We start from the raw sequence: 59,065 nt of genomic DNA on the forward strand, positions 1-59,065 counted from the left end.
AGATAGCCAGAGGGCAGGTTCAGACAGCACTGTGTGAAAAGAAGACATTCAGTGAGGCCAACAAGCACACAAACACATTAACATCCCTGCCCTGCACGGTAACAAGTATACCACTCGGCAGAGGCTTCAGAGCTAGGATGAAGGAGAGGCAGACAGTATGGAGCAGAGTTTAAGCATGCATGCTTCTGTGGTTTGTACGGTTGCTTGTAGACATCTCAGGGGTCAGTTACTCACAGACAGTTTATGTGTATGGAAGGAAAGGGCCGAGGTAGGAGGAGAAGGTTGTTTTTAAAGGATTAATATTCTCTCATATGAACGTGCTTTACAGATGAGTATATGAAATGATGGGACTTAGAGGAAGATTTAAAGAACGCAACATTTTTTGCAACCACTCATAATTGTATATGGTCAGTAAAAAGCATAGCAATATACTGAATTTTCTGATTTATTTATTTGCATACAGTAGATAAAGCTATTGCTCCTAGCTGGCCCTGGAAGCCTGCCTGTGTTGTGAGATTCCTGTTTTTTGCCTTCAATATTTAGTTTTGCTCACTGCAGCGCCAAATGTGATGGGAGGAGTGGGCACGGCTGCATCTGGGTGGGTTTACTATGAAGGGAGTTGAACACAGCCAGGCTTCCTTTGTATTAGCTGGCTCGAAAAATACCAGTCAGAGATAAAAGTGGCTGCTTTGCAGGTCATGTGGCTCTTCTTCCGCACAAAGTGATTCCTATGAGTGCACCCACTCCAATCGGGGATGACGATGATAATAAAATGGTGATAAAATTCTATAAAGAACAGTAATAACACAAAATTAAAATATGACACGTTTGCAAATAAGGCGAGAAAAAAACTGTTAATTTGGAATTTAAAGCACAGAGCGGTAAACATTTTAATTAATTTATCGCTGAGCGCCCTCTCAGTGCTGCTGTTTATTTCTGAGATGACGACTGCTCATTAGAGCCCTGAAACTTTAAACTGGATCCATTTAAACATTAATGGTTGTGTATCCTGATAACAGAGACGTTAGCTTCCCGGCACAATATAGGGAGATAAATTTTATGACTTGATAGACGTGTTGTGTGTTCCGGTAGCTGCAACTCCAGCAGTGTGAAAGAAGCTTAGAAGCAGATTTTTTTAAAAATATATACATATAAAAACATTTATACATTTTCCCAGTCACCAAATAATACAACACACAGTTTGCACTAGTGTAACTTTCCAGCTTGGTTTAATTTGTGACGTTAGTAAAAGCGGCTTAACAATTTGCACATGTAAATGTACTCGCCCATTAAGGAATCGATATTGGACTCAACAAATGCTGTAAATAAAAGAATGAAATTAATGCAAAGTCTGACCATAGTTTGCTCCCTACCAGCTTATGTGTTCACCATAAGTTACCAGTTGGTGATTTAGGTAAAAAGAGAGCCACATGACACAGGAAACTCTGACTTTAAGCTAAACCATTAATCTTGCTTCTTAGTACACCCCTCTAGGATTCACATGGTATCGTGCTTGTGACTGTTTGTGTAGGTATTTGACTGCACCCACTGAAGGATTCTGGGCATGCAACCTACACAAACTTGCTTGTGTGCAGAGAAAGAAACCAACCGGATGTAGCTCGACATGGATTATATGACGTGAAGAAATGCAATCTATGATATGTTCAAGTTGAACGCTGATTATCTGAAAAGATTATTATTTTTTTTTATCATTTTATCTTGAAGACGTCAACTTGGATCCACTCTTTGAAGCTTGCCTTTCTTTCTTATTGTGGTTTAGTAACAGTGCAAATAGATAAATGAATCACTTAAAGCACATTTGTTAATGATTAATAGCTGATTAAAAAAAAAAAAAAGTCCACTAGGTTCACCAGTGTATGAATGTGTGTGGGAATGGGTGGATGACTGGATGTGTAAAGCGCTATACAAATACAGGCCATTTACCATTTTTACAAATGGCCTGGTAAATGGCCTGTATTTATATAGCGCTTTTCTAGTCCCTAAGGACCCCAAAGCACTTTACATATCCAGTCATCCACCCATTCACGCACACATTCACACACTGGTGATGGCAAGCTACATTGTAGCCACAGCCACCCTGGGGCGCACTGACAGAGGCGAGGCTGCCGGACACTGGCGCCACCGGGCCCTCTGACCACCACCAGTAGGCAACGGGTGAAGTGTCTTGCCCAAGGACACAACGACCGAGACTGTCCAAGCTGGGGCTCGAACCGGCAACCTTCCGATTACAAGGCGAACGCCCAACTCTTGAGCCACGATCGCAGTCGATCAGTCACAATCCATACAGTTATCTCCAGAGAAGTTGCCGGCTGGGTGGCAAATTTGATTGGCTGACTGGCCAAAAAAACAAAAAAAAACCAACAAGAGCTCTGCTGGAGGACAGTTTATGCATCAGAAACTGTTCAGTAATCTAAAAAATTTTTTATAGATTGTTTTGAGAGATATTGCCGTCTGTTAAAATAACAAACCTCGGAAATATTGGAAAGTCTGGCGCTTGACTGTTTTTGTGTACAGCCGGCATTCTCTGTTTTCTCAGATTATACTGTGCTCACCTTTGTTCTAGATTGTATTATTGTTAATTTAAAAAAAAAACCCAACAACTTTGCGCACCTTTTCCCGTGCTGCAACACATATTTTGGACACTGCCCTCTAGTGACAATTAATAGCTGAAACATGTAGACAACAGTTGCGTGCAGGCTCTGTGTAGACAATCACATAGGTGTGATTGTAGAGGCAGAGCTGGACTTGACCAGAGGCTCTGTAGCCCCTCCTGATATGTCAAGTCATTACACTCAAGCTGTGACCTCTGAAGTCACGGGAAGTGGCATAATTTGCAGTTCCCTAAAGGTGAGTGGGTTGTAATCTTCAGTGTTTAAATGACGGCGTGTTTGGAGAACACCAGTTTTGATATGATAAATAGGCATGAAAAAACATGCAAAGACAGAAACCCCCCAGCATTTGATTCAAACCCAGGACCTTTTTACTGTGAGGCAACAGTGGTAACGACTCCACCACTGTGCCTCCCTACGTCTAGCCTGCTTCTTTAAATTGTTTTAAGGTTTAAAATGAATGCATAACTCAGGGCGCGGCCACTTTGAATAATTCACGAGTGCCATTTTTCTTTGTTTGGGGATTTGTTTTTGAGCTGCTTCCTATTTGCCAAAATTAGCATTGCACAGTGAAGGACAGATAAAGGAACTAAGCTAGAAAGCCAGTGCTGTCATGAGCTGAGAGCATGAAAATATGGTCACATCTACTTTCCAAACCCAACATGGCACTAGGCAAAACAGCTGGGCTTAAGATGGGAGTCCACAAACTGTGGGGTGACGTCACTTTGGCGACATCTATCTTTCTCTCATAATCATGCAATCTGTGCTGGCATTCCTTTTATATCTTCAGTCTGGCGCTGCCACCATCCCCACTGATGTCTGTGGGGGAGTATAAACAAGCACATCTTGAAAACAGCTGAATGCGAAGTAGGGTGAGTATTGAAGTCTCTTTTTCAGAGACTAAGATTTATGAACAGTTTGCTTGTTTGTTTGTTTAGTAAAATGTGGTTTTTCAGAGCGTGTTCTGGCATGAGCATGTTAAGATTTCCCCTCATGTGCACTGTAGATCTGAAAACGATCAAAACCCAAAATGCACAAAGTAATGGAAAACAGTGGCTGCCATGAACAGGAGAGAAAAAATCTACAACTTTGAAGTGCAACTATATAATAATTCAATAGGAGATGCAGATATGAGAGATAAAAAGCTTAAATGTGCAAAAGTGCTGATAAAATCCTGAACAGTATAAGTACAGTGTCTTCTGTGTGTTTCTGCTTTACAACCACCCCGCCTGATTTTCCAGGCCATTGCACTCTCTTTCACACAAACACTCACACCCTTTGAAAAGATGCATATACTGTGAATTCCCAGTGCATATGTTTTTATGAAAGAGCGGTCTGATGGAGACAACAAAGACAGTCTGCTCTTTAAAAATGACAGCAGGGATTAAGATGCTTCGTTTGTCGCGATGTTGCGGTCACGAGGTTGCTTCTCAAATGCCTCAGGCACTTAAAGGTTGGCCTGAAGCACAGAGAGGGGCACACAAACAGATATGCTGTCACCTGCGTGTGATTTCTGCTTCACAAGTGTGACTGAGACTCACAAAATGGGGCAACGGACAGAGAAGAAATTCATTCTTTCTCTTCCCCCCCCCCCATTTTTTTTCTAAGTGCAAACTCCTGCAGCTTCAGCTACTCTCTCAATACTCGTTGCTACACTTTGCTCACACGTTATCTCCTCTCTGACTTATTTTCACAAAGATGAGCACAACACTTCTAACAGGTGTCAAGAGGAAGACAATATTTTTGATGCACAGATGCGCCTATTTCAGTAGAAGCACACACAGTGAAACAAACAGGCATAAATCCCCTGGGGACAGGAAACAGCAGCGGGAGGGGAGGAAGTGATTTTAGCGGCTGACCCAGATGCTGCTGCTGGGAATATCTCTGGTCACCAAATACTAAATCATTCTTTTTCTCGGTCCTTACTTTCTTTTCTTTGTGACAGGCAGATTATTTTTCCGCTCTCTACTGGATGTCTCTCTGCATCTGTGTTTCTATTTCCGGCATATCTAATAATGGGGACAGCACATTTATCAGCTGCGACATCTCAAAAAGTGAAGAAATGTAATGTGTTGGTAAACAAACTAGCGTTCGTATTGCCTGTAGATGTATTTGATGCATTCTGCAAAAGAAACGTGGGAAAAAGATTTCTCAAAAGAGTAGCTAAGTGTACTATGAGGACTGAAACAACCATCAGGAAACTGTTATCAGGTGTTGGCCCTGCCAAGCACTGACTTAAAGGTGGAGGTTGAAGAGACACGGTGGCAGAGAGAAAACACAGGAACTATTGTGGTAAACTTCACGGCAGGTTTGTTTTTTGGGCTGTTGAAATTGATTTATACTGAGAATCTGATCAGTTTATATGATTTCCTTTCTGAGAAACAGTATGTTTGGATTTACGGTAGATGCAGACATCTGTGGTTTTTAGGTCTCTGAAGGATCTCCACAACAAAGTTTTCTGCTAGCACAGACGAAAACATTAAATCAAGTTAGAAATGTTTTTGAATCTATAGCCACACCTGCACATAGAGTACTTGAGGCTTTACTTGGCTAAGGGATTTGAAGCTTGAAGTGCTAACACAAGAATCCTAACAGCATCAGTGGTGATATGCTCCTTTTAAACACATGCAGTCATGTCAATTCACTTCAGTTTTATTTACGTAGCGCCAAATCACGGCAACAGTCATCTCAAGGAACTTTATATTGTAAGGTAAAGACCTTACAATAGCACAAAGAATACCCCAGCATTCAGATGACCACCTATTAGCAAGCATTGAGTGACAGTGGGAAGGAAAAACTCTCCTTTTAACTGGAAGAAACCTCCAGCAGAACCAGGCTCAAGGAGGGGCAGGCATCTGCCGCACCAGCTGAGGGTGAGGGGAGTAAAACGGGACAAAAGACATACTGTGGAAGAGAGGTGGAGATCATAATGCCTAATGATAACTAATGGCAAAGTGAAGAAGAAAGTTTTTCAGAGGACTCTGTGCAGTCCTGTCAAACTTTCAATTTATCCTTAACTGCTTTCATAGAAATTAAGAGGATGAGTAGCAGCCAAGTGCTGCTACTACTTGATTAAATGAACATCATTAGATAGACTCACAGATACAGTGTGAGTCTATCTCTGCAAAAACATTTGGTGGTTTTTTGCTGGTGTGATATTGTGACATTGTGTTAACACAATGTCACAATATCACAGTGGACCTGACCCTGCAATACTCGGAGAAACTGCAGAAAGTCCAAGAGCTGCATGCCAAACTCTGCATGCCTCAGTTAGCATGTTACATGTTTAAGTTCAGGACAGTACAATTAGAAAAAGACTGAACAAGTATGGCTTGTTTGGACGGATTACCAGAGGACAGCGTCTTTTGTCTAAAAAGAGGATCGCAGCACAGCTTAGCTTTGCAAAGCTGCAAAAGAACAAACCACAAAACCTAAGAGATCTATGCATAAATGGATGTCCACAAACCTCAATGGACTGAAGCAACGCTTTAAAGAAGAGCAGGCTAAATTTCCTCCAGAGCCTTAAGAGAGACTGATAAAGTCGCACAGAAAATGATAAATGATTGCATTAAGTAAGTAAAGGTGCTTCTACTTTCTTTTTCACAGGCCTGAATAATGTCTCTCACTATTTTACCATAGCTTGTTAGCACAGATGTAGCACATGTCAGACACATTGTGAGAATAAACATTTTATGAGCATGCGTTTACTTTAGTGCTAGATGGTAACAGGAAACTATATGCCTGTAATTATTTCTCTGCGGTGTTCTTGTGTTGAGGCCACGGCTATCCCCGTGGGGAGTCAAATAACCAGGGCTGAATCAATTCATTCATTCCGGTGGGACTCGGCGGTTTGACTGCAGGACTCTGCTTATAAATCAAAGTTACACCAGCCTTCTTTGCAGTGATGAATCTTTCTCACATACCTTTATGACTTGGAATGACCACATTGCCATAGACAACATATACTTTTGTTCTGTCAGGGGTACATTTGCAAAGGTTTCAAGAAGCTGAACCAAACTAAAATAGCGCAGGGAGAGAACAATCACCCCAGCCTTAGTCAGCTGATGGCTCAGTTGACGATAATCAATCTGCATGCTAACCTAATCACCTGCTGGCTGTAGCTTCATACTCTCCTCCCACCACGAGCTTGCATTTGACAATGCAAAGCAGCGCATTTGTTCCTCAGTAAAAACGGGAAATTGACCATCACAATGCCAGACCCAGGCACACGCTGTAATTCGTGTGAATGGCTTGTGATCACATTTACTGGCATTAGTTCGAGCGCAACTGTGCTACAGGAAGTCAAAATCATCTGGAAAAACCAATGTAATTATTTAGAGGAGGTTCCCTGCAACTCTCAGCTAATGAGAAGCTTTTGTGAACGAGCCAAAATGAACTGATTAAACTGCCATTAATGTCATGCCACATGTTTTGAAGATCCATGGCTCCATATAATGATATCATGAGGACTTTTTCTGTAATTCAAAGGACGATACTCGATGTGAGGAGCCGCAGCACGCTCTCCAGCACTAACTCAGCCACTTTTCCCCGAGCGTCCTCTCCTCAAACATTTTTTAAGTCAGCAGCGGAGGTCCTGCTGGAGAGACGCCCTGTCTGTCCTGATTCAGCCATCTGTTAGAGCACAGTCCAGTATTCACTTCTGCCATATACTAATCCTTTCATTACGCTCAGCTTCAGGCTGTCCTGTCAAAGAGCTGACTGTGTGGGGAGTCAAGAGAGACCGGGACTGATACACAGAGATACATTTACAGATACATACAGGAACACTGAAACACCTTCCCACAAGAACATATATATGCATAGACACGCACACAAAACGTCTATTTATGCTCAAGACTTGCATTCAGACATCCAGATACACCATACTGCTGCTCACCTTTCCCACGCAGAAGACATAAAGTACAGAGTTATCGCTTAAACTTTACAGCTTGTTGTTCACCACTTAGTTTTACTTTGTGACGTTTGACGTTTTTGGATTACCACAAAACACAAAGCACGTCTGGTGCTGATCATGTCAGTGGTTGTATCTGCATTTGGCTGGTAGCGGTGAATGTTTGTCTGTTGTGTAAGATCAATTTTGTGTTGACTAAATGTTCTAACATGGCTAGATCAAGTCTTTTTGGGATGACGGTTCCTTTTTTGGGACAAGTTGTTATTTTACCATCTGTGCCAGACAAAAAGTCATAAGATCATCACTTTTATTACAGTTTTTCTTTCGTAACATAAATCGATGCGATATTCTAACCAAGCCCACAAAATTTGTTCTAAAACGGTGGTCCAAACAACTAACGTTGCTATCCACAAAGCCATCCCAGTAAAAATGCTGCTCAAGAGCTTTTGTGAGGAAAGTTTAAATATAGTCCTCGAAAAAAACAACAATGCATAACCCATCATTCAGAAGCATGTCGAGGCAATAACATGGACTAATGGTTTTCTATATGGCTATCAGTCTCTCACATTGCTATAAAGGAAATTTGAACCACTTTTCTTTACAATGTTGCTTGTTGAGTTTTGCAAGCATTCATTAAATACATTTATTTGTCTTTGAAGGGCCTACTGCGGCACCTCAGTCCAGGTGAGGTCTGGACTTTGACTGTGTCATTGCAACACCTTGATTCTTTTCTTTTTTCAGCCATTCTGTTTTAGATTTGCTGCTGTTCTTTGTCCTATTGCATGACAATTTTGTGCCAGTTGACAAATTGTCACATGGATGGCCTCACATTTGTCTCCAGATCTCCAGATCCACATTTGCCAAATGGTGGACAAACCAGACATCTTGTGGTTAACTTTAACATGAACATGTTAAATGAGGACTGCAGAGTCGGAGATGTAGCTTTTTGATTTTTTGCAGTTTGTCTGAGCATTGCATAATCTGAGCTTTATGCCAATAAGTTCATCAATTGCATCAACAGCACCGGGCTGATAATAACTCTTTTAATTCATATGGAGAAAGTAAGGGTGTATTTACTTTACTGTCTTTATTGCATGACTGTGGAAACATAAAGAGCAATAATATGACACTACAGTCCACTTCATGTGCACATACCAATACACACACTGCAGGTACAAATAGCTGCATAGGTGTATACATATTTTCCTCTCTATTCCCTGATCTCTCTCTCTCACTCACACACACACACACACACACACACACACACACACACACACACACACACACACACACACACACACACACACACACACACACACCTTAGCACATATGAACTATAACTTCTGGAGTTTCAAGCTCACGCTCCCTTACTTACTGCGTCCTGAGGCAATGCTTGGTTTGGCAACTTCTTGCCACCCTAAAACTAATATGTCAGAGTAGCCTGGTCTATTTCTGATTCAGTGCATATTTAAAGACACACCCTCCAGTGTTTAGAGAAAGCTGGTGCACGTCAAAATGTTAAAAAGAATTGTTTCCAATAACTGTCCTTTCTGTCTCTCTCCTTTCTGTTTCCTTTGTCAGGAAAACAGCTTTGGAAAAAAAACAAACAGATGACTACTGAGGATTAGAGTTCTATGAATTTTTTTTCTTCTTTCTTTCTGCATCAGTCGCATTTGTATAGGAGACTATTTGGCTGAGCATTCGGATACTGGAAGGAGGACAGGAAGAGGACAACATGGACTTAGTGGGAGAGTCAGAGCAAACAGATGAGTCACTTATGAGTGACAGATGATGCAACAGTGTCTGGAACAGTTTCTTCTCACAGACCATGGAGCTAATTGGACCAAGAGAAAGGAAGAAAGTGTTTTTTCACAAGTGTCTGCCTTTTTTCTTTTTTTTCCTTTATTTTACCAGTGACACAACAGTCTCAGGCAGTTGGGAACCAATGACCTAATTCAAATTAAATGACCTCACACTGATATGTAGCCCGCCTCCTCACCGGGTGATGGAACATAAACACAAGTCAGACATCATTAAGGCCAGAGTGTGTGAGGTTACATGATACCTCTGTGGGTTTAACCAGGAGGAGTGAGTTTTGATGTTGCGTGCAGTGATGTTACGGCGCGGACTACTGTTGTGGGTGTCCCGTGTCGGGGGGCTTCTGGTGCTCCTCTGCTGCTCACTTTCGCTCCTTTATGTGATGAGATGCAGCCCGCCATACTCTAATGACCCTCCACTGAGTCATATATTACCCCACGCTGGATCTAATCATCCCAGCTTGGGAGGCACGAGGCCGGAGACCGGAGCGGGAGCCGCTGGGGTCGGAGGAGCTGGGCCTGCCCACAGCGGCGGTCCTCCGAGTGCCCACTCTTACCAGGTGCTCCTCCAAGAACGTGAGGAGCAGCACCGCCTCCACATCTCCTCCTTGAAGAAACAGATAGCTCAGTTGAAAGAGGCATTGCAGGAGCGCAGTCAGCAGTTGAAAGGAGTACAGGAAAGCCTGAAAAGAGCCAATGGAGGCCCAGCAGAGGGGCAGGAAGGAGGCGCTGCCTCACAAGGAGGTGGTGTTGGAGAAGCTCAGGTAGCCAAGAGCCAGCCGGCGGACCTACAGGAGTTCCTGAAGGCCCAGCTGTCAAAAGCTGAGGTGACCTTCGGCATCAGGTTGCCCAGCGAGTACGCTGTAGTGCCATTTGAGAGCTTCACCCTGCAAAGAGTATACCAGCTGGAGATGGGGCTGACACGTCATCCGGAGGAGAAGCCTGTGAGAAAGGACAAACGAGAGGAGCTTGCGGAGGTCCTAGAGACGGCTCTGCATAGCCTCAATACGCCTTCATCTGAGCAGGACCGCAGGAGTGCAGTGGAAAAGGCCCAAGCTAGCAAAGTCTACACACCATCTGACTTCATAGAAGGTGAGAGTATGTTAAATCTCAACCCAATCTCCTGAAATATGTGTTTATCTGCAAATATTTTATCAAAGGTAAACGTGTATGGTATCAACAGAAGCATCAAAGTCTCAGCTTAAAGCTTAAAAGTTGCACCTTTTGAAATGTGTTGGTTGCAGCGGTATGGCACAACTTTTACTTGAAGGGTGAATGTTTCTACTTCAAGTTTCACTACAGCTCAGTGTTTGCAGACAAGGCGGCGTCTTCCACGCAAGCTACAGAGCAGCCAAAGCAATCATAAGGAGGTTTTTGTTGTAGCACCTTCTTTGCACCCAGCAACCAACCAATACCAGTGACAAATACCCACAGTGCATCGCTGTAAAGGATAGCGCCACACTGGATTTGTAATGCAAGATAATATGAGGGCCAGCAACACAATAATCATCCTATTTTTTTATTGTTATGTAATTGTATTTGAATGTGCTAAATTGCCCTGCTACTGTTGGCTACTGGGATATTGTATAACTAATATATAATTAAGTTTCTTAAGAGCTACTTGGTTGTGTTCTGCCGCTGATTTCACTCTTTGCCTTTGAATTTAACAAATTACACATTAAATAATTAATAATAATAGAATTAAATGCATATTTCTTTTTGACACTGTGTTAAATCTAAACTCCACTAACCACATTTGTTTTACTGTCAACAGCGTTTCTCCTCAGAACACAATTACTCTAATATCTTCTGCTATCTTGCTTTACCTTTCTCTCCTTTTCTTTTGTCAACATGAATCCCTGGAAGGTCAGAAATATGTGTATTTGTGTAAAACCACAGTCATTATATCCTCCTAGTTTGTTCTTCTGCAGCTATGATCATAACCTCAGGAAATGAGCACAGCTGCTGCTCAATCACAGCGCAGGATCTCTTCAGACACGGTGTTTTAGTGTGTGTGCCTACTCTTTGAAGGTCACTATCTTCACTGTGTGAGTGGGTGGAGGTTTTAAAGAGAGTGATGGGGCACCTAGCTCTGTAGAAATGAGCCAAAGGTCACCATGTGGAGCTCCATGCATCTGTGTTAGCTTGTGCGTGGTCCTGTGCAATCTAGGTCTGTGTTTATGTGGTTGTGGCTTTAAAGGATGTGCGTGCATTTGTGCATCTGTTTGTGTTCACGCAAGTGGTCTCCACATTTCTTTAAGTCAGCAGCAGGGAAATGCAGTTTTTTTGAAATGAAATGGAGACACTCGCTCACATCTCTTGGGCTTTTTTCCCTTTAATGGGCTTGGACAACGATTTTAGGTGATTCTCGAACAAACAACGTTTTATCCAACCAGTCAGACAAGTGAAAGCCAGTCTAGATAGCCAGACTAACACAAGCATCTTTGGGGAGTTTGAGGGCTGCATTAGCAATCTAGTGAGCTGAAACTGTACACAAACACTAGAGGTATGCAAAATGAACTTGCCAGCAACTATGTTGTGGCCTTAGAAAGAGAAAAAGAAGTGCAGTTAGACTAAAAAGACAGAGACAGGAAGTGGCGGCACTCAGTCTAAATAGTTTAACGTATTTACTAAATGAAAGATTATGGTGTCCCTTTGGGAAATGAGGCCTTGGCTCACAGGAAGCAGGCCAATTTAACAGGAAGGCCTTAATTCAAGCTGCTATTAGGCAAAATCTATGGCCGCAGAAATCCCTCTGTTCTCTTCTTCTTTTGACATCAGTTTTTTCGCATTCCAATTTCCAATTTTTTGTTCCACTAGCCTCATGGGGTATGTTTGCAAGCAGTAATCTGTTAGTAATGTCAGAGTAATTGGAAAACAACCTCTCTATGGGGAAACAAGCTGACATACAGCGTCCATCAAGATAACTGACAGACACCGTGGAGAATGTGTGTGGTTTACGTGGCCTCATTGCCTTATTTTTTCCACACAAATCATATCAGTCCAGTAAAGAAAGTATTGATGACAGAGATGATATTTGTAAAAAATAGGATTCCATGAAAAAAAATGAAATATTTTACATTTAAAAACTAGAGATGGAAAAATATTTTACTTAGCGCACAGAATTCTTATCAAAAGAAAGATGCACTGTGGAGAAACCAGGAAAACAAAATTATTACGTGAACTCAAGAACAAAAATTAAAATCTGCCTTTGATTCTGGATTGTATTATATTGTCAGCAGTTACATTAGAAGTGTGATATCACTCTTTTACCTGAGGGATGAACATAGAGCTAGAGCCATTTCCTGTTAGCTAAGCCTAGCTTAAACACACACACAAAAAAAAGGTTTTTAGAAGTGCTCCCAAGACTCCAAATGACCTCAGCAGGTAGAGTCTGCTCTGACCCTTATCCTGTAAAGAGCATCGGTGTGCTCCAGTCTAGTTTATTATTCAGGTGAACACCCAGCTACCTAAAAGAGTCCACTATCTCAGTATCCACTCCCTGGATGTTCACCGGTGTCAGTGTGGTGGGTCTGCGTCTCCGGAAGTCCACCACCAACTCCTTTGTTTTCCTGGCTTTGATCAGCAGGTGGTTATGCTGACACCAGTCTACAAAGTCCAGAGTCCACTGTCTGTACTCTGAGTCGTCCTCACCTGTGATGAGGCCGACTATGGCACACTAGCTTCAAAATGTGGCCTCCTTGTTTGAGGCTTTATAATTTACAACTTACCCTCCTAAGTTTTTTTGTGAACTTCAATCAAACCTGGTAATTTACTTTAATAAGCAGACAGATTCCTATAAATATGACACTTTTTTCAGTACATGCTTACATCAGTAAAATTACCCCAAAAAAACAGACTTTAAATTAATATAAATGTAAAATAACATGAAACTAAATAAACATTTTTTTAAATTGAGAAAAAAAAAAAAAGCTAAGCCTAGCTTAAACACTGCAAGCAGATGATAATGGCAAATCAGCAGAGAAACAAAAACAGCTTTCAAATAATTGAGAAACTGAAATGAAAATTATTTAAATGAGTCCTGCAAATTCTTAATGTACAGGGTGGGCTATTTATATGGATACACCGTAATAAAATGGGAATGGTTGGTGATATTAAAGTCCTGTTTGTGGCACATTAGTATATGTGAGGGGGCAAACTCCTTAAGATGGGTGGCCATTTAGAAGTCGGCCACCTTGGATACAACGTGGATAATTTTATTCTTTCATGAGTTATTTACAAGTTTCTCTTTGTTCACAGCCATTGACATGTTGAAGAGGTTAACACGTGAGGAGCGGATCGAAATTGTGTTGATATCTGGTGAACGCAGTAACCGGTTCAAAAAAGCGCCCCTCTGACAGCTAAACCCATCTGTTCTCTGATTGGATTGTTACATTTGTGATTGACATGACATTGACCAATCAGATGAAAGGAAGAAAAATAGGGTCAAAATTCATACTTGTAACTTGCAGGGTTTTTTTTGGCTAAGTCCACACACAAATCTTTTTTACGCACACACAAATTTTGTTTACACATACAAATCCTGATTTACAAGTACAAAATATTTATGACCACATTTTGAGCCCATAGATTCTGGGAAATGCAGTTTTCTAATGAAAAATACCTGTTAAATGCTCCCTTTTGGCAGAAAATTAAATCTATAATTAACAGCTCTCACTAAACATGTGGCTAACACTTAAATCACTTACAAAATAACCAAAATGCTGTTATCAAACAATACATGTACATGGTCCAGTAAGCTGGGGTGTTTACATGATATTCAACTGGTACTAAGATGCCCAAGGTGTGTCAAGAAACTAGGCCCGAGGACCGTTATCCACCATCTGTCTGAACCTTTGATAGAAGACAAAAACCTTCGAAATTCTTACCCTGCCATCTGAAAGTCTCAGCAGAAATCGAGGCACCACACTGGGTAGTCTTTTTCTAATCTTATTTGTCCACTTTTGGTGAGCCTGTGCCAACTGCAGTCTCAGTTTACTTTTCTTACCTGAAAAAAGTGGTATGGATCATCTTGAACATGTTTACACATTTAAATTAATTGCGTCTATGCCATTTGATTAGCTGATTAGATATTTGTAATAAGAAGCAGTTCAACAGGTGGATGAGTGAGCATATAGTGGAAAACAATTACACCCTTACTGTTTTATAAGAAGAAACAATGATGTTGACTGTATTTAACTTATCTGCTCCTGATTTCATGCTCCAAATCTCCCCCGCCAGGTATCACGCGTACAGAAAAGGACAAAGGTACGTTGTACGAGCTGACCTTCAGAGGGGAGTCAAGTAATGAATTCAGACGCCTGGTCCTCTTCCGGCCCTTCGGACCACTCCTGAAGGTGAAAAACGAGAGAGTGGACACAACCAATGTGCTCATCAACATCATCGTCCCGCTCTCCCGACGCACGGACAAGTTCAAGCAGTTCATGCACAACTTCAGGTGAGTTAGATGTTTTGACCTGCAAAGTCGACAGACAGTTGCACCCCTATAAATTATTCGTGGCGGCTCTTTCTATCGCATGTTACTAATTCAGAAAAATGCGATACTCAGTGTTATTCAAACCAAGTTTCAAACTTTAATTAAGGATCAACCAGACAGAGACAGGGGCTGAGGAGATTAGAGGGAAGAAAATTAACATCAGAGCGATTTTATTTTTACTTTTTTTGGGCATGTAATTAACATTATTGAAACTGCATGCGTTGTCTTATCAGTTAATTTATTTTGCTGCTGGTAGGCATAATCTGAATATAAACAAACCTGAGAGACTTAAAATGACTCAGACCAGAACATGAATAAAGATGTTCTCGGTGATCACAGCCATTTTTGTCACCTCATTACCATAGGGAATCTATTTTCATACACACTGACTAACACCTCAAACACACCGCACTGTAGCTTCAACCACACGTAGAGCCAAGCGGGTGCACGCATGAGACAAAATCACAACAGATTTTTTTTTCTTTAAGAAAAAGGGTCAGGGTTAATGGAGTTTTCTAAGGTGAAAATAAAATGAGTCATTTCCGTAATTTTCGTAATAATTCACACTCACAGCTATCAAATCTAATCACCTGAGAGCAAAACATGCTTGGTTCAGCCCTGCAGCCCGTCAAAGCTGAGGAAATGTCTTCCTTAATGTCTGTGATTTATTGTGCTGCTGCTGCTGCTGCTGCTGCTGCTTATCACAGCTCTTTTTACATGGTAAATCCTACTTTAGTGGCAGTGTTGCAGCCCATTAAAATGCCCCCCTGGCAGACCAGCGGTACTTGATATACAGCACGGCAAGAAGTGTACTTACTTAGACTTGGGGAGTCGCTGAGCAAACACTTCACCCTCATCTATTATAAAAGTGCACTGAGTAAGAGAATAGTGTGCGTGTGTGTGTGTGTGTGTGTGTGTGTGTGTGTGTGTGTGTGTGTGTGTTCGAGATAACATTGGGTAAATCCAAGCTTATTATGAGTTCTTTGTCCACAGTTGGAATTGAAAATATGCTTAATATATTAAAAGGAAAGACTATTGATAAAAAGTCCTGCTTGTGAGATTTGTTTGTATGCAGGCAGATTTTTAAATTGATTTCTTGCTTTTTACACACTCAAATAATTAAGAGATGGGTTTTTGTCTGCTCTGGCCCCAGCACAGAATTAGACTGCCTCATCAGATCCCAACAAAAAATCAATTTATTCCAATTTACTTCTAGACCAACATTTATAGAGGGCCTTTTATGCGACAGCGTCAATAATTGCAGCAAAAATGTTGGCTCAATATTCCCGCACTTTTTTTTTTTTTTTCAAGCATTTTTGCCTCATGTTGTGTGCTATGAATGCTATGAATCGCCTGCCCTAACGTCCCTTTGGGGAAGATGTTGACAAACTGCGTGTGCACATCTGAGCATTTGCATGCGTACCTCGTGGGAGAGGTGAATTATCTGCAGCGTGTGCTTGTGATATATTTGACACGTCTCCATCAAAGAGCTTTCAGGCATCTCCACCTGGTGTCTGTTTTACTCACAATAAGAGCTTCCTCTGTGTGTTAATACGGGGTCAAAATGGGGGGAAAGCCTTGAATACAGATACAAACGATAAATTTTATTTCCTTTTTTAGAATAAATCATCAGGAAATAGTGAATGTTTAGGTTCCAAGATCCAGTATTCAGTCTGCTGGCCAAAGCCCAAAGAAATTCAGCTTTATAAAGCAGAAATCAGAAAATACTTGGCTCTTATGATGAACTACTTAAGCAGCTATTCATTTCATTATTACAGTTGTTGTGTTTTGGCACTGCATGGATAGATCCTCCAACCAAAGCTGTATTTTTAAAACCCCTCATGTCCTCTTCCTTCCTGCACACCCCCAAATCCCATTCTCCTCACACACTTTCATCCTTAATATCGCTTCCTTTGCATGTTTGTGTTTATGTACAGGGAAGTCTGCGTGCGTCAGGACGGCCGGGTCCATCTGACGGTGGTGTATTTTGGGAAAGAGCAGATGAGCGAAGTCCAGAGCACTCTGGAGAACACATCCAGGTGGGTTGGAAGTGGAGCCAAGAAGTGGTCTTTGAATTATAATTCCCAACACAAGAGTATGAAATGCAATTTACGTAATGAAGTGAACGCAGCCCCAGCCGTGTACCCGCTTTTGGAACGCGCTGTAGAAATGTTTCCACTGTTTCAACTCTTACCCTATAAACATTTCCTTGGTGCACAAAGCGCACACACCTCCTGGCTCGCCATTCTGCCACAGCCAGTCATCTGTCTGATAAATAATAGAGCAGTGTGCCACCCATGCCGGGTAGCTGAGAGCTACCAGCCAGCACAGATAAATTACAACAAGCCTGTGATCCTGCTGCCCTCTCGCACGGACACCCACATCTCTCGGAGAGGGATCGCTGTCGCCCAATCGGGAGTCAGATCCGCTGCGCCGCAGATTCCCTGAGGGGGTTGCTATGGTGACACTTGTCGTTTCCCCAGCCTCGAAGGTTTTTGTGTGGCCTTGAATCAGTAGGACTATCACCGGGATCACACAGCGTGTCTTTGTCTCACCGTGCTGAGAGGAAACCGTGGAGATTTAAAAAAAGATAGCATTGCACGGTCTTAAAGCAAAGTGTCAGATCAAGTGTAGAGAAGGCAAATTTAGAACCTGTGAATGTGAAAGGCAGACACAAAAAACATACAGTTAACCCGAGGCCTCATTGATTTTAGTGTGGGAGCCTTCTTAAATAAGTGACAGTGAAAGTTTGTACAAAACAGAAATTGAAAAGAGTTGGAGCTGAAGGTGCAGTCTGGGAAAGAACGGCATTAAATAAACTGGAATTTCCGGTAGTTTTTCTGCTTTGAACTTCCATCTCTTTGTACTCTTCTCATTCTACTGTATTCCTGAGCTGTGTGGAAACATATCTGGGTGTGAATCACTGGGTGTAATCAAGCCTGCACTCCTCTTCCCTTTTATCTAACATTCAGGCTGAGGCTGAAATGACTGGGAATTATCATGGCTTGTTGTTCTCGTATCTGGGATCTGACACAGACAGACTATGCACAGATACAGTCAAATGTAACCTGCTCTTTAGCTTGCAAGGAGAGGTGCACGTCTGTATGTGTTGCTGCAGGTAATGATTTATTTTTAAGAGTTAAGCATTATTCTTTTTTTTATAAGCGGACTGGAGTCTATAAATGCCAAGTATAGTGACAGAATTACATCCCAGCTCTAATCTGACACTTTAACTGTTGTCACCCATTTATAGCGTACATGAATGGACTAGTGTTGGAAATTAGCTTTAACTATATAATACCCTGCTCACTGCTTTTAAAACTGTCAGGGTTTTTTTGTTTTTGTTGTACAGCTATAAAGATTAGATAAATTTACATAAACTAGTACATGGCCACGCAGCAGTATTGTTTGCTGTGTTTGTGCAGTTGTTAAGCTAATCACTATGAGAAAAGTCAGAAATAGCAGTGGTACTTCCTGTTTATATAAATAAATAGATAAATATAGGAGTCATTGTGTGCAAAATGGATTTACGTCTGTGTAATTAAGGGACCACATCAACCAGTCGTTGTCTGGTTGTCTAAAAAAACAAGTGTATTTGTTGTACAGTCATCATCCAAACACTGCCCACCCCCATTAAGTGTGTAATAAATTATTGGTATAATAACTGTCATCATGATTGCATAGATGTAGTGATATCTATGGGTAAACCATGAATTCTGTATAGCTATATTTTAGACTTTTCATATAGTCTATAAATACAGTGAATATAGTAAAATGATGTTATACATAGGCAGACAACTATTCTCACTCACATACACACCTGTTGCCAATTTAGAAGCACACATTTACCCAACATGCAAATGCAAAGGTGCAGAGAGAACCCAGGCACTGGGAGAACGTGTAAACAGCACACAGAAAGGCCAGCCAAACACAACACATTCTTGTTATGAGACTATAGTGCTAACCGTCATGCCACTTTGTCATGAAATCAAAATGACACAATGCTTTTGGGTCATTCTTACTATTCGGTGCCATTTGAGTCCTAATGACATAATATGGTATATTTAGTGTAAAACTTGTCTAATGCTTATTTCTAAACCATTTTCTTGTATGTTTAACCCCCCTCTACCATAGAACACATTGATATATACACAGGATAAATACATTAAAAGTAAATTACTTTTATTTTAGCACAAGTCACTAAAGTACTATGTCCCCAGTCATGCTTGCTCGACTTCAGTTACAAATATAACTTAAAAAAAAAAAAAAAAATCTAGATTTTTCATCATTTCTGGATTGGCTTAATTCTAATGTTCCTCATCAAATGTTCTTTTTTATTATTAATGCATGTTTAATACTTAAAATCTTTAAAAAATGTTGTGTCCCTGAATCAACTGTCACCCCTGTTACTCTGATAAGAATTCCATAGAACACATCACCTGATTATTCTTTTAGTCACATGACACTCCCGGATGTAACATATTTTGGAGGGAAAACTTTCAAGAAGAAGACGAGTAAGTACCACTCTTTAATCAACCCTTTTTTCAATGTTTTAGCAAGATTTTGTAATGTGGCAAAGCATAACACGTCCAACCTGTTACGCTTATTAATAGTGGAAACAATTTTTTTTTTGTAATTTTTATAATATGGCTAATAAACATGTTAAAAATGGTTCTTAGTGGTCACCATGTACTAGCTTGTTGTTCATCATACTAGTAGTAATGGCTAAGTTTAGCATAAAATCTCCCCCCTGTTACCGTCACCCCTGTTATTGCTATGCACTGTAACATGAAATTTCCTTGCAGATTTTAAAAAGGGACATTGTAGCTTTTAGAAAATGTAAATATTACTATAACTGTGTATTCAAAACAGTTATTAATAGAAAATTGAATGTCCTGTAACAGGGTGGACATTTGGCACGTCATGGGTAAAGACTTTGATTTTAAAAAATATTATAATATAATATCCTTAGCTGGACCAATACATTTTTCTTATAGGTTGAAAATCCCTCTTTTAGATGAAATGTTAAAATAATTCAAAATTTTGTATTTTTTGATGAAGAGTGATCACACTGAAATGGCACCGAATAGTAGGAATGACTCTTTTATAAAGTGTTATAGATGCATAATTACTATAAATGCACCATTTTAGCCCTTCGGTAAATGGTTGCCTATATCAGATATAGAAATGAACCTTCAGGGGTTTAACATTTACCTTTTTCCTATTTTGGTTGCTCAAAAATTGGCAATGTAGAAGGATTTACCAGGTAACCAAACAGACAGATTGATACCATGAGGTAAACATTAATGTTAGCATGCTAATGATGCTAGCATGCTTTGATGTTAACCAACATACTTTAACATTTTAGGGTTAACATCTCCTCACTAAACACAAAGCACAGCTAAGCCCTGATACGTGCAGTTATACAGTGATTTAATTAAAGAGCAAGGTGTCGCAAATCTTCTAAGCTTTTTTTTAACTAAATGACATCTCCCAAATGTGAGCTAATGCTTATTTTATTTTTCCGTTTTTTGTTTTTATCAATTTTTTCCTTTATACATACATAGCTCCGACTTACAATAGTACTTTCTAAGTACATTATATTATATACCCTGCAACGTTTTCTTATTTTCTTCAGTTTATCCAGATTCCACCCTAAAAACCAAGTCAAGGAGAGGACTGACCAGAGGGCTGTTTCTGTGAAACGAAACTGGTTCACACAGAGCACATGCCTTAATTGGCCAGCAAGTCAATATCTGTTTGCAGCATGTTGGCATCATTAGCGACTGATAAGATTCTGCACTTCCAGCAAATTCAATTTAACACTATAACTTGGTTTAGTTTGTCACATATCACCTCTAGCTATTTGTCTTGGTGTTTTTTTGTTTTTTCTATTAAATCACATTGCAGTCACACTCCCCACTTTTAAATAGCACAGTGTCCCTGCTCAAATTTGTTTGGGAAGCATTTACATGACTACCCACAGCCAATATAAACTACTTGAGGCCAATTTCCCAAGAGCCTAACAAGATCTAAATTTTCCGGGCTCTCAGGCAGCTTTTCAGCCCATATCAACCTCTCTACAGGGTTTAAATTATTACCTTTTTTTTACTGCAGGTGATCATTATTTAAGAGTATACGTATTAAAAGTCAGTATAAAAGTATTTGCTATTAAAAAGCAAGGTTCCAGAAAGCAGGGCCTTACTCTCCAGCGATTCTGTCTTTTTTTAAACATACAGAAAATCAGTTGCAGCTTTCAAATGTGGTTCTTAACACATGCACACTTCAAAGCCTAAACTCAGACTCAAACCCACAGGGCTTTGTATGTTTTCGAGCCTTACATGCTAGAAGATAATGATTCAACACAACATGAGTGGAGCAGAAACCAATGGAGACGGAGAGGGGGGCGGATTGTGTGTAAAGGATGGAGAAGAATGAGTGATCTGTTCTGTGGAGATACCAGTCGATACATATGACTAATTACTGTGTTTCAGATGCAGAGGGGAGCCAAAGGCTGAGGGAAAAACAGAGCGAGAGGAAGTAAGAGAAGAGGTGTAAAGATAAGATATCAGAGCTGAAAGAACTTGAACAAACCACAGATTTTTCCGGGGATGGAAAAAGGGTGTCACCAAGGATTATACATGAAAATCTCACAAAGATAAAAGGCCCAGAAATTTGGAGAGACAAAGCATCAAAGGATGAGATCACTTTGTCATTCCTTTCTCTTTATCTTGTAGCAACTTGCCTTTTGCAATTTGTGCCATTACTTCATTGCACAAAAGGGTTAACAATCTCAGAAAAACCCACTGGGAGCTTTGAGTGAGCACGAAAATAAAGTTGAGAAGTTGGAAGAAGATTATAAGTGTATGAAATAATATCCAAATCTCTCATGAGTTTGAAAGCTGTCCAATATTCATTATGAAGAGATCTGATGCCTTTAATACAGATCTATTTTGAAAAAACCATTATTAACTTTGGTAGGTGTCTTGCCTAAGGGCCTCAGTCAGAGAGTGATCATGAGTCTACATTTTTTATAGTTTGCACTTACCCCTTTATTACATGCGTGGACTGCTGATTCCCCTGCTCGCCATAAAGAACAAGCATCCAGAGAGGTTATGCATGCCACCCCCTGCTCTGTAAACAGAAGACAGCCAAACATGAAGTATGAGTCGTTTAAAATTTATTGCACGTAAAAAAATCATAATTTGAAAAGAAAAAAAAAAGCAGCTACTGGCATTGCTGAATACAGAAAACACTTGAGAGATGTTGAGTAAGTGGAAGTTGACTTTTTTATTTATATTTTTATGTATGTATTAGGTGGAAACTACAGTTGTACCAGTGAGTCTGTGAGGCTGGCCTAAATGCTAAATGCTCACATATTAATATTTAGCAGGTGCAATTCCACATCTTTATTTTTGCTAATATTAGTAAATCAGCACTAAGGACAATTTATAGCTAATCAAATATAGCTTGTTTTGATCAAACAAATATCTGTTATTACAGAAACTGGATTGGAGGGTGGCGAGGTTTTGCAGATGCATATGATGGTAACTTTTGGGACGTACAACAATCGTGACAGTGTAGAGTGACTCGCCTGCAGCCAATTGGCAAACGTTGGAAAAAAATGCATATTACTAAGAATATGTATTTCCTACAAATATGCACATATTCTTTTTTGCCTTTTATTAACTCGTTGACCAAGACTTCCTAGCAACTGCTTTGGTAGCTAGCAGATTGTGTCCCGTCGTTTGCATGAAAGGCGCCAACTTGTCCGGAAACACTTGGCTACTATCCAAGCTGGAGTGAAACTGTGAAAAGTGCGACTCAAACTGGAAACCCACAGGAGACCGTATTCCTTCAAAGTAAAACTTGTGCCTCTTGAAACATGTTAGCACAGCTTTTGCTTTTAAGGATGTTTTCCATGTCCGGTTTGTGTCAAGTTTTGCCACTGCACGGCTAGTAGTTAGAATTAGTTTGCAGACAGGTCAACATCTTCTATGTAAACTACTATCGACTGAGGCTTTTAATGCAGGGGACAGATGTAATCTAGCAGCATCCAACAACCAATATGTCAAACAACTCTTTCATGGTATCACGCTAACAGTGTCACAGCTAACAGATTGACTAGCACTAGCTATTTATTTTGATTAGGCTGTTTATTTGTCAGCCTGATGTGATATTAAATAGGGTGCCAACTTTGGTTAGTCATTAAAAAAATAAAATCCTGGATTCTAATCCAGTCTGTGTATTCTCTTTATGGATTCCTTCTGATTACTCTGGCTTCCTCCCATAGTCCAAAGAAATGGGGTTACACTTTGGCAAATCATTCAGACATATACCGCATGACTAAATTGCAAGCTTGCTTCTGTGATATCTTCAAGAAGTGTTGAAAATGAAGAGAAATGTGTATATGGCCTCATATTAGATGCACCATATTTGCAGTCAGTCCTCCCCTCCCTGTCCTGACTGAGCAGAACTAACAGGATCAGACCTGCTGCTTAGACACAACAGGGAAGCTCTTTACAGATTCACTCAATCTGACACAATTTCAACAATTTCACTCCTACTAAGTACCATTAGGTACCATCACGCCTACAGTAAACAAATTGACTATTTTAGATCATAAAAGTGTGTGTGTTGGGAGGAGGAGGCTGATGCCTGTGGGTAGGAAGGGAGAAAAAGAGCAGATATAAAAAGTAATTTAGAAAACAAGGATTTATTTCTGGATTAAGTTGACACACAAATGTGGGGTCTATGCTCATATTTCTGGACTTGCAGTCATGAGACACAAATACACATAAATGTGTGGAAGCATTATTCAGAGAGGAAAATCACTTGAAGCAAAGCTTAGATTCTGTATTAAGAGCGACGTAGCAGGCAGCGACTGCTTTGCAAGCCTAGAAAACCGCTTTATAGTCAGCGTCATCTTTTCCTATTCGAGCCAGGAAGCATTTTAGCAGTGGTATGTTAAGTAATGGCACTCATTCAATATACAAACTCTTGATGTCTAATATTAAATAAAATATGCATGACAAGATTTTTATAAAACACGCACACACACTTACTTAGCCAGTAAAAGTGTATCCCTGGATGAACTGTTATTAAAATGAACCAAAGAACAAGCCATGAAAATCCCAACTGATTAAAAGAAGATAATGAACAGCAAAATGCCTTGAAAATAAACCGCTTACTCCAGTATCAAATTACAAGACAATAACGTTGATTATATTACAAATAAATTAACTCAAGTTCCCTGTTGAAGGGCCCTCACAGGCTGCCTCATCCAAGCTTTTTGTCAGTCACTCCAGAAAAGGAAATGCAATCAAGTCAGTTATCCCCCCTGCCCACAAACATACCTCTACCATGTGCTTGATTGTGGAAATATTTTCAAAAGCACCACCCACTCGCGGACCAGAAGGAACACTTATACCGCATGCCTATAGGATTGAGCAAGAGACAAACTCCTGGAAACAAGTGGAGACGGTAGCATTTTGTTCCTGAATAATATTAGTAATCAGGATATTCTGACTAAGCTAAATGTCTCTGTAAAAATTAAACACACTAAGCAGCTAGATTAGCATAAAGACTGGAAACAAGGGCGAGGCAGCCTGGCTCTGTCCAAAAGTAAAAGTTTTTTTAGGCGTATTTTAAGCTGCTCCTTAATCTCCCAAGGGATGGAGCCGCATGTTTGATTTGGCACAGATTTTCCAGATGCAGCGCTCCCGTTTTCATCTGGGCTTGGGACCAGCAGTAGAAGTGAACTAGCTTGTGGCCCACTAATGCTGGGTTTGTGTCTCCTTCCAGTCAAGGGACCTTTCACATGTACAACCAAAGTGTCAACCACTACACCAATGGACCAATCTGACATCTAAAATCAGTTTTAAAGAAATAGTCGGGCATCTGACATCTTCTTGGTAGCAGGTATGTAGTTAGTGGTACCACTAACTTTACAAGTCCTCACAGTAGTTTAGCTTAGTTTGGCATAAATACTGGAAACTGGGGAAAACGTCTAGCTCCACATCTCTGTCCAAACGTCCTTAAAAATGGTATCTATAATGTTCACGCCTTCTATATTGTTTGTTCATTCTGAAATGATGATCCCAGTTTTTGTTTCATTCTTTTAAAATCTTCAATGCGAAAATGACTTTAGTTGTTCTCAGTGGATTTCCTAGCAAACAGGGATAAACTACAGCTTTAAAACTAAAGACACGAAACAAAGAGCAGAAGGACGTCCGGCAACTTCACATAAATTCTCGACGTTACTGTGCGTTCTGGTTTGTTTGCGAGAAATCATGATGTATTTGCAGACTGAGCCGATGGGAAGCTCGTCTCCCATTAAAGTAAAGCCTGAATCAACATGTGAATAAAGCTCCTGTTGCGTTAACATTGTTTAAGACAAACAGAGCTATTGTTCTCCGTCTCTGCCATCTGTGGACCGTTTAGTGCCAGCGGGTGGGTCCGCGGGGACTCTTGTGTGTAGACGGTGAAACAGACTGACTCGGCTTGAGTTTATAGACTCGAGATGTAGATGTGGAGGCCAGGCTCCGTGCACTGACAGCACAGAGCGGGCAAGTTAGCGCAGACATCCAGATATTTCTACCTGTATATGAACATTTCGCAGATTTTCTAAAGTTAAGACAGTTCAGGGATGTGAAGGCTTTTTTTTTTTTTGTCTGTGTCTTTAAATGACAGGCAGAAGTGGTTTTTCAGACTATATAAAATAGTCTCATTACTGGTGTCATGTTTTTGTTTCTTTTGAATTTAGAGCCACTGGGGACCAGAGGGTTTCATGTCTTATTTATGGGGGAGGTTGAACGGAAGGGAGCGAGACAAAAGCTTTACACAGCAATATACATGAATCAATTTCACACACTGAACATTGTTGCAAACGTGACACACTCGCACAGCGGGGATTTAGAAATGTGGGGAGTATGATTCAAACCACCTCAGGCCAAATGTTTCTTCTGGTCATCCAGATTTTCCTTGACAGAGCGTGTTTCCCAGCATCGCATGGATGAAGGAGGGTGATGGATGCAGTTTGTCCTGCTTCACACTGAGATATGCAAACTGTTTTTTTTTTCCCTTTCTTATTCATCCTTTATTCAAAGCCCATGCAGTTGTGTGTGTGTTTTTGTCTGAGTCTGTGAATGCGCATACATGAGGAACGGATTAGTCACAAACAGTGTAAATTGTTATGCTTAAAGAAAAGCCGCAGCTGTGTACATCTGGATCCAGCTGTTTCTCTTCACTCGTGCTTCAGCCTTGAACAACTCAGTGGCCAGTGACAGAACCAGCTGAGTTTCCCATGAAGCGGAGTAAAAAGAGTGGGAATTTGAGCTGATGTGCACTTTTGTGCGTTATCATGTTTAATCTCTGGGTGGAACGTTCAAAAAGCAGAAATCAGAGGATTAGAAATTCTAAAGTTGGTTAAGCTGAATTGTGGCGCAGGGCCCTTCAGCGAGATGAGCTCTCAAGATTTGTGAAAAATGTGGGAGCTGCGCTATATTTCAGTGTTAAAGTGGCTGCATATCAAACAGTCAAATCACCATTACCAAAGTTCATTACCACCAAGTAAGATTTAAACACAATTCAGCTAAATTAGAAACACAGTTGCAGCACAGTAATGTTTTGTGAGGGGAAATTAAAGTGTGCTAGAAAAATTACTCAATCAACAGCAGAGCCCTACAGCTAGAATTTATTCAGCAGCATAAATACGGCAATTAATGCTTAATATGTGGTATGTAGATAAAACGGAGTCATATATGGAGCACAGAATCTGCAAACATAGGAAAGATCTGCCATATGTTAAATAATAATGTATAGAAAATGTCTGACACCACTGCAGTGGTAGTAGTGCAGCCTCACCTCATAGCAAATAGCTCCTGTCTTTGAATCCACTGGCCGGCTGTGGCCTTTCTGTTCTCCTGCACCTTTCACGGGTTTGCATTGGGTACTCCGGCTTCCCCTCATTGTGCAAAGACATGCATGTTGGGATAACTGGTGATTTTAAATTGGCTGCAGGTGTGAAAGATTTTATGTCTCTATATGTTAGCCTGCATTAGACCGGTGACCGGACCTGAACCAGAGAAGCGATTAAGAGAACGGATACAAAAGATGGCCTTCAAATTATGCCGCAAGAACAGTTTCATTTCGATATAAGGGGAAAGCATTTGGAAGAATTGAACATGACTTATTGAGATGTGGGATTTAATTAAGCTGTTTAGTGATTAGACTCCGATGACCCATCGTGGGAGAACGGATTGTCAGAGGTGATAGGAATAATGACAGGACCCACCCGAATTTAGACACTAGTGGTGAAGATGAAGATGGAGGCTTGGATGGAGCTCTGTTACCGGGGTGAGGCAGTGATGGGGAGGAAGCGGGTTGCATGAATGATGCGATGATGTCAGCACTGAGTTTGATGGCGTGGGAAAGTGAAAGTGACTTGAAGAATAGACTCGCAGCCCAACATCCAGGCAAGCAGGCAGATGAGTGATTACAGATGCTCATAAACTACATTTGTTCAGATGAAATTATTAAAAACTGTATTTATTTGAGTGCAATCAATAAGAGAAGTAAGTTCTGCTTCTGTAGTGGGTAAATTGTGGCATGAGGATAACTGGGGACAAAATGTGAAGCAAGCAAAGTTGAGTGAATATGATTTTTGTAGGCTCTTCTTCTTTGTGTCGGTGCCTCCGTCTACAGAACATACATTATAGCAGGTCTCACTACCATCTTGTAAATCTTGCTGCTTTCCTTCTGTTGCAAATCACTCCTGACATTCATGTCTGCCCACTCCACCCTGCCTGCACTTTCTTCTTAACCTCTCTTAATGAGTCTGCTGCTTTAGATTGATATGATTTTTGTAGGCAAAATAAACAACAGTGCTTGCAGATAACACCATGCTGTTTGTTATTTCACTGGAATTCAACTTTCTTTCCTATTAATTCATTAAATTGTGAGGCTTTTTTTCTAGCTTCTAAAGTGCTTCTAAAGTTGGCTAAATTACCCAAACTACTTCTCTTCGCCTTTCTAAAGGGAAGCAAATTTTAAGAACTACACGCTGATGCAGCTGGACGAGGAGTTCTCTCGGGGGCGGGGTCTGGACATCGGCGCCCGAGCTTGGAAGGGAGGCAACGTGTTACTTTTCTTCTGCGACGTGGACATCTACTTCACCGCCGACTTCCTCAACACCTGCCGACTCAACGCACAGCCTGGTGAGATGACTGCTGTAAACTCCCATGAGACATGCGGCATGCAAAACACTTTAATGACAAGACAAAATGCCAACTCTGGGTATTTGTAACAACCCTGGTGACAGATTTTTATAATTGGATTTTCAGTTATCTCAGGCTGAGTTGAGTGGGCCTGTTAAGTTTTCTTCTTATTTTCTATTGTGTAGTAGTAATGCACACATTCCCATCAGATTACAGCTGCTTCATCTAACAGTTCTTTTTTTCTGCATCTCAGGTAAAAAGGTCTTCTACCCGGTGTTATTCAGCCAGTACAACCCCAGTGTGATCTATGGAAGTCCCGATCGTATCCCAGCAGTAGAACAACAGCTGGTAACACACACACACACACATACACACACCTTCTTTTCATCCCTTTTTCAAACCCTGCCACGCACTTGTGGAAAATACCACACTCAGCGTGGCGCTGCATTGCAGAACAGTTTAAAAACACTTCACCTCTCCAGTTGCTATAAGTGGACAAATCCTGTGTGTTGGACTAGTATTTCTTTCCACACGCTGTTTAACGCTCGCTTATTTCCTCCTGTAGGTGATCAAGAAAGACACGGGCTTCTGGAGGGATTTCGGTTTCGGCATGACCTGCCAGTACAGGTCCGACTTCCTCAACATCGGTAAATATGACGGTTATTTACAATCCTGACACGGGCATCGTGCCCATCGGCGCATCTTTGCAGCGAGGAATTGGTAAACAGTTGCTCCTGGGGGCTGATTATCAGTGTGCAGGTGTTACGTAACGCAGGGCGAAAATGGTCCTCTGAAAATGTGCACTTTGCCACTCTTAACGGCGCCACCGCTTAATGGATGTAAAAAAAAAAAACCCTCACGGCCCAAATGGTTCAGTATCGCATTACTTTTCTTAACAGGGAGGAGATTTTATTATATCACTCTGCGTGAAACAGCTCTGAGCTGCAGCAGCATATATTAGCATATCTCATCGCCCCGTGTCCTCTCCATCTGTATATCTGGCAAGGAATATTGGCTCTGTAGACAGATTTACATCAATTTAGTTTGCCTCCAAAGTGAAATCAATTAGAGGCTACTGTGGAACTCTGAGTGCTTTATTGTTTAGGGCCCACACACATGCACACACATTCATGCAAATGTCCTCACTTAACTATGCCAAATTGTAAAACACAGCTCCAAGGCCAGGAGTGTTGTAAAAGGATAGTTTGGCATTATGGGGAAATAGTAATGTTAACTCACTTTATGTTCCAAGTTGTATTCCACTTCATGTATTTATTTATGAGCGCGTATCGATCCCAGAGCTGAAAACTAAATGGGATCTAAAGAAAAAAACACAGAAGACATTAGAAACAGAATGAACAGCTAGCCTGGCTCTGCTGAGAGATGATTAACTAACACAATATAAAGATAAATATGCAGTAAAAAAAAAAAAAAGTTTAAAAGAGTTTAATTGATGCATGGCAAGTTGGCAGATTATTTTACATAAACAGAGGCCAGCTGTTTAATCGTTCAGCGGTGGAGCCAGGCAGTTTTTAGAGGAGGGGCAAGGATGAGACCTTTAGTCACATTATGGTGGTGCAGAAATCGATGTTTGTCGCATCATTATTGTCATTATAAGGATGTAAATACACTCATTAGCCATGTTATTAGGCACTCCTTGTTAGTATCAGGTTGGGCACCCTTTTTTCCATCTGAACTGCCTTTCTTCTTCCTGGCACAGATTCAAGAAGGTGCTGGAAACATTCCTCAGAGATTTTGGTCCGTGTTGACATGATAGCATCACACAAAAGTCTGCACATCCATGATGGGAATCTCCCATTCTGTCACGTCCTGAAAGTTGTTGACTGGATGGAGATCAAGTGACTGTGGAGGCACCGAACTGAATGTCACGTTAATGAAACCAGTCCAACCACACGCATCAAGGCAAAGCGTGTAACAGACACGCTGGTCCGCCGTGTCCATTTCCCCCTTTGGATCTCTAAAACGTAAATGTACATTAGGGCTGCCACAAACGATTATTTTGATAGTCGACTAGTCACCGATTATTTTTGCGATTAGTCGACTAATCAGATCATCATCCATTGAACGTAAAAGTACAGCTTATTGCACCAGCAGCATCTGCTCTTATATAACTATCATTAGCTTACAGCTTTAAGTGTTTAAGGTCTGTGCTAACTAAAAATAAAGACAAGATGATAGTTAATTGAATTCTAATTAAATGTGCAGATTGTTTCGGTGGAGTTTAATAAACTCAGCCGATTTACTCAGGAACAAATAAAATACTGAAAAAAGCCAAACAATAACATTTTTAAGTTATCTAAGTGACTTGTATATGTTTAACCTGAGTAGGGCGGTGGGTTTGAAAACGATCTGCCGGGAGTCCGGTGCTCTCATGGCCCCCGGCTAGCTATCGAGCTAGTGGGTAACAGACGCCTCCGAAAACGTCGGAGCGCTTTTGAAAATATGTGGTGTCTTGATAAACTGAGCAGATATTTGAGGTTTACACAGCTACATTCTCGCCTGAAAATATGTTAAACGTTTATTTTGTGACCCAGAAAGAATAATAAGAGTAATATTAAAACTAACTAGCTGCCGCCATTGTTGACAACTGCGCTGGGCCGCGCTATGAATTCTGGGACACAGTTTCTTCTTCTTCGGGGTTTAACGGCAGCTGGCATCCTTGTACATGCAGTGCTGCCATCTTCTGTTTCAGTCCGTTATTACACTCTTAAATCCTGCTACTTATTCCTGCTTTTGGGATCTTACAAAGCTTCAAATGACGCGTCGACTATTAAATCAGTCGTCGACGATTTTGATAGTCGACGTAATCGTGACTAGTCGACTAATCGTGGCAGCCCTAATGTACATGCATGCAGAAGTTGCAGTGATCTGCAGTAACAGCAGAGGGAGAACTACCGGTAAATCTCTTAGGAAAAGAAGGAATGCATGTAACGTCTTTGTAGACTGATAAAGTTTTATTTCCAATTTCATTCGTTTAAAAAACAGCTTTAATCCAAAGAGCATGAGATGGGTGGAAAGAGGATTTCCATCTGGGTAAACAACAACAACAACAAACTGAGAAAAACAATTACATCCTAATTATTTCCACTCAGCTGTAAAGTGGGTGAGAGAAACAAATAATGTGGTAAGTGGGTCTGCTTCTGTGTTTGTGTCACAGATTTCTAAAGGAATCTTTAAAATGAGACGGGGAACAACGAAACACGTGCGAGAGCTAAACACGATTAGCGTCCACAGTTTCCTTTCTCACCGAACTCTTGATGTGAAATGAAATTATGTGTCTCCCCAAACGTATTTCTTTATAAAAGCATAATTTAGTGGTTCATGTTTGCACTCTTTGTTTCATCATAAGGATGTCCTTTTGTTTTTTTTTAGGCCACGAGTGCACATTCAGAAACAAGCACAATGCATCCATTTGTGCAAATGTTGTGTCTTATCTGTGTTTGCCCCTGCAGCTTGAATTTAAAACAAAAAAATGCAAAATAACAAAATAAGGCAGACAGGGAGAGACGGCATAAACAAAATAAAACTGCAGGGAGGTACAAAGTGCAACTGAAAGCAGGCACGAGGAGTTCTGGCGTCTAATGTGACAGGTTTAAGATCGCCTGGTCACAAAGTCCAAATGTCTTTTCTGTCCCCACAAGAAACAACAAAACAAGGCCGTGGTTATGATCACACACCACAAACTCTAATCAGATTTCATAATCAGCATCCAAAAACTCTGGAACTAAAAAAATGTTTAGAAAATTGTAAAAATAAAATAAAATTTTTTTAAAAATGCGGAAAGTTTCCTATCGCACGCTCTCCTTCTGTTCTGCCCAGGAGGTTTTGACATCGACATCAAAGGCTGGGGCGGCGAAGATGTTCACCTCTACAGGAAGTACCTCCACAGCAACCTTCTGGTGGTTCGAGCGCCGTCGCGAGGCTTGTTCCACCTGTGGCACGAGAAGCACTGCGCCGACGAGCTCCCGCCCGACCAGTACCGCATGTGCATGCAGTCCAAGGCCATGAACGAGGCCTCGCACGGCCAGCTGGGGATGCTCTTCTTCAGGCACGAGATTGAAGCTCACCTCCGCAAGCAGAAACTGCAGCAAAACTCGAACGCTAAGAAGACTTGAATGCTGGAGTCAGCGGCTGAATTACGGTGGCTCTCTGTGCAATCGGAGCTGGTGAACCCAGCTGATCTGAACTTTATGCTTTAAGCGGATTGCTGTGAAATGCTCCTGTTTGCTGTCTTGCTGAGAACTATTGAGATGGTCTACCCGGGAAAATCCCTCCCTGTCTTGTTGGGTTAAGTTTTTTTTGTTCATCTTTTGGTTGGGTCTGTCTAGTTCTCTTTTACCTGCATTTCCAGTCTTTGCACTAGGCTAATGCAGGCTTAAGTCTGTCTTGTCATCTAACTCACACCTAGAAAACAAACACGTGGTTACCAAAATCTAAAGCTTCTCCTTTTAATGACAAGATGTGAGGACTTTGTTTTTAAGGACTCAACATAACAGAAACTGTTTTGTCTGCGCATCTTCACTGTTGAAGTGGAGAGTCGGACACTTCCTGCAGCATCCATCTGTACTGTAAGGTGCTTTTCAGCGCTCTCCAGAAGAAAACGTGGAGCCTAAAATTTTGAGCTTTAAGTTGACTGTGAACTGCGTGCCTTCTGTGAATAACTCCTGAACACTGTCTGCTCTGGATGGTCAGTAAAACTAAGTGATCCTTCCTGCAGGTTTTATATAAATTGGGGGAACACTGCCACCTAGTGGGCGGGGGTTGAATAAAGTGCTTGTGAACAATTAAGGACTTTTATAAAGCCTTAAATGGTCTTGTAGGTTGTTTTTAATATATACATATAAATTATTGTTTATTGGTCTTCTTTGTTTTATTAATATTTTTAATTTTTGTAAATGCTACAAGCTTCAGGCAGTGTTTGGTGTAGGCGTTTCACTTTTGTAGTGAAGTGAGAGTATAACATGAATCACTTAATTTCTGGGTGTTTCCCAAAAAGTGTGGCATATACAGATGGGTTAGAAATGACAGGAAAACCCAACACAAAGTTATGAATCTTAGTAAGTTAATTGACTGCCAGTTGTCAGGTGTCTGTCTGTCTCACACATTGGTCCAAAATATGTGTTTGAGCAGGCTGAGATTTGGAGACTTTGAACCCTCGTGTCCTGTAGACGGGGATTGTAATCACATCTGGATAGACATGTTTCATTAAGCGATTGAAGGTGGTGCGCTGGCTTGCAGCAAGATTTCCCTCTAAGTAGGGATGAGTGGACCATTAGGCGTGAGGTTGAAATGCCCGTCACAACATAAAATCACTAAATCCCCTCGCTGTGGGGTTCTAGCATTCAGGCCTGTACCGGTTTTTGATGCCAGACATGAGAATGGGATCAAGGATGACTCATCCGGCCATGGCACTTATTTCCACGTTTCTGACAAATAGTGCTTTAGTGGGTTTGTCCACAAAAAGTTCAGCTGTGCATTCATTTTGATACAAACCACAGCAGCATCTCTGTCTGTGTAGCTGATGATGGATTGTTATGCTGATGTCGTCAGATCGCTGACACTCTGCCACCTGAGGAAGAGTCGCTCCGTTTGTCTTGCACACATCAAATATGCGCCATCAGTTGTTGTTTTTAAACCTACCCACTGATTTGTTTTCCCACTCTGCTAAATGCAGATGTCACTTTAGTCACTGTTCCCTGTGAAACACCAGCGAGTCGAGCAGTCTCGGCGACCAAAGCTTCCTTTCTTCTTCATGCAAAAGCGAAATCAACTGGACCTGCCCACCATCTTTTAATTTGTAACCCATCTTTACATATTTATGCCCACAGTGTGACTAAAGATCACTTCCTTTTTAAATATTTAAATTAAGATAGACGTGAACATGTAGGCTACTTTGTGTTTTCATTTACTTAATTTGCGGCCACATAAATTAATGTGATAAAATGTAAATGTAAATTATTGACGATGACTCAGAAAGTCAGAACGGGACTTTTAATCTTAAGGTTTTTATTCCACGTGACTCAAATGTGACAAAGATATGAAAACTTGCCAGTGCAATACTAAAGAAGAAATGTGACATTACACATGTTTGAGTGTAGTCACAGAGATACACAGAGATACCTGACTTGTCTTTTGTGTTTTATTTTACACAAAATCACATTCTTCTGTGTGAAAGTCATTCAGATGATCCTTTTATATTTGATTCTTTTATGTTCAAGATATTTCTTTCACTCCATGTAAATGAGCTAAATAAACATTTGTTTATACTTTATGACTTTGCTTATGTCATATTCTGTAGTTATCAAATCCAGTATACCTATAAGATGGTTTGCATTACAGAAAATATTCTTTTTTTCTACTTTCAACCGTATTTTGACACGTGTAATAACACAGACATGTTCATCTCTGTTTAGTTCTTTCTTATGTGTTAACTCTTGATCCAAAATGTCCAGTACAAATACATTTTTAAAAAGTAAAAACAAAAATGTTAAACAGAGAATATATTATTACAGGATAATACCAAATAATGCTATTTATGTTTTTTTTTTGTTTAGTTTGCTTATTTTCACAATAAATGTCATCTAAATTTTTACGTTTTTTCTGTTATTTGATCATTTTTGCAGCGTCTGTTTTTCTTTCATTACACTGCTTTTTTTCTAAATGTTTTATGTCAATAAAGACATCAAGGCAGAGCCAGTCGTATGTTCTTTAAAGGTTAAATAAAGTCCTCTTCGCCATATTGTTTAAAGCAGTGTTTCTCAACCAATGTGCAAGATTATCTGGTTTCATCATGCTAGGCCAACAAACCATTCGGGGGGGGGTTTTTTTTTTTTTTTAAAGGGGGCATTTGCATCACAGAAGAGCCAATGATGGTTCTGATATCTGGGAAAAAAATAAAAATAAATTATATATATATATATATATATTAGGGGTGCAACGATACACACAAAAAAATGTTCATGCCTTTTTAATTTGTCATTTATTAAAATTATAAATATATATTTTAACTCAAAAGTACAGTTTTTAAATTTAACCCTAACCCTTGTGCGTGTTTTTTATTTTGACAGCGAATGCGCACCTGCGGACCACTTATGTGCAGCCCTGGTTATTTAGCCACAGAAATTCTTTTGTCCATGAAACCATAAAGCTGCACTTTCTTTTTGCCTTATAGTCTGATTTGTCATAACTTTTCCGTTTTGTGGTAAGCTTTTCTTTGGCTGTCACTTCTTCTCCCTGACCTGTCTTATTTGGCTCAGCAGAACTGAAATATATATCCTGCTGCTTTTACACACGCATTCACATAACGCTCAGCGATTCTCTGGGCGATCAACCTCTTACATGTTTAAGCTGCGGGAGATTTCACTTGTCATGTTTGCGTAGTAAGCTAACAATTAATAAGACGATGTCAGAGGAATTGGTGCACAAATTATCACCACTCACCAATCAGTACTGTCGCTCTCTATACACAGTTCGCGCGATTGCAAAGTGAAAGCAAAAAAACAAGCGCAAATATGTCACATATTGACAGTGGCTCACCGATGCCAATGACATAATTACCCAGCTACATTTCTGAAAGAATGCAAAAGCATTGACATATATTTTTCCTTCCTACAATAGCCCGACGGGCAGGGCAGATATCGATTTTGGTAGCCCGACTGGAAAAATCGCTAGCCCCAGGACGTGGGGCTAGCGATATTGCGAGCCCTGTATCTGATTGAGGAATCACTCATCTTTGGAAAAGAGAGTTTATTACAGAGAAATGGCTCTTTCCAAAATAAAAGCTATACTATCTGCTTCTTCTGGGCTATATTCTCAGCAGCATATTAAACATATCAGGTCCCCATAAGGAGAATCATTGTAGCATGCGTGCTTGTTGTTTTTGTCTTTGCACTAGGATGATGTCGGCGTAAATGTGCAGTCATATTCGTTGTGTTCCCACTAGCGCTTTCAGGTTAATCTCGTTGAAATGACCTTAACGCCACAACAAGGCAAATCTCCGTTAACGAGCTACCGCCGATCCCCCGTGCATGGGGCTAGACAGCCAACACGTTAACGAGCTAACTGCGCTAACACACTAGTTCCCACCCATGTAATTGAGCATTGCGTGGCACATCCAACATACTGTTTTACTTTAGTCCATGACTCGCTTACCTTCAGGGTCATATGTCACATGAAAACCAAAATAATTCCAAACGCCAGATCTGAATGAGGGTGGGGGAGGTCCATGTTGCAAGGAGAGCTTAACTTCTGTCTTGCTAGCTTGCCCTGCGCTCTTCCTTCTGACTATGCTGTCTGTGTTGAGCGCTCAGTGGATCTGCGCTCGACAGTGCAGCCTAGGAGGAGGAGTCGAACGCAGATTCACTGAGCGCCCAACACAGACAGCATCGTCAGAAGGAAAATTGATAAAATAAATTACAAATGTTGTATTGTTCGATACATATGCGTACCGAACCGAAAGCACTGTATCGAACGGTTCAATATCGATACGAATAGGGGTGCAACGATATTCGTATCGATATTGAACCGTTCGGTTTGAACCGCAGATCCACTGAGCGCTCAACACAGACAGCATAGTCAGAAGGAAGAGCGCAGGGCAAGCTAGCGAGACAGAAGTTAAGCTCTTCTTGCAACAAGCAAATTGAACCTCATTCAGATCTGGCGTTTGGAATTATTTTGGTTTTCATGTGACGTATGACCCTGAAGGTAAGCGAGTCATGGACTAAAGTAAAACAGTATGTTGGATGTGCCATGCAATGCTCAATTACATTGGTGTGAACTAGTGTGTTAGCGCAGTTAGCTCGTTAAGGTGTTGGCCGTCTAGCCCCATGCACGGAGCGATCCGTGTTAACGGAGATTTGCCATGTTGTGGCGTTAAGGTCATTTCAACGAGATTAACCTGAAAGCACTAGTGGGAACACAACGAATATGACTGCACATTTACACCGACATCATCCTAGTGCAAAGACAAAAACAACAAGCATGCTACTAACTTTAGCCGAGTCATTTAGACAGCTGTTAGCACATGATTCTCCTTATGCTGCTGAGAATATAGCCCAGAAGAAGCGGATAGTATAGCTTTTATTTTGGAAAGAGACATTTCTCTGTAATAAACTCTCTTTTCCAAAGATGATGTGATTCCTCAATCAGATACAGGGCTTGCAATATCGCTAGCCCGACGTCCCGGAGCTAGCGATTTTTTCAGTGGGGCTACCAAAATCTATCTCTTCCCTGCCCGTCGGGCTATTGTAGGAAAAATATATGTCAATGCTTTTGCATTCTTTCGGAAATGTAGCTGGGTAATTATGTCATTGGCATCGGTGAGCCACTGTCAATATGTGACATATTGAAGTCGCGTTTGAATTTGCGCTTGTTTTTTGCTTTCACTTTGCAATCGTGTGAACTGTGTATAGAGAGCGACAGCACTGATCTGTGAGTGATGATAATTTGTGCACCGATTCCTCTGACATCGTCTTATTAATCGTTAGCTTACTATGCAAACATGACAAGTGAAATCTCCCGCAGCAAGCTTAAACATGTGAGAGGTTGATCGCGCAGAGAATCGCTGAGCTTATGTGAGTGCATGTGTAAAAGCATTTCAGTTCTGCTGAGCCAAATAAGACAGGTCAGGGTGAAGAAGTGACAGCCAAAGAAAAGCTTACCGCAAAACGGAAAAGTTATGACAAATCAGACTATAAGGCAAAAAGAAAGTGCAGCTTTATGGTTTCATGGACAAAAGAATCTCTGTGGCTGCGATATGACGAGCTAAATAACCAGGGCTGCACATAAGTGGTCCGCAGGTGCGCATTCGCTGTCAAAATAAAAAACACGCACAAGGGTTAGGGTTAAATTTAAAAACTGTACTTTTGAGTTAAAATATATATTTATAATTTTAATAAATGACAAATTAAAAATGCATGAACATTTTTTTTGTATCGAAAAAATATCGAACCGTGACACCAAAGTATCGAACCGAACCGAACCGTGAATTTTGTGTATCGTTGCACCCCTAGTATATATATATATATATATATATATATATATATATATATACATATACATACTAGGGGAGGCAAACATGTTAATACAGTGTGTTAACATGTTTAATACAGTGATTTCACTTCTTTACAGTGGGGGAAAAGAAGTGAAATCTAAGTCTTTAAGTTATCGGTCCTTTAAGACTATATATCTGTTTATTTCTCGTGCATTAACAAGTAAGCAAAATAGTGATGGCTGTTGAAGTAAACTTTTAAAAATTAGCATATCCTCTTCTTTTTAACTTTCTAACCTCTCTTTAACTTTGTCTCCAAACTGATCAAACTGAGACCTGAAATGTGACTCACTTGGATTTGAGATTTGTTCACTGATGAATATGTGATCGGGGACATCATGAGCGTGTAATACATCAGGTATGCAAACTGAATTTATAAGGTTTTAGGAACTAGAGCTGTTGCAAATGGCTGTGCTGAAGTTAGTGTTTCCTCTTTTAACTTTAACTCCTTCATGGTTTTAACTTTAACTCCTTCATGGACATTGGACATGCAATGTTTTGTTTAGAGGGTTATATAACCAATGTCAGTCAATTTTTTTGTGTTTAAATATCTGCAGATAAATCAGGGTGATCACGGGACTGAAAACATTGGAATGTGAATCCATGCTAAAGAAGTGCGCACGTTCAACCACCGGACCCTAGAGGGCGATATTGATACAGCGGTTCAATGAAAAATGTTTATTTATTTGTGAAATTAAAATGCAAAAGGCAGTTTCTAAAAGGACAGCACGCATTAAACTTTTGTTTTTGTTAGACATTAGCTATAATTATGTACATACAAATTATAAGCCATAGCCTAAAAAAGCCGTTCTCCACATCTTTTAAGATGCAATAAAATATCCAAACAATCAGGCCTAATATTAGTTTAATACATGTATTTAGACATTCAGGGTCCCCAGAGGCACATCTTCATAATTCTACTAATTTTCTCAGCGGAAAAAAAAGTTAATAATTGCCTTGTAATTGTAAAAACCTTTTTTTTTTCAACAATCTACCGATATTACTTGAACGCACCATTTTAAAGCTTCATATTTCCCCCAGCTTCACGCGGGTACGTGAAGGCAGCAGCGGGCCTTGCGTAGCTGCGATCTCGTCGGGTCTTCTCGGGTCCGCCACAGGCTCGTGTTTCATTGGATACACACAGCGACACGCGGGACAGCTGCGAGCCGAGACTCGCTGTTTGTTTTTATCACGAAGCTTTTTTTTTTTATTTATTCCAAATCGGCTGTAAATCCATCATGAAGCATATGCGGAGTCATCGGCTGCGCTGCAGTTCACCACCACCGCCCCCACCCAACTACAACAACATCAACAAACACAGCAGCGGGGCCGGTCTGTGAGCCACACTCGCTTCTTTTGATATGCAGCTGCTCTCCTGTGTCCGGGGTGGTCTTTGTGTTTATTTGGAGGGCGTCGGCTTTTATTGTGCTTTTTAAACAGCTCGCTGCTGCCTTCCTTTGGCTCTCATTCAATCGGAAGGAGCACAGCAGCTACGTCCTGAGGAGGAGCGTCCCCCTGGTGTTTTATTACGGCAGAAGACCCGGCAGCAGACAGGGACTCAGGAAAGCACAGACAAGAGACAACATGTTCGACATGAGAGGGATCCCCTTTGTCCTATTAGATATAGTCTGTCTGGTTCTGGGTATGTATTTAAACGCCTTTTTCCCGTCCTCGCTTTTATGTACTATGCTGTTAGTCTTTTTGATGTAAGCCGATTTAGGAAGCAGGTATAAACCTGCTGAATGGGTATTTAGCAGCTTTCGTTCACGTGAAGGGAGTGGTGCTGGATTCACTGACGTTGTATTTACAGTGGTGCTACAGTACAGCTGTAATATGTGAGCTTATCTTCAGCAGCTTCTATGCAAACTGACTTTTCAGTTTGTGCTGGCAAAGCATGTGCTGATAAACATTAGACGCAGTGTAAAACTAATAATTCATGCGTTGAATATCATATTAATTACACTGTACCAGTAGATTTCTCTCCTGATCTTGTGGTTTGGTACTTGTGGCGCACTGACTTATTCTTTTACTTATGTAAGGGGAAGTTTGGAGTCTATATGCTGCTCTATAATCTGTGACTCATTTAAGCCAAATGTAAATTTCCTGACACTTAGTTTAGAATACAGTGCTACCTCTGCTCAGCAAAGTTTCCTGATACATGTGACCACACTTTCCCTCCCTCAAAAGGTCTGAAAGCACTGCAGAGCAAATCTGAAACTGTACTGTTGATGTGTTGAATAGCCCCACGTGGTGGGACCCGTGGATTGAGTTAGAGACTCATTTCTCAGTCTCTGTTCCTACCAAAGATCTTCTCCAGACACGGCAAACACAAACTGGCCATTAAAGTGAAGCAAAGAGATTCTACCATTATAATGAAGAGCACTTTTTAACCACTCCCAACAGGGCTGGGGGGCTGGGGCTGCTTGTCCCCGAGCCTGGTTCTGCTGGAGGTCTCTTCCTGTTAAAAGAAAGTTTTTCCTCCCCACTGTCGCCAAGTGCTTACTCACAGAGTGTCGTATGATTCTTGGGAGTTGGTCTGTTGTAGGGTTTGTTGTTGTGGCTTGGCGCTATACAAATAAAATGTGATTAAATTTAATTCATATCATGTTTCAACAGGTCTTATAGTCGTGTTGATATTTCTCATTTGGCCATCGCAGTAATTGCTTTGTCTTAGATTTAAGGTGAGCAAAAAGAAACATATATCAATTAAAGGATGCAGATTTCTTTCTGCTCTACACCTGAACCTGTGTTGCCCTGAGAAGCTGCTTGACTGCCTGCGTGCAGTTCACATTCACCCTTTAATTCAAAGGGGCTATTAAATTACAAGCAGGCATCTTGTGAGAGTCTGTTTCCAGACAGATGAGGCTGTTAGCAGCAGTCATGCACTGCTGCATGTTGCCAAACATGCACATGCATGTTGTGCTGTTAGAGTCACAGGAATGTCATCTGGTAAATGTGAGATTAAGATTTTTCTTTTTTTTTTTCTTCTCTGCCTATTTGTTTGTGTTTGGCCGCTCGCAGCAGTTGTAAAGTTAGCCGTGAGCTGTCTGGTGTGCGTTTCAGTCCCAGCTTTCTGGCATCTCCAGCTGCTCCAGGCTGTCAACTTCAGCTGGTGAGGAGCTGTCCCTCATGAGGGTGAGGACAGCTGCAGAGGAGGCGCGCAGAGCGGAAATACCAGGCCGAATGAATGGGCAGTTTATTTGTAGATGATGGCATATCCTGGCGTTGTGCATCTGTGCGCGCCCGTCCATTTGCAGCCTTGTGCATTACCTTTCACTGATGGACTCATGCTTTCTGCTTAAATGAATCTTGTCTTCTCCGCACCGTACAATGAGCTAAACAGGCCAAACAGCCTGCAGGAATGGCAGCAGCATTACATCAAGACTTTGGACTAACTAATCAGCCCGTTCTGGTATCTTTATGGTATTTTATCTTAGCCGAGTCCAACGCTCCTCTCACATCTGTGTGAGTCAGTCGTCCAGCCACAAACCTCTCAGCGCAGTTTGCTGACAAATTGCCCAAAGAGTGGTTATGTCACTCGTGCCGGAAGATGTTTTCATCTTTAAAATGTAATGTTGCAGAGTATAAACCAGTATTTCTTGTGTAACCTGATGTAGTTCTTACTTACTATTAGGACAGGTACTGCATTTCATTACAAGGTAGTGCAGCTGTTGTAGATGTTCAGTCTTTTTCACCATATAATCACCAGTCTGAAGTAGTCCTGAACTAATGCCACACATTGTTCTTATTGTTCTTGTTCTTCAACATTATTAATAAAAATAAAATAAAGCAAACAGCTTTTTATGATATATTGATTTGTGATTTTGTTCTTTTCATCAAATTTAACGACACAAGTAATACATAATAAGGTTTGTGCCGTTTGACACCTTCGTTCTGTATGATATGTTGTATGTTTTTTTAACGTGTGAATTTTTTGCTGTGGTAATTCCTCCCGGTCTCTCCTTCCACAGGAGGTCTGCCTCTGGCAGCCTATAACCTGGGTAAGATCCGTCCCTACCAAAGGGGCTTTTTCTGTACAGACGACAGCATCAAGTACCCTTTCCACAGCAGTACAATCACCTCCACGGTGCTCTACACTGTGGGCTTCGCCCTGCCCATTAGCTGTGTAAGTAGGAGTCGCTTAAAGCAGGCTCAACATACATACACGACCCGCTTCACAGCCAATATATTGACTTGCCAACAAGCACGTGTTCCGTTCTGAGCCGGTTCCTGTGGTGTGACGCATAAGCGGCTGTTTTAGTGCCCCACCTGCATGGAAAGCAGTCTTTACTGTTGTTATCAGCTTTGGCAAGTCAAAATATCCACTGTGAGGCGGTCTGTGGGGACTGAGAGAGCAGCACATCAAAGAATAAACACCCAGAGTCGAATGGAGGACAGCAGTGACACCGCTGACTTAGGGCTGGGCGATATGACCCAAAATTCATATCTCGATATTTTTTAGCTGGATGGCGATATAAGATATATATCTCGATATTTTTTTTAAGCCATAAAGTAAGAACAAAAAGAGTTCTTAGTCAAAGCTGTGTCCCAGATGTCACACAGGCACTTTTATTAACATACAGCACAGATGTACATGAAAAATTACTCAAAATTAAATTATGAGCATTCATTAAATAATAATGCTCCATAAATAAAAGAAAACAAGGTTGTTTTTGTGCTAAACAAAGAGCTCACAATTGTGCAGTCAAAATGTAAACTAAAAGATGCTGAGCGTAATAACAAAGACAGACAGATTTTACAGCTGCTCTGTTCCCAAGTTTTACTGTGTGACTGATAGCCTGGAGTTTGAAATCCGCTTCATAACCACGTCTCTTACAGGTGCCATTTATGGTCCTTATACACACACAATACGGTAATATTACGTTGATGCACAGTACGTATCACTCCGCGAAGCTCCTCGGTAGCCGTAATGCGCCGACAATCTATCAAGCGGTGCAGCTCCGTAGCTTACCAAAGTCGTACTCAAACATTTTTGACAGATTGCTGAACGCCGTGTACCACATAAAATCGGTTCGCGGCCACCAAGCACAACCAGAATTCATACATAAGGCGCGCTATCAACTTTTGAGAGAATGAAAGGATTTTAGGGTTAGCGCTGTTAGCTCGTTAGCGCGGTTAGCTCGTTAGCATGTTTAGCTCGTTAGCACGTTGACGCCGTCCAGCCCCACGCATGGGGCGATGCGCAGTAACTCGTTAACGGAGATTTGCCGTGTCCGTCTTGTCGCTGCCTGCACGTGAAGCGATGGGGTAGGAGGGGGAGTTGTCTTCAGTGAAGGCGAGGCGGAGTAACGTTGCGTAGAGACAAAAGTGGACGAAAGAGAGGCAAACTTGCGGCTCCACAACTATAATTATAACGTAACATAGACTATATCGATATAAAGGATATTGTCACATCTTATATCTCGTATAAAAATATATCGATATGTTTTAAAAACTCGATATATCGCCCAGCTCTACGCTGACTGTTACTGAGACTCTGAATATGTGTCGGCTGCTTTTACTGGAGGTGTATTAAAAAGAGTTAAAGGTGAAGGAGGATGTCCACTTTACAACTACTGCAGAACAATTAATAATAGTTTATTTTATTGTCATTGTCAAGCACTACAGATGGATTTGTGGGGGGGAAAACCCTGTAATTCACTTGTTTGGTTTCCTGATGCAGTCAAAGAACTCTAAATCACATTTAGTCCAGCAAAGCACACAATCGACTATTTCCAGATATTTAATTGTGGATAATGACTGAGGCCAGGCCTTTTGGAGGGGTGTGGGGGGTTGGTTTTATGTAAACATCAGAGAGAACTTTATGTCTCTGTTATTAATCTGTGCAACAGACATTCAGGCTGCGTCCTCTGTTCCTTAAAATAGCTGGAATGCTCTTCTGGAACAGAGCGGTTGTTTCTGGAGAATGACGGGAAGAGCAGGAAGAGCGTCTGCTTTCTGCTGCTTTTGTAGCATCAGTGATTCATCCCTCTCTTTTTTTCCCTCAATGTCTAATAACTGCTGTTCAGCGTTATTGCGATTGACTCCATTGTTCCCTGTCTGTTGATGTGAGGTTTGGGAGGATACGTGGGGATATGGAACAGGACCACTGAGGAAGTTTTTTTTTCTTTTTAGGAAAGAGGAAAGTGTGTTTATAACAAAGAGTCCGAATCAGCCTAGAAACACGATCGCCGCTGTTCCCAGCACAGGAGCAACGGAGATGCACCTGCTCAGCTCTAATCTTTTTTAGGATTGACTTTTCTTCATTAACAGAAACACTAACCACAGTTTCACCATCTGTCGCTCTAACACTTTAACTATTAATGATGTTCCTGAAAGCCGGACTTCAGAGGAGCGTGGGCTTTTCCTCAACGCCCTCTCACGTGGCTGCTGGCTCTTGCTTTGCGTGGTGGAGAGATCTCTGTCCCGCTGACATCTTGTAACCTGTATTTGTTTCTCTGTCTCATTGCTTCTCTGGTAGCTGGACTCCCATTTGCAATTCTCACTCTGCGACACAGTCCTTTCCACCGGGGCTTTTTCTGTAACGATGATTCAATCAAGTACCCCTATAAAGACGACACCATTTCCTATCAGTTGTTAGGAGGTGTCATGATTCCCGTCACGGTACTCACTGTAAGTGCACAGTTTTTGTTTTCTGTTCACTTCTGTACATCTTTTTTTTTTACTCTTCTTCAGTTTGGAGTTTTGCTGACTGCTTTCATCCACTTCTTTTTTCTTCTTATACTCGTGACCCTGCTTAATGGAACTGCATGGTTCTAATCCTCAATGCATGATTTGTTTTGCTTTTTAAAAAACATTTTAACCCCACTCTACTAATGTGCTAGCAGTTTGATTTGTTCAAATCATTTTTGAATGTTCTACATTTAATGAGGAAACAGAAAAGAGGTAGGGGTTTGTTTTTTTTACCTGACCTAATCTGCCGCCTCGGGCTTTAAAATAGAGCAGATGTGTAACCTACAGATGTGAAGGTCTACGCAAACCTTCTAGTGATGACGGAGGTCAGGTTTTATCGTTTTAAGTAATGACACGGCTATTTAGAGTTGTTAAACCTACCCTATTTTTAACTGTAAGTCGAGATAAAGCAGCTCTTCTGCTGTAAAGTAATAATGAAGAAGCAGTGTGTTTGTTTAAGCCTTCGAGGCCTGTTGCCTGTTCATAGCGTTGCAGAAACATGATAACGTGCTCATAAGCCTCAGGTTTCATTTAAAGTTTCAGATGAACTGAAAGAGAGAGGCTTACTGTGTTAAGTGGACATCCTCCTGTGACCTCAGCAGCTGTTGCAGAGCCCTTCTGATTACCGTCAAATGAGCATTTATGTATTTCGAAAGCAGCATTATGAGAAGGATTTTCTTCGTTGTAAAGGATTAGATCAGAAGATCAAAAAAAACAAATTTGTCAGACATTTCGTTCATAATGTCATAATCTTAGCATAAAAACTGGAAATGAAGAAATAGCACAGATTCAAAGTTGGCTCCGCTCTGTGTCTGGTTCTGTTGGAGGTTTCTTCCTGTTAAAAGGGAGTTTTTCCTTCCCACTGTCACCAAGTGCTTGTTCAAAGGGGTTTGTCTGGTTGTTGGGGTTTTCTCTGCATTATTGTAGAGTCTTTACCTTACAGTATAAAGCAGCTTGAGGTGGCTGTGTTTGTGATTTGGTGCTATATAAATGAAATTTAATTGAATTATTCATAACCACATGTCCAGTCTTTGCTAATTTGTGGGTTTATATTCAGGTCCTGATTTGACAGAAGAGTCAATCTTCTGATCTAATTCTTGTTTAAGAAGCAAATCATCATAGATGAGTCTTCAAAAACAAAATCAAAACAATGATCCTGGGATTTTGCCTCCGACGTTCATTTATCTGCATCTTCTTTTTAAATGTGTCACTCTGTCATTCTGTATAAAGGTGTAACTCTGTGTCCTCCCGCCCCTCGTTGCAGATGATTGTTGGCGAGTGTCTTTTAGTTCATCTAAACCGCATCAAGTCCAAGTCGTCTTTCGGCAGCTACGTTGCCTGCCTTTACAAAGCCATCGGCACCTTCGTTTTCGGTGCCGCCATGAGCCAGTCTCTGACGGACATCGCCAAGTATTCGATCGGCCGGCTTAGGCCGCACTTCCTGGATTTGTGCAGACCGGACTGGAAACTGATCAACTGCTCTGCAGGGACTTACATTGAAGACTTCACCTGCACTGGAGACGCGAAGCAGGTCAACGAGGCCCGGTATGTATGACCCAGCACCAGGAAAGCAGAGCTCCAAGCACAGAGCAAAAATGATGTCTAGGCTAGCTTCTCAAGTGTGATGATTCAGTGCTTTATGTTGTATAATGTCTAGCTGGCCTTTTATTGGAAAAAAGCAAACCATTTAAACAGATCACCATGGACTCTGATTCATCTTTTTATTCTGATGTTTAGATTTGAAACTAGCGGTTGCAGCCCGAGTTCAAATAAGAATGAATTTGTTTCTTTTTTTGATTTCAGATGTTGAAACGAACACCTCTTTTCCAACTTTATGCACACCAGCTTTGTTTGTTTTGGGGTTTTCTTGTTGTTGAGCTGATTATTGGAAAAATCCTCAGGCCATTGTTTTGTAACATGTTCACAGTGTAAGCACAAAGGGCAGAGGTGAAGCATGTCACTGAACAACCTCTGAATAGCCGTTTTAGAGTTGTGCTTCTGACTTTCAGCTTGTGCTCAGCATCACTTGCATCTATTACTGAAGCGTAAATGAGAACAAGCACATCAAACCTAGCAACGTCACTCCAATGTGAGAAATATGTAGGTTCCAGTTATACGTGTAAGACTGAGTTGAGATGGCCCCTTTTGATATTATAAATAAGCTAGATTCTCAGCACTTACTCAGCACCATATCCTGCAGGAGATAGTGGTTCAGCAGCCGCAACCATGAGCTGTATTTGTAAGTACACAACTGCTGCGATCTGTTGGGGTTGATGGGAGGCAGACAGGACATAAAGACACACTGTGGAAGAAAGCCAGAGATTAATAATAACTAATGATCTATGAGCACACAGTAATTCATTTTTAGATTCACACAGCCTAAATGTATTTGTCCTTCCTGGCTGAGGCTGCAGCAGGATTATACTTCTGAAGTCTTTTTTTTTTCTTTATAATGTTCTTGTAAGAAATATCCAGCTTTACTCCCATCCATTGTCCATTGTTTACCGCCACCGGCGGCGTTAGCACCACCGCTCATACCGAGACCCAGAAAAGCCGGGTCAGTTAATTCAGTTGAGAACCACATGACCGCTTGATTTGATTTTGGTCGTTAGGGAAGGGAAACAAACCTTGGTTATGTTGCACTCCTTCATAGTACAGTCATCATTAATGATCTTCTGGCATAGATAAAGATCGTTTTTAAAAAAACAGCTGGGAAGTGTTTAGATGTGCTAAATGGGTGACATCTGTAATGTGCGCAGCTGCAGCGCGAGCCGCTTTGAGTAATATCACAGGAATGTAAAGCGTATTTTGATTTAAGGTCTCTGTCTCTTATCGGCTCAGAGCAGGAGGAAGAGTATTGGGAGGAGAGGATTTCCTCTTCTCAGTCTGACGGAGGCCCGGCCACAGAGGAGTGATGCGTGTTTATTATGGGCTGTGAGGAGGTTTACGTTACATTTGCTTCTCCCCTTCTTTATCTGTTTAAAGCGAGACGGGGAAACGTTTTGCTCGAGCTGCGGCCCTTGAGCGTAAAGGGCCCACCTACCCTTTACCGCTCTGGGGTATCTGCTGTATGTTTATCAGGGCGTGGTGCACAATCATTGCTTCCTGGAGCACCATTATTACTCAGCAGTCTGCTTTTTTTTTTAAATAAAAAGCTGCTCCCTGTCTTTGTTGGCATCTGCTGGACTCTAATGCATCTAATAACTGCAACAGGAGAGGAGAGAGGAGGCTGAGATAGACTGCCCAGCATCATCTTACAGTAATATGACACCTCTGTGTCTAAGGTTTACTGCCCAGCAAAGACACAGCTCACTGTCAACGATTGAGTTCGTTTCCATGGACATGAAATCACAAATATTGATTTGTAAGGTGGCAATCATGAATTTTTCATCCTGTGATCCCTCACAGGATGCCACAGTCCTAATCTGATGCCACTGTTGGGGATTTATGGAGGTCGGCATTGTTATCGTTTACTCTGCTGGGTGTAACTAACAGTCGCTGCTGGGGAGTTGATTTATAGATTAGCTTAATTGTTAATGATGATGAAGATTTTCAGCTTTGCCATTTTGAGGGATTTCCTGTAGAGCTTTTAAAGAAAATAAGTGTCATGTTAGCAGCTCTGGGCCTAAAGTGTGCTTTTAGGTCAAAGGATAATTCTGGGTTTTTATTACAACCTAGTATATTTCTCGTTTATTCCAGCTCCTGGGGCTCATGCTAACCTGGCTCTCTAGGGTTAGGGGAAATAAGATGTTGAATTTAAAGCAGAGTATTGCAAGTATTGGTTTATAGAGATCCTTAACGCAGTGGCGGATTTTTTTTTTTTCAAATTCCTCCACATAATCCACTGATTTTCAACAAGCAGCAGGTTGTTCTGCGCTGCAGTCCAGGCCCTAAATCTGATCAGTAAAAGCCTCCTGACTGGGAAAATTGTGCCACAGTATCCACAGTGTGTGCACATGACTGCTGATGTGGTGTTTCAAACGAGAGCTAACTAAAGCCGGGGACTCTCCAGTCAGCTCAGACCGCTGTGTTAATAAAAACATGTCCTTACTCGGGTGTTGAGCTGTGCTTTTGTCTCTCTGTTGCAGGCTCTCGTTCTACTCCGGCCACTCGTCTTTTTCCATGTACTGCATGCTCTTCCTCGCTGTAAGTATCTCAGCCAGCTGCATGTTGATCTGTAATCCCATCCATCAATGTATGACTTGACCAGTGTGGCGGCTGAGGAAGCAAGGTTATTATAGTTAACTGAAAACTAAAATTCGATGTCAAAGAAACATTTTAGCTAATCAAAAAAACAACAACTAAAGATCAGACTCCTTGAAAAAGTAACTAAAATGAATTAAAACAAAGAGAAAGTTTTAGTATTTGTTTGAACTATCCATCCATTCTTATATGCTTATCCAATCCAAGGTCGGGGTGAGTGGGGGATTTTCTTATAGTTTATAATCTATCATTAAAATTATAACTTTAACTAATTATAATTAGATTGAAACTAATAAAATCTTAATTAAATTCAAATTCAGTGAGGGTAGGGAGAGAAAAAAAACAACCAAACTAGTTAGTTTAGTTTTTATTGTTTGAAAATGTTTAGCATTTTCAAACAATAAAAACTGAAGTTACTTAAGCAAACCTGCTCTGGAAGCAGAAATAAAAGTGATTAGATGTTACTTGGAGTTTTGTCCCCCACAGAGTGCAGGAACTTTCCCTTTATTTCCCAGCAAAGCTCCACTTTCTACATCTTCCACCTGTTAATGTACAGCTACGCCCGTCAGTCGTTGAAAACAAGGAAACTCTCCTTCAGATGGTCTAATGGACACAAAGGCACAACTTTTCACCTCTCCGCTACGCTGACGAGTCCATAACTGTAGCCACGTTCCTGGTTGTTTAGACGAAATTATGCAAATGCTTCACCAAGGCTGTTTATGATAAGCTGAGTGTCTGCTGGCTGTTGTTTCATGGCGTCACGAAGCAGACATCATTATGTTCCAAATGATTACTTACAGTTCTTTAAGGTTACATCTGTGCACCTTCAACCTCGCGCCCGTTATCAGCAGCACTTCCGTGTGTTGTTCTGAGGAGATTTTACTGCCCAGCACCGATGAACTTTGCGGTCTGCTGACTCATTCAACAGCAGCAGATATAAATACACACAGGGACAAAGTCTTGGCAAACCTCTCACACACACCCTCCGGCAAAGAGGAAGTTTGAAGTATGGAAAAGCGCTGCCATTTAAATGACATTTGCGTCAGAATTGAAGTGCAGCAGGAAGACACGAAGCATGAATCTTTGCAAAGCCATGGAGCTTGTCTGTCCTTGGGGCCACACCCTGTTTTAAACATAAACAAATGAACTCACTGGACACTGTTCCTGAGGCAAACAGAGATATAGAGACATTTATCAGCTTAGATCATCGATCAATTGCAGATAAACGGCCTGCATTGAACAAATTCCTTCTATCAGTAAAATTCTGAGACCAGCAGGGTTTTTTTCACATCCTTTCCCTTCGTGAACGTCCAGCCGCTCATTGCGGAAGCGGGAACAGAAGCGTGTACTAGGCTTTGACAGTGACACATGTGCTTGTTTGTGACCGTCTGTACTTTAAAAGCATGGCCCTTGTGTTTCTCAGCTCTACCTGCAGGCTCGGCTCCAGGCCGACTGGGCGCGGCTGCTGAGACCGACCATCCAGTTTTTCCTGATTGCCGCCTCTGTGTACACCGGACTGTCGAGAGTGTCTGATTACAAGCATCACTGGAGCGACGTTCTCACCGGACTCATACAGGGCGCGCTCATGGCTCTGCTCGTGGTAAGTCCTGCACTGATCTTTAAGTTCAGCCCGCAGGGGGTTTTATATATCACCCCCTTCTGGCAGTCAAGGTAAGTACTCAAACGCTGTGTGTAGATGTAACTATTCAAACCTCAGTAGCACTTATTTTTAATTATTTTATTCATTTATTTTTTTGTCTATTACAGGTCTTCTTCGTGTCAGACTTTTTCAAGCCACAAATGGAGTCCCGTAAAGAGGCAGACATCCCACACACAACTCTGCAGGAGACGCCGACAAATGGAAACCACTTTGAAAGCCCTAACTAAGCTAAGTGAGCAGTGGAGGCGACCTCTGCTCTGTCCAAACGCACGCCCGGGATCCCAGCTCTCTACCTACCATCTCACGGCAATTATCTCTGATACCCTGCATGGATTTACAACGTGAAGTTACTTGATTGTGCATTAAGTGCGCCGGTGGACAAAACACATCCTAGAAAAACCCACACTGGCCTGTTCAATTTCAAGACAGTTTGCTGTCTCGTCCACCACTTCTCCTCGTGGCTGGAGAGAGCTGAGACAACCTGTACAATCCCTGTAGTTAAGCTGACTGAAGCAGATGTAGGTTAGGGGCTAGAGGTTCTGAGAGGATGGAACTCTTTTTTTTTTAGCATGTATGAATCTACTGAACCAATGGAAAGACTTGTCTGCATGCACCCACTAAAGGGTCTGACCACTGCTGGGAGGGGTGGGGAGGTTGGAAACCTGTGAATGTATCTCTGCTTAGTGCTTTTCCTGACCTGGAGTCAGTGTGCTGGATGATCTGCTTTAGGGTCAGCTTGGTCTCCATCCTTCTGACCATGCTGCCTCAGGTTCATTGTTAATTAAAGGGCTGACGGCAAAGCCGATCCCAGACCAGAGGCTGTCGACACAGCTGCCGACTCCAGGTCAGCGCCGTCTTCCTCTCCAGCTATCTAACCTGATGTTCAAATCAGGAAGTTTGATTTGTATCACGACTGGTTAGAGTGCTGCAGAGTTCAAGTCATGTGTTGCCTTTGCTGGACTGCTGCTGCTATTACAGCTTCCTGTGTAACTAATGTAAACATAAATAAATGGACAGCGTGCTTTTTATATAATCTGTAAGTAAACAAATCACCCCACAGTCATTTATTGAAATATGTCAAATATGTACATCACGCTCCCTCATCTAAAAAAACAAGAAAAAATAAAGCTGTTTATTATATCGTTTTTCCTGCATACACGGTTTTTGTCTTTAGTACTCGATGAGGTGCTGTGGGTGGAGCCCGGCAGGAGGCTTTTGATCTTTGTCATCTGCTGCCGATGTTTTAACAAGTCTGAAGTCAACACGATGTCTACCATTAGGGTTTTACAGCACTTCATGTTTCCATTTGCTGACAGGCTTTATGGACATGCAGATTTCCCTTTCTAGTTAGGAGCATAGCACTTGCCTGCATGGCTTAAACTACTACCAATCAGATCTCATCTGGTATTACTGCCTCTGATTGGCCAGCCGGCTTGCCTGACCCTGTACAGAATCTGTGAGATATTGTCAACAACTACCTAACAGCCCCAAACTGCAGACGAGCTGAAGTCTGCATTCAAAACAACATCAGTACTTGAGTAAAACAACTGCAGTGCCACAAGCTGACTGCCTGCATGCAACAGTAACACTGTAGTTATTCATGGTAAACAAGCACCAAGCAAGTACTTCTTACTAGCTGAGCATTTTTCTATTGAACGCTGAAAAACGTCTTCCATTAATAGTCTAACATATTTACTTTCTGATTTTCCTCAAAATTAAGACTTGAAATATTTTTATGTGTAAAATCAACATCATAGAAATGTTAAGTTGATTCAACACAGTCACTGTGATAAAAACAAACAAGTAAATTAAATCCTCCCTCAGCTATTTCAGCTCAGTTTTACTTTCTTGTTATGATGCCATTCATTATTTCGCAGCTGAGGTCAGTGCTGGCACTCTGATGTCGGTGGACTCAAACCGCACACAATAAATGTCAGTTACAAGTGCGGCTCCAGGGTGGTAGAAAAAGCTTTCATATCCTTATTTAAGGATGTTCAGGAGAAGCTTCTGTTAAAGGTGGTTTTAACTACTATATACACTTTTGGGTTTAAGTCATGTGGTCTCATCGTTGGGTTGGACCCCTTTCAGATGTTCACAAAATAAGCTTATGGGGCTGTAAGAAGATTTAACGTGGAGAGCGGAGTATAAAATACATTTTTAAATTTTCTTTTCTCATCTCTTCTTCAAGAAAACAACATTCAGAGCAGCTGTTTCAGCTAGATTTTCTCCAAATACCAAATGATGTAGAAACACACAGCCAATCGGGCTGGGAAGCTATCATCTCCAGCTGAACTAGCAGCAGGTGGTCTTTAGTGACAGATGACAGCCCTGTATACACCAAACACACACACACACACACACACACACACACACACACACACACACACACACACACACACACACATCTTTATGTCCACAAATAAAGGACTAAGAAGTGAGAGGAGTAACAAAAGTCCTGCTGAAAGAAAAAAAAAAGGTCAAAACACTAACAGAAGACACTTAATCCTCACCAGTAGCTCCAAAACACACCACTGAACTCAACACAATAGTGGATCAAGACCATCATCAGAGCCTTCCATCAGCCATCAGATAAATATGGCAAAGTCCAAAGACCATTTGTTAGGCTGAACCCACATAAAAAAAATCCACCCACCTGAAGATGCCAAGAATGCAAAAGGAGCTCTAATGTGCGGGAACAGGAATAAAGTTGTTTATGTCAATGTTCGGGGAAGGATGAATATTTGTACGCTGAGTCAAAGGAATGACTTGTTTGTGTTCGTTTGCCCCCACGTTTTCCTGGAAGACAAAGCAGGACAGCGAGGCGGTGGCTTGATCAGCTGTCAGATCATTCAATTGTCAGAAACTGTTGGACATCATCTCAGTCAGCAGGAACTCATCAGGACTGGAAACATTTACTTTTATCTTCTTTTTTTTATCAAACATGAGCATTTAAAAAACAGGATCTCAGAGGAGGTGTGACGTGAGCTGCAGCAGACGTCTCCTTAATCTAAATTACAACTCTCTGACGGCATCGTGACTCAGGCGATGCTCAGCATTTCACCATGTGAGGGTCCAGTTTCCTTGTCTCAGCAGTAATAAATGAAAACAGGGATGTGAACCCTCTCTTGTAAAGCCTCTTGTGACAGTTTGATTATAGCACTACTGCTACTACTCAAACTACAGATTTGTACCATGAAAATAAAGGCCAAAAGCATCTTTTAACAGATTGTAAGATGCTTTAAAAAAAACCAGGGATTGAACCACCAACCTTCTGCTCTACCTCCTGAGCCCAACCCGATTTCTGTTTAGAAGCTGCTCCACCCAGCAGTTTGCCAGCCACACTGTGGGGTGTGAGATTATTGTTTATGCCAAGCAACCTTTCTCATTTTTAACTTCTTGGACTTCTTTCGGGGTTCCTTACAAAGCTGTGCGATAAGTACCAGCTGTCTTGCACATGAGATCATTTCAAACACCACTTTAGCTGTCAGAGTGATGGAGAGGAATGTGAATGAAAACTGCGTGCTTATCTAGCACCAACAGTTTCATTTATCTGCTAAAAACCTCTAACCCTCATCGTTACGACACAAAGATTTCACCAGCGCAGCTGAAATCAAAGCTCTTAAATCTCAAGCTCAGCTTCTCTGTGCTGGTGGCCATGTCTGTGTTGGTAAAGAAAAGAGATCACACATGCACACTTAAAAAAAAAAGCATCTCAACTGCTCCGATACTCCTGACACGTACGGGATCACTACAGGTTTTCACTTGGGCAGCAGTTGTCCTTCTCTCCTGGAGCTTTCTTTAGGCGCCTTCCCAGCTTTGACAGAAGTCCAGCTGGGATAACCACATTTACTCAGGGTCTTCTTGATGTGATGTTCTGCTGTGTCTGTGGGGATGGTGTTCGCTCTGTGTTGTAGCGTCCTGATGACAGTGGATGATGAGAGTCAAACCTTAAATACTGATCCTTATGTGTAGGTTTACGGTACACAACAGCTTTTAAATGTCCCCCATTCCTGATAGAAATCTCACAGTCTAAGAAGGCTAACCTGCCACTTTTCATATCCTCCCTGGTGAATATGATGTGTTGGTCCACCGAGTTAATCTGATCTGTGAATTGCGGTAGGTCCTGAGATTTGATTTTCACACGTGTGTCATCCACATATCTGAACCAATGACTTGGTGGTGTTCCAGGGTAGGATAACAAAGCCCTCTTTTCCACTTCTTCCATGTACAAATTGGCCACGATGGGTGAAACTGGGAAAACCTGCAGTCAGCTGAGACTGAAGAAGTCACTTGGATGAGTGACAAAACGTTTCTCCCACTGATGAACAGTCAACTTTTGGATATTTACGTTATACTTTCCCACATTACTTCTGAATGGGAACCCATTTAAAATAACAAAGATACAAAAAGCAACATTTCCCATACCGGGAGTTGAACCCGGGCCACCTGGGTGAAAACCAGGAATCCTGACCACTAGACCATATGGGACCTCTTGGAGTGTTGGAGTATACCATGGTTGTTTTGCTTCTGATGTGACACAGAGTAAGTACAATGCAAACTTGTGACCATTTGGATGAGCCATTCTCATGATTTACATAGAAAGTTGCTTCCTGTTTGGTGCTTTCCCTGTGTGTGGGCAAAATAAGAGCCCACCAAAAAACAACAACAAACCAAAAAAAAAAAAAAAAAAAGATCAATGCAAGACTCATGCTACACAGCATGAAACAAAAGTCCCTTTCACTGAGCGTAATATTTCTGTGAGATGTGCAGTTCAGCCAGTGCTACCTGCTTTCCTAAACAAACGTGTAAAAAAATGTAAATCACCAACGGTGGCGTCTGTAAGGACTGGAGTGTAGAGAGACGAAAGAAGGACGATAAAGGATCGCAGCAGGAGTTTGAAGCTGTTAGGAAAAGTGGGTTAATCACCAGCCTACAAAGGAATCAGGTTAGTAATCCAGTTTGTGCTGGACTAGTTAGCTTAGCATTTCATTCAAACTTAACCTGGCTAATCCTCAGCACACTACAAACTTACTTTGGTTCCTTAAGTGTTGCTCATGCATTTCTTATTGAAGTACCTTCGACTGTATAAGTAATTTTAGACCGTATTGTTCTGAACATGTGTAAAGACCTAGAGATACACAAACTGAAAGGACTCATGCAAATTACTTACAGTTTATATGTCAGCCTTTAAAGGCCATACAGGAGGAATTGTCCTTTTCTTTACAAATGCAGGGGGGATGGTGCGGTTGGGCTTGCAATAAATTGCTGGAACACAGCCTGATTTTTTTCTTTGTTTGTTTTTTTAAACACAATGCAGTTAGACTTTTTGAACATAATGTACAGGATAAAATAAGATCTACTTACGATCATATTAGGAATTTTTCCCACCATGCCACCTATAGGAGTAGGAATAACGAATAACGCCCTTGCTTTCTTCCTGTGTTTGTCAGTATGAGCATATTGGACCGTAACTGAAAAGCAAAATACAATAAAAGGTCACTGATTCTTATCTGACAAAAGGTAGGACTGTAGATAAACAGAGAAGGTTAAAAATGTATAATAATCTGGTGTTTAATGTCATCATAAGGCCTGACATTTACTCCTTGACTCCTGGATTTCTTTGCCTATATTGGCCAGCTGCTGCCTGATTTTAAAGCACGTGACGGTGTGGTGATTCATCCAGATAGATCTTACCCGACAACTTAATACTTAATATACTACAATATATACTTATAGATGCTATTAAAATCAGTGATTTACATACAAATTCTTATCTAATCTGCAGTGTGCACATATGAAAATGCTTACTCTCCACTACATCAGGCAAAGCCCTGTAGTGTTGGAAATGGTAGAAAGACTTGCATGCACTCTGAGTTGATCTCCTCCACATGCAGCAGGTTGAGCACCATGTTGTAGGTTCGTTAGAAGCTGCTGTTCAAAGGATCTGCAGAGCCCTGCACAGCAGGATGAAATCACAAAAACATCAACTGGACAAAAGTACAGCTGTGATAAATCATGTATTCTGATTAAAATGTCAGCTTTTTCCTAAAACGGGCCAAGAAATCTAAATAACTGCAGGCTGAAGTCATTTTCTCCACTTAAAATAGTGATTTTGTAATCACAACCTCTGAACCACAGACATCTTTCTCCAAGACTCAGTGCAAGTTCAGAGCTGTCACAGCGCCAACGAACAGTTTCAAATTAACACTACTTCTTTGAAAAGCTGGCCCGCTGCGTATTTATAGCAGCGCAGCTATAAATGTGTCAAATCAAAGGCAGGGGACAAAGACTCTCTGGCTTCTTTGTGACTCTGTGTTAAGGTTTGACAGCACACCAAGCGGCCTCATGACACACAGAACAACTTCAGAGTCACTGCTGACAACCTCTACTCAGTGGTTCACACAGATTCTTAGTAGGATTGTAATTTGTATGAATGACTAGAAATGCATCAAAGAGGAGTGTGTAGACAGCTGTGAGGTGGTCTGCAAGGACACGATTAGGAAGAAGACTAGAAGTTGAAAACTTCATGACTTGATGGTTAATAAGAAGGATACCAGATTATTCACAGCTGGGCACACCTTCTTATTCACCATGAAAAAACAGTCGCTCTGTCATCCGCTCCTCTCCTCCCAGCACACAAAGACATGTGGATATACTCTATTTCTGCATTGCTATAAATCTGCATCACTCATCTATGTTGTGATGTGGAGAGTGAAGCACTTTTCCAAAGGCCTCTGAGGACTGTGCATTGAATCACACATGGCACTGACTGAACTCCACATTTTTACCTCTTACCAAACTAAAAAAGTGTTCAAATGATCCAACTTTCAATCCAGGCATGCGATCAGCTTTTGACTTGGAAGAGAGATTTTTTAAAGAATGAAGGTGAAGTGCGAGTGCCTGCGTGGAGCTTTGGCACTATCGGAGGCAACAGATGTTCCTGATGAACCTCTTGGAGGGCAGTTTCACTCTCCCTCTCTCAATTTCTCCAGTCCTTAGAGCGCATAAGAGCCCCCAGCTTATAAACAATACGTGGCTGTTTATGTGGCAATGCAAGCTGCAGCGCTTGAAGACCTTATAAAGGCTTCAGAGCAACACGCTGCATAGTAACTGCATACTTCACAATTTATGAGGAGCTCTGCATTTTACTGGCCTCTAACAGAAGCCATAGAAAGACAGATTTCTTTCTGGAGAAATCTTTAAATTTTCCAAACATGCATATCTAAAGTAATACTGCTGCAGAGAAAATGATCTATTTACAGGACTTGACATTGCTAACCATGGCATGACTTTGCTGCCTACAGATGATTTATTATGCAAAACAAAGAAAGAAATAAAATAAAATAAAAGATCAATGTATGTGTCTGACTGTGTGCTCTTCCAACGCTGTGATTTTTGCCATCAATCTTGAATCAATTTTTGGCACCTTTCCCTCATTTCACAGTGTTACTGTCACTGACTGTTCATTACGCAGAAGTTAGCAGCAGCACAGTGCGACACTATGGCTAAAGTCAATCTGAAAACAGTAACATCTGGACCATTTGCAGAGCAGATGCTGCAACACTGTGCTTCCACTCTAATCAATGAATCTGGCTACACCACACCCAAGTTGTGGACACGAACCAGTTGTGGACACTGTTCTTTTTCCTAGGCAGGAGGACTGTGCAGCATAATTTTTAACAATTTTAAAAAAGCAAGATATGAGTGCATGATTTTATTTTGGATTTTCTCTATTCCATGCAGAGTCTGAAGTATACATATAGCCTCAAATATATACAAAGACTCATTTAAATCTTTTAATACGTTGTCCTGAAGGTTCCACAAAGTGTTTCAATTTGACAGGATCTTTTGAGTTCGAATTAGTGAGAAAGGTTGATTACAGCAGGTAGTTTCTCTTCACAAAGATAAAAACGATTTGTTTGAAAGCACTCACTGGATTGACCAAAACTCGGCATAATAAGAAAGTCCATGGACCTCAGTGAAGATCTAAGGAGGAGAACTGCAGATTTATGATGGGAAAGTCTCTTGGAGCCATTTCTAAATAACTCCAGATTCCAAGATCATCAGTTTAAACAACAGTACACAAGTTATTAAAATGTGTTACCACACTCAATGGTCTGGAAGACAGACCCAACTCACCCTCAGATGAGAGGAAATTGTTCAGGAACAAACCAGAAGCCACCAAGGCTTTCTGGCCTGCCGTGAACTGGAAACTGCTGGAAAACCTGTGTCACTATCCAAAGTGAAGCTTGACTGAAATTTGAGGCTTATGGGCAAACCAAATGTCTTCTGGAGAAAGGTTTTATTCAGACAAGATAAAGACTGAGCTATTCGGTTACAATGACAACAGGTATGTCTAAAGGAGTG

At 41.2% G+C, this 59,065-nt stretch overlaps 2 protein-coding genes and 1 non-coding gene across 5 annotated transcripts; 2 read left to right on the forward strand and 1 right to left on the reverse strand.

Annotated features, from left to right (window-relative positions):
* Window positions 1–9,640: 9,640 nt before the first annotated feature.
* Window positions 9,641–32,209, forward strand: csgalnact1a (chondroitin sulfate N-acetylgalactosaminyltransferase 1a). Of its 2 annotated transcripts, XM_085358377.1 has the most exons (9): window positions 9,656–9,782; window positions 9,873–10,030; window positions 10,073–10,451; window positions 14,601–14,817; window positions 16,794–16,895; window positions 27,895–28,073; window positions 28,327–28,421; window positions 28,639–28,720; window positions 31,914–32,209. In XM_085358377.1, exons 1-9 carry the CDS (start codon window positions 9,656–9,658, stop codon window positions 32,207–32,209), a joined length of 1,635 nt encoding a protein of 544 aa, XP_085214503.1. The 2 variants fall into 2 exon arrangements, with proteins under 2 accessions (XP_085214502.1, XP_085214503.1); XM_085358376.1 differs by having other exon boundaries at window positions 9,641–10,451.
* Window positions 32,210–39,213: 7,004 nt separating this feature from the next.
* On the forward strand, window positions 39,214–52,405 carry plpp1a (phospholipid phosphatase 1a). 2 transcript variants are annotated; one of them, XM_085359887.1, is made up of 6 exons: window positions 39,214–39,784; window positions 44,624–44,775; window positions 46,100–46,380; window positions 48,924–48,981; window positions 50,462–50,638; window positions 50,806–52,405. In XM_085359887.1, exons 1-6 carry the CDS (start codon window positions 39,727–39,729, stop codon window positions 50,923–50,925), a joined length of 846 nt encoding a protein of 281 aa, XP_085216013.1. In that variant the 5' UTR covers window positions 39,214–39,726; the 3' UTR covers window positions 50,926–52,405. The 2 variants fall into 2 exon arrangements, with proteins under 2 accessions (XP_085216013.1, XP_085216011.1); XM_085359885.1 differs by lacking the exon at window positions 44,624–44,775 and adding an exon at window positions 42,114–42,268 and having other exon boundaries at window positions 50,806–52,403.
* A 2,709-nt stretch (window positions 52,406–55,114) lies between these two features.
* On the reverse strand, window positions 55,115–55,186 carry trnae-uuc (transfer RNA glutamic acid (anticodon UUC)). Its single transcript has one exon. It is a non-coding gene; the product is annotated as a tRNA-Glu (tRNA).
* Between the last annotated feature and the right edge of the window lie 3,879 nt (window positions 55,187–59,065).

The sequence above is a fragment of the Diplotaxodon limnothrissa genome, linkage group LG7, assembly GCF_057381915.1.
Source record: "Diplotaxodon limnothrissa isolate DT_005_m linkage group LG7, D_limnothrissa_male_GT1.1, whole genome shotgun sequence".
NCBI lineage: Eukaryota > Metazoa > Chordata > Actinopteri > Cichliformes > Cichlidae > Diplotaxodon > Diplotaxodon limnothrissa.

Excerpts from the sequence above, each read along its gene's own strand:
- csgalnact1a (XM_085358376.1), top strand. The coding sequence starts at position 9,641 with ATGTTGCGTGCAGTGATGTTACGGCGCGGACTACTGTTGTGGGTGTCC. Across the intron at positions 16,896-27,894 it reads ACTCTGGAGAACACATCCAG|GGAAGCAAATTTTAAGAACT; the intron begins GTGGGTTGGAAG and ends GCCTTTCTAAAG. Across the intron at positions 28,074-28,326 it reads CCGACTCAACGCACAGCCTG|GTAAAAAGGTCTTCTACCCG; the intron begins GTGAGATGACTG and ends TCTGCATCTCAG.
- plpp1a (XM_085359885.1), top strand. The coding sequence starts at position 39,727 with ATGTTCGACATGAGAGGGATCCCCTTTGTCCTATTAGATATAGTCTGT. Across the intron at positions 39,785-42,113 it reads TATAGTCTGTCTGGTTCTGG|GAGGTCTGCCTCTGGCAGCC; the intron begins GTATGTATTTAA and ends CTCCTTCCACAG. Across the intron at positions 42,269-46,099 it reads TCGCCCTGCCCATTAGCTGT|ATGATTGTTGGCGAGTGTCT; the intron begins GTAAGTAGGAGT and ends CCCTCGTTGCAG.